Here is a 57,397-nt window from a genome sequence, read left to right on the forward strand (position 1 = left end):
TGGAAATAACAATTAGAGCAAAATAATGTAGGCAATTGCACATGACATCTACCAAGAAATTAAAAAGACGAAAACGATTAAAAAAAAGGGGGTTATTGTTCCGGTTCTGCCATCGAAGGAGTTGATTGGCAAGTTTCCACTGCATCCGCAGCCTACTGCACTCCGTTATGTATACATCGTCCTACAGAGGTCGATGATGTTGCCACTCTTTGCACGAACACTGGCAACAACTTCAAAGATCTTTTCCAACTTTTATCATCTGAGGAAAATTATTAGGTGGATCCGATTCATTGTAGATCTAAAATGAAATTATTTTTTTTTTTTTTTTTTTTTTTGTGTGTGTGTAATTTAGGCTCACGGTGGACATATCTACCTAATTATTTCTCGTCATCTGGGGCCGTGCATTTAAGGTCGTGCAGCTTCCACGTTCTCGGTGTACGTTACTAATGCAATAATTATGCTTAAACAATGATATCAGTAGATTTAACTCCACTAACTAACTTTCTCAGAATATTATGCTAAAAGTTTTGGGCCCAACTGTGGTAAAACGTCCCTTTCAGTCAGAGGTAAAGAGCTTGCTCTTAAAAAATATCTCTCGAAAAGATGAAGCACTATTGCTTACAAGTTTCAAAAGACCGTTCAGTTTGTGGGCCAATCTCACCATACAATTGGCAAATTCCGATTTGACCAATGTGTGTTTCCACGAGCCAATAATGAAGAAACCAACGAAACAGGACAGTGATTTGAAAACCTTTTTTCCTTTTTTATCGTTCTCTGTCGGTGGCAGTATCCAAGGTAAATTTAAATTCCAGTAAGTTGCCAAGGGTCCTGTCCCTGTATGGCTTGAAATACCTGAAATCTACTAAGAGAGGTCCGTCAAATATGTGCACCATAATCCTCATGTAACCATGATTTCATTATTTTCTAATCACAATTTAAGTAGACTAAAAGTTTCATGATGTTAAGAATAGGCTTCGGTTCTAAAAAATGACTGTAGGATTCTTTAGAAAAACTTCATTTGGTTCTTTCTTTTAATTTTTGATGAAGAGAGAGGTTTTTTTTTTGATGAAGAGAGAGGCAAAGCTATCTGGTCTTTATTAGGAAAAAAAAACAAAAATTAATTATAAAGAATTTGCATAAATAATAAAAAAAAATTTATAAAAGATAGTGGTTTGTAAGTAGACCGATTAAATTATTCAACAAGATGAACAATCTTATAAGTAATTTGTGATCTGAAGAATCTCTAGATCTTCAATGTGCAAGTTTGTAAGCTCTGTACCCCGGTCACTCCTCCTCCACACTATTAACACTATTATGTGAAAAAATCATTATTAAAGGGATAAAATTGATTTATATGTATATGACTGCTAAAAATCCATCAGAGCTATCTCTAGGCCTGCTGCAACTGTGTGTCATGAGATTTCACAACAAAGGGGAAGATGACATGCAGAAGCAAGGAAAGACTAATGCTACTTATACAATCATAACCTTAATAATAACCATCTAAATAATGCTCAAGTAAGTCAGGAGACGTTCAAAATTGAGTCATCATCATATTGATGCAAAAATCGTCCAGTCAGCAAGTTGGCTTTGCTAGATATGATCAGAAAATAGAGGAGGATTGAGAACATATGTAGATCCCTTACCATTGTGTTAATTCAGTCAGCAAGTTAATTCCAAACACATGAATCAATGATGCAAAAAACTAAGTAAGATCATAAATTTAACCGAGACAGCTACAAAATCTCTAGCAGACAGACAGCTGACATAGTTTGGGGTGGTGAGAAGGATATCAACAATACTGTAAATGGTGATATTGTTTGTATCACATGGTGATGACAATTCGGTTGCGGTAAACATCATGGAGATTCGATGACAAAGTCAGTGAGAATACTGAATTTTTGGGAGGGATTAATGAACTTGCTGGAAAGTCCGTGAACCTTGAATGGTCCCTCAAAGTGATTGATTCACTTGGTATATGTAATGCCAACCAGTCAATTACCACCGAGCTGTGCTCAAACTCATACTCGTCTTAATCAAAGAGATGTTGAGGACAACCATTCTTAGGAACCTGAGCAAGAACCATGCAATCATGATGGTCGCCGCATGTTACGCTCCAGGGCAGTTTGTGAGAGGCTAGATGCATGAAAGCCATGCTAGCTTCCCTTTTGCATAATGAGTCAACCCAGCCCAGCCGACACTTTTTAACGGATTTACCGATGCAGAAAAGTGTTGCGAGTTTGATTCCCGACGCTTTCTAAAACGTTGCAAAAGCGTCAGCAATGCTACTATGGAATTTTATGACGCTTTTGGTTTGCATCGTGAGTTATAACAAATGATGCTTATAAAAGTTATTAATCGCCGATGCTTCTACACAGCGTCGTATATTAGCTACAATCACCCCCTAAGCTGGGATCAAATCATTGATGGGTTCTTCTCTACATGATGATTTGCTAATGTGAGTACTAATTAGCATGCTATCAAGCTGATGAATATAGTTTCCATGCTAATTCTCCACATAGTTGCGGGGAGAGAGAGAGAGAGAGAGAGAGAGAGAGAGAGAGAGAGAGAGAGAGATTTCATTGGCCTCCCACCAAAGGTTAGCTTACATTTTGACCAAGTCAACAGATCTGTGATATAGTCAAAACCATTCTGGTCAACAAGACTTAGTCCTACTGGTTGGTATCCTCTCCAAGAGCATATTTTTATCATTGTATTTCTTAAACAATACAAATATGCGCACAGGCCATTAGGCTTGACTCTGACAATTGTTTGGATAGGTTTGGGAATCTTTGGCTCCTACTATTAAACTTAGTTGCCTGTTTGGTATGTAAGTTTGGCTCAGTATTCATCAATCTGAACTTGAGCCTAGAAGGAAGACCTGGGTTATAATAGAGCCGACCTCAAGCTTTGCTTAATTAAAATTTCCCCCTCTGACTAGGCCTATCTCAAGTGAAGGATGTCCCATTAGTGAAATTACCATTATATATTTATATGCTTTCTTTTTGGTAAGCATATATTTGTATGTTTGAAAGTTTTACAATATACAAAAGCAACATGGGCATTTTAGTCTTTTTAATCAAATGCTGGGTGGACCTTATCCTGTGTTCCTACTATTCATACTAGGTTTGTATGATCCGTCCATTTTTAAATAATAAAAAAATATAGCTCCCTTATAATTTTAGTCCTTTTAAGGACTTTTCTATAATTTTTAAAAACAAAAGATTTTTCCTAAGCCTAGGATAAAACTTAAGGGCGACGAAGATGGTGGTGATGAACGAGACAAGCTGCAACCTCAAAAGGGCTTTGGCTCTGTAACCTTCCAAACACCTTATCACCCACACCACATCGAAAGCATCCAAATTTCTCTTCATCTCATGTGCTTTTTAGTTTAGCTTCTCTTTTATTGGCCTTTTTTTTTTCTCCCTTTCTTTTTATGTTATAATTTTGATGTTAATGTAACATATTTGATTTTATTTAATTTTAGCTCTCCCACCCTCACTATTTGCGGTTGTAATGTCATGTTATTATAGCACCAAAAGTTATTAAAAATTATATTTATTTTTAGTTTTTTATAATTTATTTATCTATAATTTTAATCTATTTCTATATAAAATAATTAATAATTAGTATATTTATTATGTCATTTTGATATCACAGTGAAACTCGGGCTGACTAGACTGACGGTTGAGCCGTTGGCCCAGTTCCTGTTCTGGTTCAATCAACAGCCCACTTTTTACAACATTGCGCTCGTACCCTGGTGCGACGCATCGTCACTGTGGACCGCACGATCGACACCCGGGGCGGGGCCCAAACTTTTTCCAAACCATCTAATGGGCAAATCCCTCTACAGGGATCAAAACCTCCTACCCGAACCGTTCGTTCAGGGGGTCCCACTTTTGTACCCCCTGATAGTGAGCTTTGAGGGGCGGTGGATCCATCAGCTTCATGGGTGTCCATCTGGGCCTAATCAATATGGGCCATTCAGCTTCATGGGTATGAATGGTGGTGGATCCATCACTTCGGTCGGCAGCCTGTGATTGATGTGAATTGGTGGCTGTGATCACTAGAATGTTTTTTTTTTGTACATCCGCTGCTTACACTAATCTCACATGAGCACAACTAACTGAATCCATAGAAAGAAAACTACTACACAGTGGTGGAGAGACAGAAGCGCATCGAATCTAAAAGATTTCTCTAGAATATTGGGCATTAAATGAGGCGACTCAATCATCAACTCTGTTAGCCTCCCAAAATACATGCACAATTCGAAAAGCACAACACTTGTTCAGCATCAGCCGGATATTGCCTAGAAGTAGATATAATTTATCAGCATAATTTTACAAATATACATCACATCTGATTGGATACAAATTTATTCAATTTTTAAATTAATTGTTTGGTTTATGCAGTAATTGGTTCAGGCCATGACAGCTATACGATAGAATGCTATTTTAACATCTTCTACTAATTTAAAATTGGTTTATGGGGGGTTTATGGGATTTTTTTATTCCGGGAATATTTGATCTCTTGTAATATTGGACTTTAATATGGAAAATTTTGTCAAAGATTTTGGACAGCTGATGGTTGTGGGGGCCCGCAACAAAGCTGGAAACAGCGAGGATATGGAGCGCTAAAAGCTATTAAAGAAATGGCTTTTCCGAAGAAGGGGCCCAAGGGAATAGAAATCACACAAAAAGATGGTCAGGATCAGCATTATAATATGCTTGTTGTCAAAAAAATTTCCACCCCCTTTGTCTAATTCGGAATTACTTTTTGGGTCACATGAACCCAACCATGGCACTGTGCGTATCTTAATCATTGATGACAAATGAAATTAACTATAAAGATACTTTGTAGATCTTGGGTTATTTTAATCCCCATGCATCGCATCCATGCCCATTTGATGATTTTGGTAGATATTGGTGTCAGTTTTAAAACATAAAATAAAATAAAATCCAAATAATTTCATCGAATATGGGGATGGCTGAAGGGCTTAGCAACAAGAAGAATAAAGCTGGCTAGTGCTATAGTGGAAATAACTAGAAAACTTTCCGAGCAAATTAACTAGAAAGCTTTAGTTGATGAAAATTAGTCGGAAATCATTACTATGATTTTTCAGCTTTTCTTGTAATTCTACGTACGAAAGCTTAAAATCTTGAGAAGAAACCTAAAACCGAATCATAAGATACGGAGTTATACGACACTTAAAATAAATTACTTCATACGAGCACACACAATGTTTCATTTCTCCTCGACGAGAAAATTTTTCTATTCTTGCCGTTACTTGTTTGAACTGCAATGCTTTAGGAAAAGGCAAAAAAAGATCATTTTCATCCGTACTAGAATGATATGAAAGCTAAAACACCGAGGAATGCGCGCTAAAAAGTCATTTTCACTAGTCCCCTTCTCATTCTAATTTCAGAAAAGAAATAGAAATGCCCCAATGCTTCAAAATCTAATCTCAAGTCTCCTCCAATTCAAGTATATCGAGATCATTCTGATTTCTATTTTAATTCATTCCGATTTGGATTCCGATTTCGCACCAAAAATATTCTAGTTCCATTAATGATTATGTACGTTAAATGCTTTGTTGCTTAATTCTTCCCTCTTTTTGGTAGAAAACTGCTTGATGCTTTAAGTAGTCCTGTTCTGAGTTACAGACTTGTTCCGCAGCTACATACGTTCACTTTCTTCAGAGAGAAGGCATGATACAGTGGTCCATGCTCTCCAATTGCTAAATACCAAGTTCTTCAGGCAGTTTCCAAGAGAAACAACGTGTCTTTTTGGAATAGAGGAAGAAACCCGCTGCTGTAAAAGATGTATGGAAGTATTTTGTTCTTTCCAACCAATGATGAGCCTTTCCGAAGTGATCATGGGTTTAGGGATCTGCCCAAAAAGCAATGGCGGTCCTGTTCTCTGACACAAGAATATCTAGGGAACTCAAATGGGTACCAGAGTTTCCTTCGGACCTTCCCTTGCGGACAGGATACTACTGCTGTATTTGCAAACGTTATTGTGAACTTAAACTAGATCCATTCCTGATTCATTTTTTAAAATTTCTGGTCATCTCTATACTGAATTGAATTGCTTCAGAAAAAAAAATGTTGCTTTTACTTGCATTAACGCTCAAGTCATTGGGACCAAATCCTCTTTAGGCTTCTTCATTAATCTATGAGAGCAGATGCCCCACAACCACTGTAGGTGCAAACATTTATTACAGTGCTTGATGAGACATACATTTTAGATGATCAATCCCCATATCCCCACCTTAAAAAGTAGTAGTAAAAAATGAGGGCAAAGAAATTAAAAAAAAAGGAAAAAAACCTTAAAGACAATCACACCCACTTGATTGTGACCTCTCTCTCCCCCTCTCTCTGGCTCAGCCTTCTCCTCTTAATTCAATTCCTCCTCTCTATTGCCACTTCATTATCTGAGCCTCCACACAATCTCTTTCCCATACAGCACCCGGCACCTCTCAGAGATCAAAACCCAGTCCTGATACACACAAACTACCTCCTCGAGCTGATAATTCGGAGGGATCCAATACCAAGCTCTCTGCTGCTGTGAAGGCCTCGGTGGCATTGCGCTTGTGTCTCGCTCGAAATGGGAAGACATTCCTGCTGCTACAAGCAGAAGCTAAGGAAAGGCCTCTGGTCCCCAGAGGAGGATGAGAAGCTCCTCAAGCACATCACCAAGTATGGCCATGGCTGCTGGAGCTCTGTGCCCAAGCTAGCAGGTAACTCAACCTCTTTGGCCCATCAAATCCGAAAACAAGAAATGCATCACAAAAACATAATGAATACAGACCGCTCTCTGAATTCTAAGAGAGAATTATGCTTCTCAGGTCTTCAAAGGTGTGGAAAGAGCTGCAGATTGAGGTGGATAAACTATCTGAGGCCTGATCTCAAGAGAGGCTCATTCTCACAGCAGGAGGAGGACCTCATCATCGAACTCCATGCAGTCCTTGGCAACAGGTACCGATTGCTGCATCTCCTAGAATTCGATCTATAGGGGGCTCATGCGTATATCTTTCCTCCCTTTCAGATGGTCTCAAATTGCAGCGCAGCTGCCGGGGAGAACGGACAACGAGATCAAGAACCTGTGGAACTCCTGCATCAAGAAGAAGCTGAGGCAGAGAGGCATCGATCCCAACACCCACAAGCCGCTTTCCGAGACCGAAGGCGGAGAAGATAAGGTCCCGGCGAACGAGGACAAGACTGCCGGATCCAGCGAGCTGAAGCTCCTTGCCCCTCCCTCCGGGAACTTGAACTCGGTAGTTCCTGAGCTTGCTCCTCCATTGATGTCGATGGTGGACGGGTCGAACTCGGAGAATTTGGTAGCATCCACAAAAGATTTCTTTCTATACCGGTTCGCCGCAGGCCATGAGAGCTCCTCCGGCTGCCAACCCACCAATTCGATGGACTACTTGCCCCCCCGGAATTCAGTTTACAGTCCCAGCTCATCGATGGACCAAAATCCGCCTCTCTGGTTCAACCAGAACGCCAGGCTGCTCGACATGAATCCCGAGTTGACTTGCAACATGATGATGTCTGCTGCTCTTCCGTCGGTCTCGAGGTCAACTGTCTCGACCTCCATGGGTCTAAAGCCCACAGCTCGCATGGCAGCAGACAACTCTCTCCCCGGATTCCACTGCTTGGAGGCCGGCAACTCCAGCAACAACAGCGCAAGCAGCGGGAACAGTGGTGGCGGAATCGAGCCGCAGAGCAACAATTCTATCTATGAAAGCAGCATCTTCCAATGGCCGGAGTTGGTGCCGAACAGACAAGCTGAAATCCAACTCGGAGGTGAACCAGAGGACCTCAAATGGTCTGAGTACCTTAACGGCACCATCCCTTTGTCCGCGGATATCCAAAACCAAACTCAACTTCTCAATGGAGCTGTCAAGGAAGAGAACCAATTTCCGATTGATGGGTTGAGTTCATGGCTGCAACCTCCTGAATTATTCGGTAAGGACTTCCAGAGAATTTCCACGGTTTTCAAACAAATTTAAATTACGAGTACACGTAACAGTCCTTGTGGAGCCTCCGATTCACATACAGAAGGAGTCCTTTTCACAGAGTTTCAACTTAGAAAGGCTGCTTCTAATAGTAACTTTACAATGCGCGCACCATAAAATTTTTCTCATGTAAATAGGCCTCATGATACGAAAACCTTTAGTCTTTGTTGATCTTTGGATAGTCGTGGGAAGAAGTGCAGAATAAAGCCTGTTTCAGTGTATGTTTGTTTTTGTTTTTCATCTAATTTCATTATTTTGGAACTCACATATTGCTATTATCTCATGTAAACAATCGTATCTCTGCTTTGGTTTACTCCACTCTTATTCCATTCTCTTTTCTTACCATTAATGGCATCATTTTCAATGAAAAAATATACAGTATTTCCTATCAAAAGCTCTCGAAGAACTCATTAGAACTTGTGAGAACTCGTACGGACATATGTTTAGTTCTACATCGATTATTTACTGGATAGATCTTGAGTACTTATACAGGATTAAGAAACCCAAATAATATCTTCTGACTATTTTTTTTTGGATGAGGTCCTGAGTTGTTACAGAAGTCAACATAAGTTGCCATGAATACTAATGCACACTGTCTGTTTTTGGGCATGAGTTGTAGCTGTCCGCGTCTAGTTTACTCATCTGATAGCTACTCAGATGGTCTCAAATTCAATTGGAAGGCTTTAGAAGCAGCAAACTGAGATCGGTTGGTTCTGTATTGCCAAGCAAGGCAGCACACTTCTCACAGGAGAAAAGAAAGCAAATCTCCTGAAAGAAAACAAGGATTTATTCAATTCACCTACTAATCAAAGGCTAATGACTCTCAGCCTCCTATTAAACATGATGGTTCCCCCTATCTCTAGGCAATATATTAAGATCCACATTGGTCTAGAAAGATTTCTCCTATTCAACTTTTTTTTTTCCCTTTGCAGAAGATAAAACCTTTTCATTAGAACATTATTTTCTGTGTGCGCGTATCTTGGTTCGGTTGCTGAGGGAAAGAGTGGAGAGGCATGATAGAAATTGATGTGTTTTCCACTTGCATGATCGATGCTTGGGAAAAGCAAAAGAAGAAAATTATTTAAAGAACAGAGGAGAGAGGGGTCGATTTCCATCATCTTTACCTCTCAAGGTTCATTTCAAATTTCATATCCTTCCTTTTGTTTTCCCCCCCTCCTATACAAGCAGAAGTGTCATCACCAGCTAAAACTTTCTTGACGAGGTAGGATTGACAGGGATGGGACACCATCACACGCTAATGTGCGTTAATCAATTGAACGAGACACCCATTCATTAAATGGAAATTTAAAACATGAACTTCAGAAATAACAGATGAAGTAATGATAAAATATTTGATGATGGCATGGTAAAGAAGAAAAAGTGAACATCGAGCGAGCACAACCATGGTGGGGACATGCTATATGGAACAGCTATGGCTGCTTTGCTGTATAAACAGGTTTGTTCAGCTCATTTAATTTATGCTGGTCTTCTTGTCTATTCCAATGCATGCGAACCATGTTGGTAGATTCTTTTTGTTAAGCGACAAAAAAAACAGTAGACCAAAAGAATCTAAATACAACGAACCATTTGATTTGAATTGGAAACAGGATAAGAACATCTAAGAAAGTTCAGTGCAAGCCTCTTTCAAGGGGATGAGGCAAGCCTAAAGGACGCTACCAGTTTGACTGCAAAGTACCCGCAGGCACAGGTGAAACATGAGCGGATTGTTTATGCAGCACTGGCTGCATAACTGCATGAAGGCCACGAGAGCTCAAAGAAAAGGTTATCCTACTGAACAGAATATGGATGAGAGATGAAAATTCAGTAGGTTTCCTGAGCTGAATTTAGCTTGGCATAACTTTATCTGATAGCTTATTTGTGATATTGAAGAATACTGAAACCGGAAATTACAGGCACTGCTACCTTCATCCATTGAAATTCTTGGAAGCACAGGTCGAAGTAGAATTGCCATCCAATGAGCTATCATTAGGCACAAACTCAAGCAGGGGAGGCAAAAGAAACATGCAGATGTTAATGTCATGCTAAGTTGCGAACCCAAGTTACTCAATTCATCTTTTTCGGCACAAACTGGCACAAGACAGACAACTGGCTTACGATGGAAAATGGTAACAAGGGCCCTCCCTGGGAATCAAAGATAGATCATAGAAAATTAAAAAACCATATGTATCATACTCAGGTCTACATGTTTTATTCCCTCATCTGCTAATTGTTTTTAAGGAGAAGAAAAGGACACTCGTAAACATACTCTGATATTCATATAAATGGAAGAAGGCAAAAGATGAAAAGCTCTAATTAACGTCAAGTAGAAGCAGGTCATACTAAGAGGCCCTCCTTGTTTGGCAGATTAAGTGGCCATAATCTAATATGAGTGGGGGAGATTCAATACAAGCATCAAGCAAGGACCACCCCAGGGAGAATGACATCATATTATTAGGAGAAATTGAGAAACTCAGATGGGCCTCTAGGAGTAAATCTGTACACCTCTTGTGTTGTGGCACTGTTGCCACTAAGCTCTGTCTCCCTGTTACAAGTTTATTGAATCTTTCACCTGAGAAAGTAAAAATAAAAATATTGAATTATGGCCTCTAATTCATAAATTGGCTATACCTTTCTCTGATATGAGAGTAATTTTACGACAAACAGGTACAAAGATAGGACATCCCGCAACAAGAACACTTGGCGAAAAACAGTGGCAGGACAACAGTCACCAAATAACAAGGATTATATTTAGGAAATTGAAGTCAGGCAGATTACCTTTGGACTGAGACGCATTTGTTTCTTATTAACTTCTCCCTAAAAATATTTCAGCCCATTTTTAGTTGCAAACATAGTTCTCTATTTCAGTTAATAGACGTGCTGCTGGGGTGATGCGCCACCAATAGCATCAGAAATTGACAATATAAATCCTAACACTATATAAAAGCAGCTATCTTTCCCAAGTTTCCAATTCCCATAATAACCTTCATTAGATTTCTTCTTAGATGCCTGAAACATGCTAAACTTATATGGGGAAGGATCCTAAGATTGCTGGTCTCATAAGTAGACATAAAGAAGTCCAAAAGAGAGTTGTCGAAGAGAAAAATTCCCTTTTGAGTTGCAATTTTCATGATTCAATGCATAAGAAGAGTCCTACATCCTCAAAATTGCAGATTAATAGTCATTTCTGGGTTATAGCAAAACAAAAGCTAATCTACATGAGGAACGTAGTATACCAAATAAATCTTAAACAATTTCATAATGAAAGCAAATTGGCAGTCAGTTCATGCATCTTTAAAATATATCATATAGTTGAAATCATTAGTTGTTGCAACGTGCATCAACATGTGCATTATACCTAGTATACTCCTAAGCATATCATATTATTCCTTGCTTTAATGTTTGAAAGGAAGCATTGAAAAAATTAAGGGATGATTTTGCATGCATACAGAAACTTCTAGGGAAAGCTGGGACCAGGATAAACTTCTCTGAGCAATGGTAATGGGGTAAACTTACTTGCCAGAAATTTTCTTGTCTTCCTCATATATCTTACCATGATTCTTTATGATTTTCCTGATTGATCACTCCATAGAATGAGAATAGTAAAACTGCCAAGATGCTCAAATACATTCACCTTGATCAAACTTAAATGGTTATCAAGAAGGAAAACAACAAAATCTTTCTTACAACTACCAGAATTCTATAACCTTTCCTCTTTGAATATAATCAGGAAAGAATATATGTTGGACAGTGGAAGAGCCAGCATGTCACTTGCACAAGCAGAATTCTGTTTTTGCTTCTGCTTTGTTATTCTTTGACCTTATTATGAATATGCAGCTAAAACAAATTACAATCGGAAAAATATTTTGATAATAATTGAATAAATCTTAACGAGATACAAGATTATGGCATGTCTTGTCGCAAGGATATGGGCAGTCTATTTCCCTGACTTGAGCTCGATCAAAGTACCAGTCACCAACAGACTTTGCAATCCCCTGCACATGAACAGCCAATGTAAAGATAATGGGTGAGATGAGCAAACATCTGTGAAACGGAAATGGAGAAAGAATTCTGGTTTCATAGACCAAGTAGCTAAGAACATGCTGATGTAGAAGGCTAAACAGCAAACATTCCCATCTCAATTACTTTTTCACAAAATCAAGAGACTCTAGATATAAAAATATAAAAATTTATATCTGAAAGCAACAGATATAGCAGCAATCACATCTCAGCATTCATTGCTGTACACATCTGCTTCTGTCTAATTTCTACGTGTTTAAAATGCTGATTTGATCATTCTGAGTAAAAGATCTAGGAATTTTGGAATTTCAGCTCCTCTATTTTTTGGCATGTCCTTAAAAAGAAGAAATGAAGAGATTTAAGACATTAATGCAGTGCAGAGGGAGGAACAACCCCAGGGCTGCCCAAAGGGGCAAAGGAAAGACCAATGCCTAAAGTTTAAGCCAGATTATGAAACCACATTTCAAAATCGACACTGACTCCTCCGATTGACAACGAAAGAACAATCTCTTTCTTTTTAATTCCTTTCCTCCTTGGTGAGACAAGAGAATTTCTTGTTTTTCGCTAGTGGAATGGGAAAAAAGGATCAAAAACGGGGAAGGTTGCACTACTTTTTTGGCTACCAAAAACTAAGCACCTTACGATACATTAACCGAGATCTCTAATTTCAATCTGTGTCAGCATAGCTTTGAATAGTCACAGAAGATATTAGCATTTAACTAGTCTCCCCTTTAAGATGAGAATCTACCTCATTTCTTTGGGTTGTTCGTATGTCAACTAATTTTTGGATCTTTCTAAGAAACTAAGGGGAAGAAAAAAATCTACTAGATAATCGTACAGCATCAGCCTTGACACTCAGACATTGCCATGGATAAGCAGGACAAGGACAATCCCATGAATTGAAATTTGTTTCGGATTCTTCTAACCATATTTAAGACGAGCATCACTTTTGTTACGCATTTTTACTATCGGACTACTATACTAGTCCAAATATGATTAATATTTCCTTATTAGTCTTGGTACTCTTTATTTATTAGGCACATTGTTAGGCTTAGGGTCTGCCGAACCGGGCCGAATCACCCGGTTCAGGCAGTACCGAGCCGACCTGGTGCAAAACCGGATCGGTTCGGCAATTCTATTCGGTTCTAGCTGGAGCGGCTATTGAGCCAGCTGAAACGGGTCAGTTCGGTGCCAACTCGGTGCAAACCAGCCGGTTCGTACCAAGTCAACCCGGTTTGGAACCGGATTGGGCATGAAATTATTGCCACTACCACCTGATGCCTTCTACATTGAGAAGGCCCAAGAAGGCCTTCCCAATGCACCCAAAAAATACACAAACAACACTAATTCAGGCTATTAAAAAAAAGATCCTGGGCTAAATAAGGTGTGCTTCCTCTTTTCTATCTCCTTTTCTTCTTTTTTTTTATGGAAGGCTTGAAAAAATAGCTCAAAAATTCCAAAATAAGAGAAGATCATGCCAAAAATTTTGATTTGGGCTTGATTTTTTTGTATGTTGTAGATCTATGGATGATGTACACGCTAGCATAAAAAATTTTAATTTTTAAATTATATATAATTTTTAAAATTAAAAATATAATTTTAGATTAAAAAGGATAATTTTTTCAAAATAAATTAAAAATAAAAAATGTAAAAAAATTAGAAACGTATTTAAAGGCAAGAAAACTACTCTCCATAAAAATTTGGTGTCCATTTATTCAAGTTTTGATGTGATCATGCGCACAGTAGCCTAAGCCTAAATTTGAAAAAAAATGAGAAAGAAGTAGCCTTTGATGCATGCCCGAAGGCCCAAAAAAAACATATGTAGCATTCATTGTTGGGTTCTATATAATCTGAGCTGAAATTATTTTTTTTAAATATTAATATTTAAAAATTATTTTTAAATTCGAAAATAATATAAAATATAAAAATTATACCAAAAATTAGAAAAAAATTAGTAGTTCGTATTACATAATTCAGAAGTAATTTCTGAGGTATAAATCAATTTTTTGAACTTTATGATATTTAAACATATTTTTAAATTTAAAGATTATTTAAAATATACAAATAAATAAAAAATTAGGGTTATGTATTAGATAAATCCGATGTATTTTTTAAGATAAAAAAATTATCTTCATCGTAAATTATTTTTTTTATTTTTAAATAATTGATAAACTAACGTACTTGATAACCTGGAATGGAGCCATCAAGAAAAGAGGAGTTCAAAAAATCATAGGTAAATGCTCTCGAGCCGACACTATTGAATGTGCAACTGATACAACATAGAGTTCAAGGAAGGAAGGTTAACCAGATTGAAGCAGTATTTAATTGGTGGTTACCCTGATGTATCTATATGCTGAAAATGCCCACAAGAGGTTTAACAGTTGATGAAGAAGCACTTCACTAATTTCAGAGCAGCAAAGAGAGTTGCTACGAAGAAAATGGAGGTAGACCGTCGAGCGGCAGAGCTAGGGCTGGCCCAAGCCTTAGATGATCGAGGTGGTCGCCTAAGGCCTCGGCCCAAAGGAAGGCCTCCGGGAGAGTTGCTCCAGCGTAGGTTTGTAACTCTGCCTAACCCTACGATCCAAGCATCCAGGCGTGGCACCGTGGCCAACGGGGTTACGGCTTACGGCCTACGGCCTACGGGACAAGACGTCTTAGCCGTCCCCCATCCATAGATCGTCTTCTTAGTTCTCCAGCGTAGCTCGTCTTCTCCATCCGACCATCCGCCGTAGTCACCAGATCCAGAATCCCATATAATCAGAGTCCAAGGCCCTCTAAAGTTCTAAACTCTTCATCTCTTCTTCTTCGGTTCTTGAATAACTGAGTTCCTTCCTGATCCTCGGTTCCTAAGTTCCTCCATCCTCGGTAGTCGGTCCTCCTTAGTTCTTCCGGGTTCCGACTTCCGTCCTTCGCCAGTTCGCCCGTTCGCCGTCCTTGGTTCTCATAGTCTCACTTCGCCCGTTCGCCACTGGCCCACTCGCCATCATCCTCATCGGGCCGGCACTCTGCACTCGGCCGAAGAAAGTGACGAGGGATCAGGGAGGCGGCGTCGCTGGCATCTCTTCTCCAGTTCTCCTTCTCGGTCCTCCGCCCTCTCCAGGTGAGCTTCCGACTTCCGGTTTCCTTTTTTTTTTTGACTTCAGTCTTCCAACCAAGGGGTAAGGGGCAAGGGGCAAGGGTCCGGGCCCCTAGGGACTCCGGAATCTAGCAGTTTTATTTATTTTTTTTGCTGCCGAGAAGCGGAGAAGGATTTTTTTTTTTTTAATATAAGTTTTGGAGGAAGGGGATTTCTTTATCAGTTTATTGGGTAACTCCTAGGCTAGTTCTGCAAAATGGTGCATTCAGGGTTCACAAAAGAGTCAGATTCATACACGGAATAGGTACAAGCCAGGCCTAATCCTACAACTCGACCTGCTTTAGGATAGGGCAAAATTTTTTATCCATGTATCTGGAAATTGATTTGGATTATTTGACTCAACAACACAAAGAAGACCACCTCTAATTCTCAAGGGCTGGAGTATTTTGTTATATACTACTCAGTTTTCGAAGACTTTTGTCGAAATAGAATTGCCAGTTGGCCCAGTTCAACCTACTACAGTGCTGCTTAAACCTCTTGGTAGATATTATTAGAGGCTTTGATTTGAATCCTAGCTGAGAAGTACGTACTTGAGTTTTTGATCCTATTTGCCGACAGACTTGGATTTTGATTAAGCAAATTGCTTGCCAATTGAACATTTCTCTTGTTTAAGAAACAAATTAACTATCTTCATTTTGGATTCAAATAAAGATGATGGTGGGATTTAAATGAATTTTTAAAGTATTTTACACTTATTAATTTTTTTTTTATTTTTTTTTTAAAAGGCCTCCTTTAGTGAGTTCGCCTTAGGCCTCCAAATACATTGGGCTACCCCTAGACAGAACCACCTTTCTATTACTCCAAAGAGTCAGAGGAGGCATCCGCTCTAGATGACAAGGAGGCAAGATCCAGGCTAACATGCCAGCGAGCCAGATGATCAGTGGCAGTAGGATGAGGTGGCCAGGTATAGGGCTCAATTTGGGCCCTTGTATTACGAGTCGGGCTCCGGTTCTACAAGTAGTAGGCTAGATCTAGAGTTCAGAAGGACCACCTCAGTCAGGAAGGCCATCAACAGAGGCGGTGGTCGGATTGCATCTATGTTGGAGACTTTCGGTAGTAGAAAAAAGTCATCCAAAGATATTCCACCGGCAGCAGCAATCCATGATTTAGATCCACATGCTTTTTCTAACAAAGATTTGAAGCTATTGAATCCTAGTTCCACTTTAGCCACATTCCAGTAAATGTGGCAGACAATACGTACTACAACGCTGCTTGGTTAGAGGGATGGGTTAATATAAATCCTAACTATACTGATGATTCGGATATCTATGAGAGGTATCACCACTCGATCCGATTTTAGATATCGATTGTATGTTGAACTTTAAATGTATGTAACTGATTGTATTATTTTTAATTTTTACATTACTACTTGATTAGAGGATATTTTATATTGTTCATTTTATAATTTGTATCAATTTAAAGTAATAAGATGCATCATATAGGTTAAACTAGGATCATAGAAACATCAAAAAATATAAAAAAAAAATCAAATTAGACTTAAATTTATTGAAAAAGATCAAAAAGAATCATTACCAATTAATTTTTTTTGAGAACTCAAAAAAAAAGGTGAACAGTACTGGGCGTCGACCGGTACGGGTTCCGGTACCGGTTCGGCGTACCTTGGTTAGGCTATATATTGAAGTGCATATTGGTGACTATATACAATATATAGAGATTTCATCTTCTACCTTTGTGCTAATATGGTATCAGAGCAATCTAACACTGAACACTAAATAGTAGGTACCTATCAAGAAAAACCTAGTTATGAAGTTACAGCCACTTTAAATTCTGATGTTGAAAATCTTTTGCAAAGGATTTAGGTATTCTAGGAAAAGAGCCCACTCAACATGACCAATAAAAGAAAAAAAATGAGAAAATCTGTATATGGTTGAACTTATTACTCCATCTCCTACTCAGTAGATAGTATCATAGGCTACCATGAAATTTATCTCTAACACCGAAAATAAGGAGATAGTTCGAAAACAAGGAGATAGTTAGCATGTTTAATTTTCTCAAATCTTTATCAAATGCATGGAAATAATTTTTAACATTTTAGCATTTTACTATATAACTAATTTATCTCTAACCAGAAATGAATACCAAATATGGCCGTACCTTGTCTTGGATAGTTGGAGAGTTATCTCCATACCATGTATCCTGTTTCTCTGATTGGCAATGAGCAAAACATGAATTAATAAATAGTCCATTTTGCTTGGAATTTGAGAACCCTTTTGTGGCGTCAAGCATTTGGTTCCTGAATCCTGAACAACAACATGTATGGATTACATGTTAGAATGGAACATTCCAGATTAAACCAAGCAGTGACAAAGAACCCAAATAGGTACCTTGCAGAAACTTTATTTGATCATCATTGCACTTCAAATAATTATATTTGCATGCTTGCCAATGACCTTTAGGATCAGCATTCTTGGTGGCTAAACTTTGTCGAACCTGATGACGTAATGAAGGTGGAAAAACAACTTGTTAGAATGGAAGCAAACAATTTCTCAAAACAAAAAGAAAGAAAAAATAATGGAAGCAGTCAATCTAGCTATTCCTATATTTTCGTAAGTCCATATTGATAAATCCAAAAGAAAATTTAATTTAATAGAGCCCCACTAGGAATTGCAGTCAAAACAAAATCTGCCATTGGTCTGTGAAACAACTTGCTATAAAAATGGCCCGTACTATAGGCTAAAGCTGGAATATACCTGCCATACATCATATGCTGCATTCAGAAGAAAAGTTGGGGTCTGAATAATGCTCAATAAATTCTGTGGAAAGAAGCACTGCAAAAAAAAAGGGAAAAAAGTTTTGATCACATTATTTCTTAGTAGTTCTGTAGGAACATCTTTAGTGGGGAAACCAAGATTACCGAAGTTGCGTCCATCTTGGCAGTACAAGTTCCTGGCAAGTTCTTGGCCACTCCCTTTCATGAGTAGGAAATAAAGATGTCAGCATAATGCGCTCATAAGCAGATTCTTGCTACCCATATAGATAAAAACAAGCACAGAGTGCCAATATGAAAGTCATTGTTAAGCGCAGAGCACATTTCCAATTATCAACATATTATATTAAGCATAGTTTATTGAATGGAAGATCCACATTAGTATCTCTTTTATCTACTCCTATCATCCTTGAACATATAAAATGAGAGTAATGATGATGAGATTACCTGCATAGTTACTACACCTTCATAGAAGGATCTTAGAGTGCGCCCACCAGCTACATCAGTACTGCAATGCATATAGAAACAAATAAATATAGCAGACATTCAAACAAATATTAGTAAAAGTTATGTTGGATCATTTATCAATTTATAGCATATCACTAAAGTGTCCGTTCACATAATTACGGAAGATTGCAATGTCATTCAGAAAAAGATAGAATAAAGTAAATAAAATATTTCCTGGCAACCAATGAAAATTTGTTTTATAATAAGCAAAAAGGTGAGTCATACACATCAAGGAACAATCCAGCATCAGCTAGGCACTTGACTTTAGTGTTTGCTGGAAGTAGTGCCCAAAACTCATCACAGTGTAGTATGGAAGCCAGACCCCCAGCAGAGCATCCAGTAAGAAAGGCCTGGAAACATCAATTATATAAAATCCGGAATTAATTTGAAATCATATCCAAAATAACATATAGGAGTAAGATTAAAAGAAAAACCTGCTCTGCTGAATGCATTCCTTTTGACATCAGGTCTTCCATTGCAGCTGAAAAGATACGTTGTCCTCGAAAATAAAGGCCAGCAGCCTATATATACAGCCCAAACAATTTAAAACTATCGGTATATATATGTATCTGATCATTATTTCATAGGAATCAATTTGGCTGAAATTAAAATGTATCATCATAGAGGACTAGTCACACCATTATGAGTCTATTGACTGTGGATACTACATTGTAGTTCCCAGCAAAGAACTTGTAATGAAATTTAGAAGTGATCCCACTAACCTCATTATAGCCTTCACCTGCAAATGATGCACCATCACAATAGCGAATTCTAACTCTGTTCCAGTTGTAGAAGTCTGGAAACATTATAACCAAAATGGACATGACATTGAGTCCAAGATTCGACCAACCACCAATAGTTTATTTCCACAGGTAGAAAAGCTACATTTCTAAACAAAAAGCAAGGGCTTTTGATAACAATTACCTGGATTTTCTTCGGGTTTGTTGCTCAATATTCCAGTAAATGGTATCTGTTTCTCCATGTAGTTTGATGAACCACGACGAGTTGTTTTGCGGTATACACATGTGCTGATATCATTGCACCAGCCTCCCCCCTAAATGTATTCAAAAATAGAAATTGAGCAAAAGTTAAATGTATCTACAGCTCGTAGTTGCATCATCTGGGTGTATAATCAGTGTGCCCTCTACTACTAGCATGCTGCAGGTCACATGGATTAAAATTTGTAACTTTTTAACTGCAAGTCCTTTTTAACTTTGTAACTGTAATTCATTCACCTCTAGTTCAACAAGCCAATTGTTTGCTCCTGAACCAGACCCTGGATGCAGGTGGTAAGCACTTGGTGTTCCATCCAAACAGACTGCACACACCGAAGAACACAATTGATCAACAAGTAATTATCTGTTTCACCCAAGCTGCTCGCTCGAGGTTAACTTGAAAAACACTAGGAGAGATAAAAGAAGTGGATAGCACCAAAAGAAAAAAAAAATCTTTAGACTGTGTTTCCTGAATTCTAACCCTTAAGACTGTACAAAAGAAGAAAGATACAGGCTTAATTTAAAATCTAGGATCTGGTTAGATTGCTGTCTTATCAGCTCATTCCACATTAAAGTGAAGAAGAAAGTGATGTTTCAGTGGTCGTTTTCTCACAAACCATTAATACTTCGTGCTCAAATAGAAATGCTCTGTTTTCTGATTAACTTGGAACAGCATATTTTTACTTATATTTTTTCCCGTTAGGAGATTCAGATTTAATAAACAAGACAACATTCAAACTAGTTATGGATTATAAAATTGCAAAGCATTATTGAATTGCTTTCCTTGCAATAATTTCTTGGCTGAATACAGTAACAGATTAATATGGTATTTCAGCTAAAAAGGATCTTGAGAAAACGAAGACCCCGTGGTGAGAGGCCTTGTTGGGAAAATCTAGCTTGAACTAAATTTACAAGTTAGGAAGAGATACTATTGGAGCTCTGGTGACATAGGAAATGATAAAACCAGTAGCCCTAACCACACCGCGGAACAGAAGCAGAACCATGAAGAGGAGAAATGTGTCTCTGAAAAACATTACATGGCCAAGCAAAACGAATCTCGCGATCTAGCATGGCAGGTAGGAACAATAAACTTGCTTATATTAAAAAAAATGAAAATATTTGTGGATGCATGTGTATATATTTATAGATCAAGGAACCCAAATTGTGGACCATAAAAGATAACTTAGAAAAAGAATGTCTTTCCAAGAAAAAAAAGGAAAGAAAGAAAAATCATATCGAAAGATAGACATGATGGAAATCATGGGGGAGCAGCAAATTGACCTGTTCAAACACAAGCAGACAGAAATAACAGAAAGGCAGCCATAATGCCTCCAACAAGTCAAATGAGCATTAAAAATTTAAGGATGTATGTACTGGCTAATTATTTTTAAAGCTTAAAAGAAATTAACAGGAGCAGAACACAGATCAAACCACTAAGAGATGTAAAGAGCAGCATATCCAATAACTGAATATACAACAATGCAATTTCTCGAACATCATAAACAATAATAACATGAAAGACAGTTTACAGTTTTAATGATTGCATATCAGCAAATCATTCATGGGAAATATTTAGAAAAAAAGAACAGCAGAATTTATACCAAACAAAACAGGGACACATAGGAGGAGTGTGGGAGGCAGCAAAGACCGTACCAGCCCCATTTTCGGTAGCAGATCGAATGAGGGTCAGATCTACAAGGAGAGGCTGAGGGGCACTCCCATTAACTCCATCCAAGTAGTCATAGCCCTGAACGCGCCTCACCACAACCAGCACAAGTAGCCCAACAACCCAGAGAGCCTTCATGGGTTATTGGATTCTCTCCTCCCCTCTCTCTCCCTCCTCCTCCTCCTGGTTCTGTAGGCACGGAAGAAGGGAAATGAAAGAACAGGGGAAGAGACCGAAGGCCGGCTATGTATAGGAGAGAGTCTCAGAGGCAGGAAAAGAGAGAAGGTATCCGACCAAAAACATAGAATGAAAATATTAAAAAAAAAATAATGCAGTCCTTTCAGGAAATTTAGATACAGTGAGTAAAATGTGCCGCAAACAAAGGTAACCATTCTCTCCAAAAATGAAAAATATAGATAAAAGAGGACACGGGTTTCCTGGCGTTATTCGTTTCTTATTTCCATAAAGTGGGCCCCATATTGAACGCAGTAATTGAACGCGAGGATTTAAATGTTTTCCTTAAATGACGTTGAAACGGCGGATCTCGCCCGCTCTTCTGTACAGGGAGCCGATGGATGATTTCGGAAAGAAGATCTTTATCCTTTAATGCAATAAGACTTCTTACCTCCTTTGGCTCCTGGGGACCGTGCGGAGATCGAAGATAAGTTCGAGGGATCTGGGAAAGAGATTTTGTGTGCGGGAACGAGTTCCATGTTGGGCATAGGTGGAACGCATTTGTGAAAGAGAAAAATTACTTAGGCAGCAAATGGTTGTGATGGAATTTTCTTTTCATATACATGCACGAACGCATTTTAACGGAGATGGCCTTTTAGGGAAAATAAATTTTTTATTACTACTTATAAGCAAAGGTTGGATTGAGCGATAAATGTAATACAATTATTAGCAGTGTGCTGCAAACGCCAACCTAAATACGAGTAAATACTCCAAACTAGAATTGCAACGTCAAAATAAAAAGGCAAAGCTTCATTAGGCGGAGTTTTTGGAGCGCCTCCTTTCTGGCTTTTCAAAGACACTTTTAGATAAAATAAGTGTGTTTGGTAAAAAAATTGAAAAGTTATTTTAGCTTTGGCAGAAAGCTAAAACAACTTTTTTTTTTTTGGAAAAGCTCCATCTCCAAAAAAAATATTTTTAAGCCCCTGGAAAAGTTATTTTGAGTTATAAATTTTTTTCTTTTTGGACTATAATACCAATGATAAAATATAACAATTACAGAAAATAATATTAATATAGAATTATAATAATTATAATATTTTATATATTTATTATTATGTTGTACTATAAATATAATATTACATTACATTATATCATAATACATTGATGTATTATATTATATAATATCAAATTATGCTATATTATTATGCTATAGTACACAATATATTATATTACTATATTATAATAGTATTATATTATATAACAGTAATATTATACTATATTATATATTTATGTATTAATATATATTATATTTTATTATGCTCTGTTGTATAATACTATGTAATATTTTTTATGGTCATTTTGTCATATCAAATGTACTTTCTCAGTCTGTTCACTAAATATATTAAAGTCTCACATCATTTTAGAAATGTAATTACCAAACAGCAAATAGCTTTTTATAAAAACTCTACTTCAAAAAGTTCTACTTCCAAAAGCTCTACTGCCAACAGCTCAACCAAATGAGGCCTAAGTCCATTTCTAATTTTTTTTTTAATGAAAGATTAGACTAAGGTTAATGGCTTTTATTAAGAGTCAATCTTTTCCTGATCAACCCGGAGTTGATTGGGAGTAATTTCTTGATGTGATGACAGATAATTAAATATGATGAAGAAGAGGCTCTTAAGTGTCTTCCTAGTCGAGTAGTTTTTGAAATAGCACCACATCACATGAAAGAGCAAAGATGTTCATGTAGTTGACTTTAAAAACGTTCATGGCTGTCGTTATCTTGGTCCGGAATTATTCTCAAGTCCACTCCACCGACCTTAGGATGTTGGATTTGAGAGATCAGTTTCAACACCCTCTGGACGCTGCAGTGTCGGTCAACTAGGATTTGCCAATATTTCTCAGCGTTAAAAAGGTGGGTCCAGAGACCAAATTAATCACCACCACCGGATGCATGTTTTTCTCCCGTATCTATTAGTGAACTGGGTTGGATTCTCTCTATTGAATTGAGGGAAAAAAATAAAACAAAAACCAAAGTTAATATTCGTTATAAGACGATCATACGAAATGAAGAAAACACAATAGCATGGACTTTTAAATAAATAATTTTTGTTGCTTGGAAATGATATTAAAACCATTACTAGATCTGAAACCACACTACACCAACCCCACTATCACTCCGAGCAAAAAGCACTATCCTAGATTGATTCTGCTTTACTTACAGTTCGATGGAGGGCCGTTTGAAACATTGCTTTCTGCGCGTGCGTATCTTGGTTCGGTTGCTGAGATGGAGGTCATCTTGAGGTTGCCAAGGGAAAGAGTGGAGAGGCATGATAGAAACTGATGCGTTTTCCACTTGCATGATCGATGCTTGGGAAAAGCAAAAGAAAAAAATTATTTAAAGAATAGGAGAGAGAGGGGTCGATTTCTATTCGTCTTTGCCTCTCAAGGTTCATTTCAAATTTCATATCCTTCCCCCTTTTTTTCCCCTCCTTCCCCTCTCATACAAGCAGAAGTGCCATCACCAGCTAAAACTTTCTTGACGAGGTAGGATTGACAAGATTTTTTATGAGAATAGTGATTGATCATTTTCTAGAATGAGAATAGTTGTAACAACTCAGGATCTCACCCAAAATGGCTAGCTACAGGGTATTATTTGGATTTCTTGATCCTTTATAAGTATCCAAAATCTACTCAACGAATAACTGATATGAAACTAAACACATGCTTACACGGATCTTCACATACTTCTCATGTTTAAGCTCTAACGTGCTTATCAGACTAAAAGTTTAAATTTATTCAAATCTAATCACAAACACCACGATCAGTCTATGATCAGTCTAAACAGAACCGTGTTGTAGTGTCTCCTAGTCCACATAGGTTATAAGCTGGATCTGCTTTGATACCATTTATAACAACTCAAAATTTCATCCAAAATGACTAGCCAGAAGGTATTATTTGAATTTCTTGATCCTGTATAAGTACCCATGATCTATCCACCGCATAACCGATATGAGACTAAATATATGCCCGCATGGATCCTCACAATAGTAACCCTGCCAAGATGCTCAAATACATTCATCTTGACCAAACTTAAATGGTCATCAAGAATGCATCAAAATCTTTCTTACTACAACTATCACACTTCTATAACCTTTCCTCTTTGAATATAGTCAATAAAGGATATATGTTGGATGGTGGAAGAGCCAGCATGTCACTTGCACAAGCAGAATTTTATTTTTGCTTCTGCTTTGTTTTTTTTTTTTTGTTGTTGTACCGGCATCTCGCGACATTCAAATGTGAGTACGCCTCGAAGAATCCAAATACAAAACATGGCCAATCCCCACGGAATGAAGTCAGTGCCATTCGAAGAGAAGGCTTCGGAATGATGTGCTACGAAAGAGGTGACTCAGTCGCCGCACTGTTCGCATTGCGGAATACATGTACGACCCCAAATGAGTCGAGACTCCCCAACAGGTGGCAGACATTCCAGACTAGTGGGTGTAGATCTGGCCCGGCATGCCCACCCCTAACTCCACTCAAAACTGTGGCCGAATCGCCCTCCAACAGAATACGCTGAGCCCCTATGTGCACTTTGGTATGAACGAGGCCGTCCCACACTGCGCGCAGCTCCGCCACTTGGACATACTCATCAAAAATGCGACGCTCCCCTGTCGCAATCAGCCTGAGCTAATGATCTCAAATCACAAAACCCACACCACATCTACCACCGTCCTCTGAAATACTATTTTGTTATTCTTTGACCTTATTATGAATATGCAGTTACAACAAATTACAATCAGACTAATATTTTGATAATAATTGAATAAATCTTAACAAGATACAGGATTATGGCATGTCTTGTCACAAGGATATGGGCAGTCTATTGCCTTGACTTCAGCTCGATCAAAGTACCAGTCACCAACAGATTTTGCAATCCCCTGCACATGAACAGCCAATGTAAAGATAATAGGTGAGATAAGGAAACCTCTGTCAAACAGAAATGGAGAAAGAATTCTGGTTTCATAGATGAAGTAGCTAAGAACATGCTGATGTAGAAGGCTAAACAGAAAACTTTTCCATCTCATTTATTTTTTCACAAGATCAAGAGAATCTAAATACAAAAAAATCAAAATTTATATCTAAAGGCAACAGATGTAGGAGCAGTCACATCTCAGTCTTTCCTAAGCAAGCATTCATTGGTGTACACATCTGCTTCCGTTTAATTCTACGTGTTTAAAATGCTGATTTGATCCAGAAGAATGATCATTCTGAGTAAAAGATCTAGGAATTTTTGGAATTTCAGCTCCTCCATTTTTTGGCATGTCCTTAAAAAGAAGCAATGAAGAGATTTAAGTCATTAATGCAGGAAAAAAGGGGAAGATTGCACTATTTTTTTGGCTACCAAAAACTAAGTACCTTACGATGCACTAACCGAGATCTCTTATTTCAATCTGTGTCAGCATAGCTTTGAATGATCACAGGAGATATTAGCAGTTATGTAACTAGCCTCCCCTTTAAGATGAGAACTATTCGGTTTTGGCCGGAATCGGTCGGTTCGGTGCCACCTCGGTGTGAACCTGCTGGTTTGTATAGAATCAACCCGATTTTGAACCAGATTGGGTATGGCATTATTGCCACTGGCACCTGATGCCTTTTATATTGAAAAGGCCCGAGAAGGCCTTTCCAAGGCCTTTCCAACACAAATTGAAAGCGGCTCCACCGCTTTTTCTTTCTAAAAAATTCACAAACAACACCGATTCAAGCTATCAGAAAAAAGATCTAAGGCTAAATAAGGTGTGTTTTCTCTCTCCTCTCCTTTTCTCCTTTTTTATGGAGAGCTTGAAGAAATAACTCAAAAATTGCAAAATAAAAAAGATCATATTAAAATTTTTGATTTGGGCTTTTTTTTTATATATTGTAGATCTATAGATGATGTACACGCTGACATAAAAAATTTTAATTTTTGGAATATATATAATTTTTTAAAATTAAAAAAAATAGATTAAAAAAATAATTTTTAAAAAATAAATAAAAAATATAAAAATTAGAAACACATTTAGAGGCATAAAAGCTACTCTCCATAAAAATTTAGTATCCATTCATTCAAGTTTTGATGTGATAATGCACACAGTGGCCTAGACCTAAATTTGAAAAAAAATTAAGAAATAAGTAGCCTTTGATGCATACCCGAGGACCTATAAAAATATATGTCGCATCTATTATTTGGTTCTACATGGATCTGATCTAAAATTATTTTTTTAAATAATAATATTTAAAAATTATTTTTAAATTTAAAAAATATAAAATATATAAATAATACCAAAAAATAGATAAAATTAGTAGTATATATTACATAATTCAGAAGTAATTTTTGAGGTATAAATCATATTTTTTGAATTTATGATATTTAAACATTTTTCAATTTAAAAAAAATTAAAAATATATAAATAAATAAATAAAGAAAAATTAAGGTTATGAATTAGTTAAATCTGATGTATTTTTTAAAGTAAAAAAATTAACTTCGTCAGAAATTATCTTTTTATTTTTAAATAGTTGATAAATTGATGTACTTGATAAACTTGGAATGGAGCCATCACGAAAAAAAAGATCCGGAGCATGACATTGGCTGAAATCATGGGCAAATGCTCTCAGGCCGACACCATTGAAAGTGCAATTGGTGCAACATAGAGTTCAAGGAAGGAGGGGTAACTAGATTCAAACAGTACTTAGCTGGTGGTTATTCCGACGTATCTATGTACTAGAAATACCCATAAAAAGTTCGACAGCTGATAAAGAAGCACTTTGCTAATTTCAGAACAGCGAAGATAAGGGTTGCCAAGAAGAAGACGGAGGTGGATCGCTGACCGGCAGAACCAGCTTCCTATCACTCCAGAAGTCAAAGGATGCGTCTGCTCTAAATGAAAAAGCATATATTTAGGTTGCCATGCAGGCGAGCCCGAATGATCAGTGGCACCTGAATGAGGTAGCTAGGCATAAGACTCGATTTGGATCCTCGTCTACGAGTCGAGCTCCGATTCTGCGAGTAGCAGTTCAGGAGGACCACCTCAGTCGGAAGGCCGTCAGCAGAAACAATGGCCGGATTACATCTATGCTGAAGGCTTTTGGTAGCAGAAAGAAGTCATCCAAAGATATTCCACCACTAACAACAATCCATAATTTAAATCCACATACCTTCCTCAACAGAGATTCGAAATAGCAGAGGGTTGACTCAATGCTGAAAAAGGATAAGAAGAAAGATATGTGGCGAGCTATTGGATCCTGATTCCACTTCAGTTATATCCCAGGGAATGTAGCAGACAATATGTACTACAATGCCGCTTGGTTAGAGGAGTGGGCTGATGTACCTCCTAACTATGCTGATAATCCGGATATCTGCGAAAGACATCGCCATTGGACCCAATTTTAGATGTCGTTACATATGTTGGACATTAAATGTATGTAATTGATTGTATTATTTTTAAATTTTTACGTCACTACTTGATTTAAAGATATTTTATGTTGATTATTTTATGATTTGTATCATTTTAAAGCGCAATAAGATGTATCATCTAGGTTAAACTGAGATCATAGAAACATCAAAAAAATATTAAATTAGACTTAAATTTATTGAAAAAGTTTAAAAAGAATGATTACCAATTAAATTTTTTTGAGAACTAAAAAAAATAGGTGTGCCGATCGGTGAACTGGCACGCCCTACTAGTTTAGTACGGTACCGAACCGTACCGAGCATCGACCGATACAGGTCTTAGTACCGGTTCGGTGTACCTTGGTTAGGCTATATATTATGTGCATATTGGTGACTATATGTACAAGAGCCAAAAGTCTGACCTTCTTAATCTCTTATTTCCGTCTTTTAGAAAGCTGAAAAGTTGAGTTATGGCACACCCTACCAATTCAGTACAGTACCGAACTGTACCGAGCGCCAACCTATACGGGTCCCGATACCAGTTCGGCGTACCTTGGTTAGGCTATATATTATGTGCATATTGGTGGCTATATACAATATACAGAGATTTCATCTTCTACCTTTTGTGTTAATATGGTATCGGAGCAATCTAACACTAATCTCTAAATAGTAGGCTCCTATCAAGAAAAACCTAGTTATGAAGTTACAGCCACTTTAAATTCTGATGTTGAAAATCTTTTACAAAGGATTTAGGTATTCTAGGAAAAGTGCCCACTCAACATGACCAATAAAAAGAAAAAAATGAGAAAAATCTGTACATGGTTGAACTTATTACTCCATCTCCCACTTAATAGATAGTATCATAGTCTACCATGAAATTTATCTCTGACACCGAAAATAAGGAGATAGTTCGAAAACAAGGAGATAGTTAGCATGTTTAATTTTCTCAAATCTTTATCAAATGCATGGAAATAATTTTTAACATTTTAGCATTTTACTATATAACTAAGTTATCTCTACCAAATATGGTCGTACCTTGTTTTGGATAGTTGGAGAGTTATCTCCATACCATGTATCCTGTGTCTCTGATTGGCAATGAGCAAAACATGAATTAATAAATAGTCCATTTTGCTTGGAATTAGAGAACCCTTTTGTGGCGTCAAGCATTTGGTTCCTCAATCCTGAACAACAACATGCATGAATTACATGTTAGAACAGAACATTGCATATTAAACCAAGTAGTGACAAAGAACCCAAATAGGTACCTTGCAGAAAATTTATTTGATCTTCATTGCACTCTGAATAATTATATTTGCATGCTTTCCAATAACCTTTAGGATCAGCATTCTCGGAGGTTAAACTTCGAATCTGATGACGTAATGAAGGTGGAAAAACAACTTGTTAGAATGGAAGCAAAAAATTTCTCAAAATAAAAAGAAAGAAAAAAAGACTGGAAGAAAGCAATCTAGCTATTCCTATATTTTCGTAAGTCCATATTGATAAACCCAGAAGAAAATTTAATTTAATAAAGCCCCACCAGAATAGCAGTCAAAACAAAATCTGCCATTGGTCTGTGAAACAACTTGCTATAAAAATGACCCGTACTACAAGTTAAAGCTGAAATATACCTGACATACATCATATGCTGCATTCAGAAGAAAAGTTGGGGTCTGAATAATGCTCAATAAATTCTGTGGAAAGAAGCACTGCAAAAAAAAAGGGAAAAAAGTTTTGATCACACTATTTCTTAGTAGTTCTGTAGGAACATCTTTAGTGGGGAAACCAAGATTACCGAAGTTGCGTCCATCTTGGCAGTACAAGATCCTGGCAAGTTCTTGGCCACTCCCTTTCATGAGTAGGGAATAAAGATGTCAGCATAATGCACTCATAAGCAGATTCTTGCTACCCATACAGATAAAAACGAGCACACGGTGCCAATATGAAAGTCATAGTTAAGCGCAGAGCCCATTTTCAATTATCATCATATTATATTAAGCATAGTTTATCGAAGGGAAGATCCACTTTAGTATCTCTTTTATCTACTCCTATCGTCCTTGAACATATAAAATGAGAGTAATGATGATGAGATTACCTGCATAGTTACTACACCTTCATAGAAGGATCTTAGAGAGCGCGCACCAGCTACATCAGTACTGCAATGCATATAGAAACAAATAAATATAGCAGACATTCAAACAAATATTAGTAAAAGTTAGGCTGGATCATTTATCAATTTATAGAAAATTTGTTTTATAATAAGCAAAAAGGTGAGTCATACACATCAAGGAACAATCCAGCATCAGTTAGGCACTTGACATTAGTGTTTCCAGGAAGTAATGCCCGAAACTCATCACAGTGTAGTATGGAAGCCAGACCCCCAGCAGAGCATCCAGTAAGGAAGGCCTGGAAACACCAATTATATAAAATCCGGAATTAATTTGAAATCATGTCCAAAATCACATACTAAAAGAAAAACCTGCTCGGCTGAATGCATTCCTTTTGACATCAGGTCTTCCATTGCAGCTGAAAAGATACGTTGTCCTCGAAAATAAAGGCCAGCAGCCTATATATACAGCCCAAACAATTTATAACTATCGGTATATATATGTATCTGATCATTACTTCATAGGAATCGATTTGGCTGAAATTAAAATGCATAATCATAGAAGACTAGTCACATCATTATGAGTCTATTGACTGTGGATACTACATTGTAGTTCCTAGCAAAGAAATTGTAATGAAATTTAGAAGTGATCCCACTAACCTCATTATAGCCTTCACCTGCAAATGATGCACCATCACAATAGCAAATTCTAACTCTGTTCCAGTTGTAGAAGTCTGGAAGCATTATAACCAAAATGGAGATGACATTGAGTCCAAGATTCGACCAACCACCAACAGTTTATTTCCTCATGTAGAAAAGCTACAGTACTAAACAAAAAAGCAAGGGCTTTGGATAACAATTACCAGGATTTTCTTCGGGTTTGTTGCTCAATATTCCAGTAAATGGTATCTGTTTCTCCATGTAGTTTGATGAACCACGACTAGTTGTTTTGCGGTATACGCATGAACTGATATCATTGCACCAGCCTCCCCCCTAATGTTTTCAAAAATTGAATTTGAGCAAAAGTTAAATGTATCTACAGCTCGTAGTTGCATCAACTGGGTGTATAATCAGTGTGACCTCTACTACTAGCATGCTACAGGTCACATGGATTAAAATTTGTGACTTTTTAACTGCAAGTCCTTTTTAACTTTGTAACTGTAATTCATTCACCTCTAGTTCAACGAGCCAACTGTTTGCTCCTGATCCAGACCCTGGATGCAGGTGGTAAGCACCTGGCGTTCCATCCAAACAGACTGCACACACCAAAGAAGACAATTGATCAACGAGTAATTATCTGTTTCACCCAAGCTACTCGCTCGAGGTTAACTTGAAAACCACTAGGAGAGATAAAAGAAGTGGATAGCACCAAAAGAAAAAAAAAAACTTTAGACCGTGTTTCCTGAATTCTTACCCTTAAGACTGTACAAAAGAACAAAGATACAGGCTTAATTTAATATATAGGATCTGGTTAGATTGCTGTCTTATCAGTTCATTCCACATTAAAGTGAAGAAGAAAGTGATGATTTGGAGGTCGTTTTCTCACAAACCATTAATACTAACAAAATATTTTTGCTTATATTTTTTTCCCGCTAGGAGATTCAGATTTAATAAAGTAAGACAACATTCAAACTAGTTATGGATTATAAAATCGCAAGGAGTTATTGAATTGCTTTCCTTGCAAAAATTTCTTGCCTGAATACGGTATCAGATTAATATGGTATTTCAGCTAAAAAGGATCTTGAGAAAACGAAGACCCCGTGGTGAGAGGCATTGTTGGGAAAATCTAGCTTGAACTAAATTTACAAGTTAGGAAGAGAAACCATTGGAGCTCTGGTGACATAGGAAATGATAAAACCAGTAGCCCTAACCACACCACGGAACAGAAGCAGAACCATGAAGAGGAGAAATGTGTCTCTGAAAAACATTACATGGCCAAGCAAAAGGAATCTCGCGATCCAGCATGGAAGGTGGGAAGAAAAAACTTGATTATATTAAAAAAAATGAAAATATCTATGGATGCATGTATATATATTTACAGATCAAGGAACCCAAATTGTGGACCATAAAAGATAACTTTAGAAAAAGGATGTCTTTCCAAGGAAAAAAAACAAGGAAAGAAAGAAAATTCATATTGAAAGACAGACATGATGGAAATCATGGGGGAGCAGCAAATTGACCTGTTCAAACACAAGCAAACAGACATAACAGAAAGGCAGTCATAATGACCCCAACAAGTCAAATGAGCATTAAAAATTTAAGGATATATGTACCGGCTACTTATTTTTAAAGCTTAAAAGAAATTAACAGCAGCAGAACACAGATCAAACCACTAAGAGATATAAAGAGCAGCATATCCAATAACTGAATATACAACAATGCAATTTCTTGAACATCATAAACAATAATAACATGAAAGACAGTTTACAGTTTAAATAATTACAAAAGGAAAGTGCATGTCAGCAAGTCATTCATGGGAAATGTTTAGAAAAAAAGAACAGCAGAATTTATACCAAACAAAACAGGGACACATAGGAGGAGTATGGGAGGCAGCAAAGACCGTACCAGCCCCATTTTCGGTAGCAGATCGAATGAGGGTCAGATCTACAAGGAGAGGCTGAGGGGCACTCCCATTAACTCCATCCAAGTAGTCATAGCCCTGAACGCACCTCACAACAACCAGCACAAGTAGCCCAACAACCCGGAAAGCCTTCATGGGTTATTGGATTCTCTCCTCCCCTCTCTCCCTCCTCCTCGTCCTCCTGGTTCTGTAGGCACGGAAGAAAGGGAAATGAAAGAGCTGGGGAGGGTCAGATTGTTTCACCTCGGAGACAGGACAGTCCAGAAGAGACAGAAGGCCGGCTATGTATAGTGATAGAGTGTCACAGGTTGGAAAAGAGAGAACGTATCCGACCAAAAATATAGAATGAAAATATATAAAAAAAAATTGTGCAGTCCTTTCAAGAAATTTAGATACAGTGAGGAAAATGTGCAGAAAACAAAGGTTACCTACCATTCCTTCCAAAAATGAAAAATATAGATAAAAGAGGACTGATATGCGTGCCTTCGGATGGGAGGACGCGGGTTTCCTGGCGTTTTTCGTTTCTTGTTTCCAGAAAGTGGGCCCCAGATTGAGTGCAGTAATTGAACGCGAGGATTTAAGTGTTTTCCTTAAGTGGTGTTGATACGGCGGATCGGCCGCCCTTCTGTACGGGGAGCTGATGGATGATTTCGGAAAGAAGGTCTTTATCCTTTAATGCAACGAGACTTCTTACCTTCATTGGCTCCTGGGGACCGTTTGGAGATCCAAGATAAGATCGAGGGATCTAGGAAAGAGGTTGTGCGTGCAGGAGCGAGTTCTATGTTGGGCATACGTGGAACGCATGGTGAAAGAGAAAAATTACTCACGCGGCAAATGGTTGTGATGGAAATTTTTTTCATATACATACATACTGATGGAAGGCAAAATGGATTGTCCTACTCCAGCATGGAATCATCCAATTCTTACCGTGCAGGCTAGGCCTCAGCCCCACTAAAAGTCAAGCCGACCTCGGGCCCTGCCGAAAGCCGAGCCGACCTCGACAAGAGGCCAGGCCGATCTCACCAAGCATATGCCGTGGCCTCCAAGCATGCCACGCCTACCAGGAGTCATACCATGCTATACCTACCAAAGGCCATACCCAGCCACACCATGCCATGCACAAGGACTGTCCAAACCATGTGCCTCAAGTAAGCTTTGGCCTTGACCGCGAGCCCTGGCCTATGCCACCTGGCCAAGACCATCTTCTCCCATGATGAGGATGGACCATAATCTGCCACATCATGACGTGCACAAGGACTGCCCAAATCGTGTGCCTTAAAGGAGCCCTGGCCTTGGCCACACGCCACTTGGCCAAGACCATTTCCTCCCATGATAATGATGGAGCATACCGCAGCCACTTGGGCACCATTGTAAGGACTATAAATAAGCCATATCAAAAACACTTAGGAACCTGTTTTCCAAAAAAATTGTTTGATCAACTCTAACTTAACCATCGGGAATCCCTGATCAAGACTTTGTGCAGGTACCTCGGAGTGTAGGAGGTGGCCCCCCTTTTTTTATCTCAGTCGGCATCTTCTCGGCTTCCTCCGGCGTGGTCACCCTCAGGCCAAATTTCAACCCCAACACATACATAAACACATTTTAACGGAGGCAGCCTTCTAAGGAAAATAAATGTTGTATTACTATTTATAAGCAAAGGTTGGATTGAGCAATAAATGTAATACATTTATTAGCAGTGTGCTGCAAATACCAACCTAAATACGCGAAAATACTCCAAACTAGAATTCCAACGTCAAAACCAGAAGCCAAGTTTCCATTTGGCGGAGCTTTTAGAAGGTGACCCTCCAAAGATACTTTTAGATGAAATAAGTGTGTTTGATAAAAAATCGGAAAGATATTTTAGCTTCGCCAGAAAACTAAAACAGCTTTTGGGGAGAAGCTCCATCTCCAGAAAAGTACTTTTAGGCTCTGTCGGAAAGCTGTTTTGAGTTATAAAAATTTTTCTTGTTAGACCAAAATACCCATGATAAAATATAACAATTACAGAAAATAATAATATTAATATATAATGATAATAATTATAATATTTTATATATTTATTATTGTATTATACTATAAATATTATATTATATTATATTATATCATATTATATTATATTATATTATATTAAATTATGCTATATTATTATGCTGCAGTATATAATATTATATTACTAGTCCAGGCAGTTGACTCTTTAAAAACGTTCATGGCTGTCGTTATCTTGGTCTGGGATTATTCTCAAGTCCACTCCACCGGCCTTAGGATGTTGGATTTGAGAGACCAGTTTCCCCACCCTCTGGACACTGCACTGTCGGTCAACTAGGATTTGCCAATATTTCTCAGCGTTAAAAAGGTGGGTCCAGAGACCAAATTAATCACCACCACCGGACGCATGTTTTTCTCCCGTATCGTGTGGGCTAGGACTTTCACATGCGTATCTATTAGTGAACTGGGTTGGATTTCTCTCTATCGAATTGAAGAAAAAAAATAAAAAAAAAACCAAAATTAATATTCGTTATAAGACGATCATACGAAATGATGAAAACACAATATCATTGAATTTTAAATAAATAATTTTTGTTGCTTGGAAATGATATTAAAACTTTTATTAGGTCCGAAACCACAGTACACCAACCCCACCATCACTCCGAGCAAAAAGCACCATCCTAGATTGATTCTGCTTTACTTACAGTTCGATGGAGGGCCATTTGAAACATTGCTTTCTGCGCGTGCGTATCTTGGTTCGGCTGCTGAGATGGAGGTCATCTTGAGGTTGCCAAGGGAAAGAGTGGAGAGGCATGATAGAAACTGATGTGTTTTCCACTTGCATGATCGATGCTTGGGAAAAGCAAAAGAAGAAAATTATTTAAAGAATAGGAGAGAGAGGGGTCGATTTCTATCGTCTTTGCCTCTCAAGGTTCATTTCAAATTTCATATCCTTCCCTCTTTTTTTCCCTCCTATACAAGCAGAAGTGCCATCACCAGCTAAAACTTTCTTGACGAGGTAGGATTGACAGAAATATTCTTGTCTCCCTTCCTAGTATATCCTACCAAGATTCTTTATAATTTTCCTGATTGATCATTCCCTAGAATGAGAATAGTTATAACAACTCAGGATCTCACCCAAAATGATTAGCCGGAAAGTATTATTTTGATTTCTTGATCTTATATAAATATCCAAAATCTATCCAGCAAATAATCGACATGGAGCTAAACACACGTCCGCACGGATCCTCACATACTCCTTCTGTTTAAACCCTGACATCCTCATTAGGCTAAGAGTTTAAATTCATTCAAATCTAATCTAAACACCACAATCGGCCTGCGGTCGGCCTGAATAGAATCGTACTGCAGTGTCCCTAGTCCACATAGATTATAGATTGGGTCCGCTCTGATACTATTTATAACAACTCAGGATTTCATCCAAAATGGCTAGCTGGAAGGTATTATTTGAATTTCTTGATCCTGTATAAGTATCCAAGATCTATCCACCGAATAACCGATATAGGACTAAATACACGCCCGCACGGATCCTCACAATAGTAAACCTATCAAGATGCTTAAATACATTCATCTTGACCAAACTTAAATGGTCATCAAGAAGGAATACAACAAAATCTTTCTTACTACAACAACTATCAGAATTCTATAACCTTTCCTCTTTGAATATAATCAGGAAAGAATATATGCTGGACAGTGGAAGAGCCAGCATGCCACTTGCACAAGCAGAATTCTGTTTTTGCTTCTGCTGTGTTATTCTTTGACCTTATTATGAATATGCAGCTACAACAAATTACAATCGGACTAATATTTTGATAATAATTGAATAAACTTAACGAGATACAAGATTATGGCATGTCTTGTCACAAGGATATGGGCAGTCTATTGCCTTGACTTCAGCTCGATCAAAGTACCAGTCACCAACAGATTTTGCAATCCCCTGCACATGAACAGCCAATGTAAATATATTGGGTGTGATGAGGACTCTTAACATCTGTGAAACAGAAATGGAGAAAGAATTAATTCTTGTTTTGTAGATGAAGTAGCTAAGAACATGTTGACGTCGAAGGTTACAAAGCATAGTTTTCCATCTTATTTACTTGTTTACAAGATCAAGAGATTCTAAATACCAAAATATCAAAATTTATATTCAAAAGCAACAGATCTAGTAGCAGTCGCATCTCAATCTTTCCCAAGCAAGCTTTCATTGGTGTACACATCTGCTTATGTTTAATTTGTACATGTTTAAAATGTTGATTTGATCAGGAGGATGATCACTCTGAGTAAAAGATCTAGGAATTTTTGGAATTTCAGCTCCTCCAATTTTTACCATGTCCTTAAAAAGAAGAAATGCAGAGATTTAAGATATTAATGCAGAAAAAAAGGGAAATGTTACTCCACTTTTTTGGCTACCAATACCTAAGTAAGCTCCTTATGATACTCTAACCAAGCTCTCCAATTACAATTAGTCTCACAATAGCCTTGAACAGTCACAGCACATATTACCAGCCATAAAACTAGTCTCCCCTTTAAGATGAGAATCTTCCTCATTTCTTTGGGTTGTTTGCATGTCAACTAATTAACATTTGGATCTTTCAAAGAAACTAAGGGGAACAAAATGATCTATTCGACAATTGTATAGCATCAGCCTTGCCCCTTAGACATTGCCATGGATAAACAGAACTATGGCAGTTCCATGAATTGAAATTTGTTTTGGATTCTTCTAACCATATTTAAGACAAGCATCACTTAGATCACTAAATAGTAGGCTCCTATCAAGAAAAACCTAATTATGAAGTTTCAGCTGCATTATATTCTGATCTTGAAATTCTTCTGCAAAGGATTGATGTATTCTAGGAAAAGGGCACACTTAACATGACAAATAAAAAGAAAAAAAAGTGAGAAAATGTACAAGTGGTTGAACTTATTTCTCCATCTCCCACTTTATAAATAGTACCATAGGCTACTATGAAATTTATCTCTCTCACTGAAAATAAGGAGGTAGTTAGCATGTTTATTTCTTAAATCTCTATCACATGCATGGAAATAGTTTTAACATGTTAGAATTTTAGTGTACAACTAAGTTATCTCTAACCAGAAACGGATACCCAATATGGTCATACCTTTTCTTCTATAGTTGGAGAGTTATCTGCATACCACGTATCCCGCCTCTCCGATTGGCAATGAGCAAAACATGAATTAATAAATAACCCATTTTGCTTGCATTTTGAGAACCCATTCGTGGCATGAAGCATTTGGTTCCTGAAGTCTGAGCGATAACATGTATGAATTACATGTTAGCAAGGAACATTGCAGATTAAACCAAGAAGTGACAAAAAACCCAAATAGGTACCTTGCAGAAACTTTATTTGATCTTCATTGCACTTCAAATAATTAAATTTGCATGCTTGCCAATGACCTTCAGGATCAGCATTCTTGGTGGCTAAACTTTCTTGAATCTGATGATGTAAGAAAGGTGGAAAAACAACATGTTGGAACAGAAGCAAACAATTTCTCAAAATAAAAGGAATGAAAAAAGAATGGAAGAAAGCAATCTAGCTATTCCTATATTTTCATAAGTCCAAATTGATAAGTCCAAGAGAAAATTTAACTTAATTTCATTAGAAAAAAAATAAACAAACATATGGAGCCCCACTAGAATTGCAGTCAAAACAAAATCTGCCATTGGTCTGTGAAACAACTTGCTATTAAAAATGACCCATACTACAGGCTAAAGCTGGAAGATACCTGCCATACATCATATGCTGTATTCAAAAGAAAAGTTGGGGTCTGAATAATGCCCAATAAATTCTGTGGAAAGAAACACTGCAAAACAAAAAAAACAGAGAAAAAAGTTTTGATCACACTGTTTCTTAACAGTTCTGTATGAACATCTTTAGTGGAGAAACAAGATTACCGAAGTTGCATTCATCTTGGCAGTACATTTTCCTGGCAAGTTCTTGGCCACTCCCTTTCATAAGTAGGGAATAAATATGTCAGCATATTGCGCTCATAAACAAATTCTTGCTAACCATAAAGATGGCGACCCATGAAAGCATGCACACAGTGCCAATATGAAAGTCATTGTTAAGTGCAGAGCACATTTTCGATTATCATCATATTATATTAAGCATAGTTTATTGAATGGAAGATTCACTTTAGTATCTCTTTTATCTACTCTTATCATCCTTGAACATATAAAATAAGAGTAATGATGATGAGATTACCTGTATAGTTACTACACCTTCATAGAAGGATCTTAGAGTGTGCCCACCAGCTACATCAGTACTGCAATGCATATGGAAACAAATAAATATAGCAGACATTCAAACAAATATTAGTAAATGTTAGGCTAGATCGTTTATCAATTTATTACATATCACAGAATTGTCCATTCATATAATTACGGTAGATTGCATAGTCATTCAGAAAGAGATAGAATAAAGTTAAAAAAATATGTCTTGGTGAACAATGAAGATTTGTTTTATAATAAGCAAAAGATTCATACGCATCAAGAAACAATCCAGCATCAGCTAGGCACTTGACTTTAGTGTTTCCTGGAAATAATGCCCGAAACTCATCACAGTGTAGTATGGAAGCTAGACCCCCAGCAGAGCATCCAGTAAGAAGGACCTGGAAACATCAATTACCAAAAATCAGGAATGCATTTGAAATCATGTTCAAAATCACATATAAGAGTAAGATTAAAAGAAAAACCTGCTTGGCTGAATGCATTCCTTTTGACATCAGGTCTTCCATTGCCGCCGAAAAGATACGTTGTCCTCGAAAATAAAGGCCAGCAGCCTATATATACAGCCCAAAACAATTTATAACCATCGGTATTATGATGTATCTGATCATTTACTTCATAGGAATTGTTTTGGCTGAAATTAAAATATATAATCATAGAAGACTGGTCGCACCATTATGAGTCTATTGGCTGTGGATACTAATATATTGTAGTTCCTAGCAAAGAACTTGCAGTGAAATTTAGAAATGATCCCACTAACCTTATTATAGCCTTCACCTGCAAATGATGCACCATCACAGTAGCGAATTCTAACTCTGTTCCAGTTGTAGAAGTCTGGAAGCATTATAACCAAAATGGACATGACATTGAGTCAGAGATTCGACGAACCACCAATAGTTTATTTCCTCAAGCAGAAAAGCTGCAGTACTAAATGAAAAGGCAAGGGTTTTGGTTAAAAATTACCTGGATTTTCTTCAGGTTTGTTGCTCAATATTCCAGTAAACGGTATCTGTTTCTCCATGTAGTTTGATGAACCACGACGAGTTGGTTTGCGGAACACACAGGTCCTGATATTATTGCACCAGCCTCCCCCCTAATGTATTCAAAAATAGCATTTGAGCAAAAGCTAATGAATGCTCGGCTCTTAGGTGCATCATGTCGGTGTTTAATCAGTGTGACCTCTACTACTAGCATGCCACAGGTCACAGGAATTAAAATTTGTAACTTTTCAACTGCAAGTTTTTTTTAACTTTTTAACTGTAATTCATTCACCTCTAGTTCAACGAGCCAACTGTTTGCTCCTGATCCAGAACCCGGATGCAGGTGGTAAGCACCTGGTGTTCCATCCAAACAGACTGCACCAAAAAAAAAAAGGGACAATTGATCAACAAGTAATTATCTGTTTCCTCCAAGCTGCTCGCTCGAGGTTATCTTCAAAACCACTAGGAGAGATAAAAGAAGAAGATAGCTTAAAAAAAAAAAAAAACTTTAGACCCTATTTACTGAATTCTAACCCTATAGACGGTTACAAAGAAGAAAGATACGGGCACTAACATCTAGTGGATCTGGCTAGATTGCTGTCTTATCAGCTCATTCCACATTAAAGTCAACGAAGAAAGTGATGTTTTGGTGGTGGTTTTCTCACAAACCATTAATACTTTGTGCTCAAACAGAGAGGTTCTATTTTCTGATAAACTTAGAACATCATATTTTTATTTATATTTTTTCCCGTTAGGAGATTCTGATTTAATAAACAAGACAACATTAAACTTGTTATGGATTATGAAATTGCAAGCAGTTATGGAATTGTTTTCCTTGCAATGATTTCTTGCTTGAATACAGGATCAGATTACTATGGTATTTCAGCTAAAAAGGATCTTGAGAAAACGAAGATCCCCTGGTGAGGAGCATTGTTGGGAAAATTTTGCTTGAACTAAATTTCCAAGTTAGGAGGAGATATCATTGGAGCGCTGGTAACATAGGAAATGATAAATCCCCAAAAAGACATAGGAAATGATAACAACAGTAACCATAACCACACCATGCAACAGAAACAGAACCATGAAGAGGAGAAATATGTCTCTGAAAATCATTTACATTGCCACACAAAAGGAATCTCGCGATCTAGCATGGCAGGTAGGAACAATATACTTGATTATATTAAATAAAATGAAAATGTTCGTGTATACATGCGTGCATATTTAAGATCAAGAAACCCAAATTATGGACCATAAAGGATAACTTAGAAAAAGAAGGTCTTTCCAAGAAAAAAAAGCGAAAGAAAGAAAAATCATATCAAAAGATAGACATGATGGAAGTCATGGGGGAGCAGCAAATTGACCTCTTCAAACACAGGCAAACAGAAATAACGGAAAGGCAGTCATAATGACTCCAACAAGTCAAATGAGCATTAAAAGTTTATAGATATGCGCACCAGAAAATTATTTTTAAAATTTAAAATTAACAGCAGCAGAACATAGATCAAACAAACAAGAGACGTAAAGAGCAGCATATCAAATAATTGAATATACGCAGTGCAATTTCTAGATGATCATAAATAATAAGAACATAAAAGACAGTTTACAGTTTTAATGATTGCATATCAGCAAATCATTCATGGGAAATATTTAGAAGAAAGAACAGCAGAACTTAAACCAAACAAAACAGGCACGCATAGGAGTGTGGAAGGCAGCAGAGATCGTACCAGCCCCCTTTTCAGCAGCAGATCGAATGAGAGTGAGATCTACAAGGAGAGGCTGAGTGGCATTCCCATTAACTCCATCCAAGTAGTGATAGCCCTGAACGCACCTCACCACAACCAGCCCAAGTAGCCCAACAACCCAGAGAGCCTTCATGGGTTATTGGATTCTCTCCTCCCCTCTCTTCCTCCTCCTCCTGGTTCTAAGGCACTGAAGAACGGAAATGGAAGAACAGGGGAGGGACTGGTTATCTTAGCTCGGAGATGGGACACTCCAGAAGAGACAGAAGGCCGGCTATTTATAGGCCGGCTATTCATCCTTCCAACCAAAAATGAAATATATATAGGGCTCGTTTGGTTCGCGGGAAGCATTTTCCTTCCTAGGAATATGATTCCTGGGAAACAAATTCCTAGGAAGAGGATGCCTAGGAAAGTATTTTTGGCATGTTTGGTTGACCATGGGAAAGTGACAAATTTCCAAGGTGCTTATATTTGGTTGGCCATCCACTTTCCTAGGAAAGTTATATATAATTCCTATTATGCCCTTAATAAAAATTAGGTTTTTAATGCCTCTTTAATGCTTCTTTAATACTGAAGGGACTTTTTGGGAAAAAGTAAAAATGAAGTGATTCCCGCCTCATGGGAAAGTAACTTTCCCATGTTTCTCATGGGAAAGACTTTCCCATGAAATGTGGGAATCACATTCCCATGGGAATACAACTTTCCCTTCTCTCTCCTTTGAAAACTCCAACCAAACAAGAGGCATCTCATTACTTTCCCGTTGACCACACTTTCCCCCCTTCTTTTCCCGCGAACCAAACGAGCCCATAAGAAGAAGACTGCTGTCTTCGGGTGCGCTGACCCGTGTTTCAGAGGGCTCGGGTTTATCTTTCGTGCGAAACAAAGATTCACCTTACTTCCTTGAGATTAAACACTCTTCCTCGAGAAATATACAGCCCCCTTTGCTTATTTAGATGATATATTATTAACAATCTAAAAAACGTATTTTGTTTATTTTTTTTATTAGTAATATATAATTCAGTAAATTATTTTAAAAAATAATAATTTATTTAACCTCCAAGGGGTCTATCATACCTCCATTTGGACTTCTCAAGGAGTAATTTTCAGATCCCATTCAAACGAAAAAAATTAGAAATTGGTTAATATATAATAATTAATTCATTGAATTGACTTATTAGATCTCAGTCAATTATTCTAATAAGATAATAAATCATATAATTCATTGAATTGACCAATTAGATCTCAATTACAATAATTGATTTACTACCATAAAATTAGTAATCAATTATTCTAATAAGGTAATAAATTTTATAATTCATTGAATTGATATTTTAGATCTCAATTATAATAATTGATTTGCTGGCACAAAATTAGTAATCAATTATTCTAATAAGATAATAAATCTTATAATTCATTGAATTGACACTTTAGATCTCAATTACAATAATTGATTTCTTGGCACAAAATTAATAATCAATTATTCTAATAAGACAATAAATCAATTCTAATTTATAATTCATTGAATTGACATATTAAATTTCAATTACAATAATTGTCTAGCTAGCACTAAATTAATAATTAATTATTACTAATTTGAAAAGTTCAAACAAAAAAGCTTGTCAAAAAGGCATATGTGCCTAAGAAAGGCTGGTACTTAAGTGAGCCTAGTGCTCCACCACCGATCTGGAGCTGATCTGGCTATTATTTTTTGAATATATCAACTAGACATTCAAAATTCAATACAAATTTTAGTGCAATCTTTTAACATAAACTTTTTGCCTTCATTCAGGTTTCTGTCTCTTTTCTATAACCTTGAACCTATGGCCTCTAACAGTAGTGACCACCTTAGTGCCAAATCTAAAAAAATTTGATGGCCACAACTTTAGAAGATGGCAGAACCAAATGCGGTTCTAGCTCACCACATTAGAATTGTCTTAGCCATAGGTGAGAGCACGTCTGAAGTTGATAATGGGTACAACCCAACTACTTCGCGACCTGCTACTCGCCAAAACCAAAACCCAAATCGGAGTTCATCCTCCTCCCACACTGAAACTTCTGCTTCCACCAGCACACCCTCTAGGACTCCTGAGATAGACTATCATTGCATTCATAGAATCTTAGGTGCCCTTTCTGAGAGGCTGTATGACATCTATTACACAGCCAAGAGCGCCAAAAAACTCTAGGACACCCTAGATAGTAAATATGGTTTTGATGATGCTGGGGTAAAGAAGTTCAAGGCCTCCGACTTCAATAACTTTAGGATGGTGGACTCAAAGCCTATGAATGACCAAATCCGTTACTTTGAAATCCCGATCCACCAGCTTAGGGCTAATAGGACCAATTTGGATGAATCATTCCAGGTAGGCCCTGAGCCATACCCAAGGAGGTCTCACGCTAACCCAAGTCTTGAACTCCATTAGAATTGAAGAGCAACATAGGCTCAGGAGTAAAACCTCTACTGGATACAAAAATAATGCTTATAATGTAGAAGCCCTACCTAAAAAAAATCAGAACCGATGCTTCAAAAATAAGCATTACAAAAAGAAACCCTACAACCCTAGAAATCCTAACCACCATAATGGAAAATCTATCCAATCCCAGGAGCAGAAGAAGAAGAAAGAGGAAAGTGGTGTTCGTTTTCATTATGTGTGTAGTCGGACCAACCATTTGGCTCCCCAGTGCTTCTATAAGAAGACTGCACCTCTTCAATCCAAGAAGAAATGTCCACACATAACCAGTTTTCAAGTCAACATGGTGACTTCTGGCGTTGGCTCCTCTAAGACAGCTTTCAGGTCTGTTTCTTTCACTCCTGAAGTTAACATGACTTTATAAGCACTTGATTGGTGGATTGACACCGGAGCTGGTATTTATATTTGTTCGAATCGCTCCTGATTTTCTTCTTACTAGGTCTCAAGTGGAGGAGCTATGATCATGACAAACAGCTCGGAGGCGCGTGTACTAGGAGTGGGATGTGTAGACTTAAAGCTTACTTCTGGAAAGTCTTGTCCCTGCACGGCGTCCGACATGTTCCAGTTGTTAGGAAAAACCTAATTAGTGGTTCCTTGCTTGTCCAGCAAGGCTATCGTCTTATTTTTAAGTCCAATAAAATTTAATTTCTCATGGTATAATGTTTATTAAAAAAGGATTCCTAAGTGAAGGATTGTTTAAGTTGAATGTAATAGTTCCTTCGATAAATGAAAATTCTTTGATCATTAATATAAAACCTCCTTCTATTTGGCATGGTAGATTAGGTCATGTAAAATATAATACAATTAAGCAACTAATGAACCTAAATTTAATACCAAAATGTGATCTTAAGAACCATAAGAAATGTAAAATCTGTGTAGAAGCCAAACTCCCTAGAAAGCCTTTTAAATCTGTTAATAGGGATTCAGATCTATTAGAGATGATCCATAATGATGTTTGTGACTTTGGTAAAACTTCTAGGGGAGGTAACAGATACTTTGTGACCTTTATAGATGATCTGTCCAAGTTCTGTTACATCTACTTAATTAAAATCAAGGATGAGGTGCTCAGCAAATTTAAGATTTTTAAGATCGAAGCTGAGAACCAACAGAAAAAGAAAATTAAAATTCTTATATCAGATCGGGGAGGTGAATATACATCTAATGATATAACTCAATTTTGTGAAGATCATGGAATCATTCATGAAGTAACTGCTCCCTATTCTTCCCAATCAAATGGAGTAGCAGAAAGGAAGAATAAAACTTTAATGGATATGGTTAACTCCATGCTTATAAGCTTAGGAGTACCAAAGAATTTATAGGGGGAAGCTCTAGTTTCAGCCTGTTATATCCTCAATAGAATTCCCTCCAAAAATAATGATCTAACCCCATATGAAGTTTGGAAAAATAGAAAACCTAATCTTAGCTATTTGAAAGTGTGGAGGGGGCTTGGCAAAAGTAAAAATACCTGATTTTAAGAGAAAGAAAATAGGGCCCAAAATAGTGGATGCCATATTCATAGGATATGCAGCCAATAGTAATGCCAATAAATTTCTGGTGATTAATTCAGAAGAAAGTGATATTAGTAACAACACATCATAGAAGCCAGAGATGTAACATATTTTGAAGACACCTTTTCACTTAGGAACTCCTATCCTTCAAAGCCTATATGCTCAAATCATAGGCTCATTAGGATTCCTAGCAAACTACACCAAGCTAAACATAGCATATGCTATAAATAGACTTAGTAGATATACTACTAATCCAAATAGACTTCGCAAAATCACCGTGAGCGCATCCGCGGAAGGCGCGGACGCATCCGCAAAAAGACCAAAACGCCCCTCTAAATACCCTTTGATTTCATCTCTTTCGGGACACGAAAAATTAGAAAAAAAATACCAGAAAAATTTTAGAGAAAAGTTCTTCCTCTTAGCCACTTCTGATTTTTATTTTTGCAATTCTATTCGATTTATTTTATTCTTTTTATTTCGTTCTTTGATGGATCTGCAAGTTCGATCGGATTCGATTTGGCTTCTTCCGAGACGTACCGAAGAAGAAGTTTAGGGTCGTCGTATCTCTGAGGAGGATTGGCGAAAGACCCATACGTGGGGGCAAACACTTTTTTGGGATAGCGTCTACGTGCTTCGACCTGCCTTTAATCAGGCTATTTTCTCTAACTTTTATTTTTAATTTAATATTTGTAGATCTGTAGGATTTGTAATTTTGTGGTTTAAATTTATTAAATAAATAGATTTATTTTGTGCTAGAATAAATTTTTTTGTGATAAAATAGATTTATTTTGATGCCGAAGAAAAAAATATATATTATTTCTTTTAAGAATTTCTATTAATTGTGATTATAGATTTATTTGCTTATTTAGGTGATATATTGTTAACAGTAGATATAGAGTACTTACATTACTAGTCCACAGGACTGCTCTAGAATACCGAGCAATAAATGAGGTGATCCAGTCTATCGCCTATTTGCCTCCCGAAATGTATAAACTGCCTGGAAGGAGTCCAAGTCTTCATTAGTTAGCAGATGTCAAACAGCAACGGGTGCCCACTCCCATACCGGTCCTCTCTCCGTATTCAGTTAATCACCGTAGTCGTCCCCCTCAAGATACATGCTGCCAGCACCAAGCATATGCCTCACAAAAGTGATGCCCTCCCAAGCTGCCCAAAGCTCAGCCCCAATGGTGGTCATGCCAGAAGAGCGAGCATCATTCCATGCTGCAATCAACCTAGAGTCATGGTCCCTAATCACAAAGCCGACTCCACCGCTGACCGCTGACACCATTGGCGGAGGCATTACCGTCGAAGTTCACCTTAAGATGGCCGGAGAGTGGGGGCACCCAAGTGAAAAAAGATAAATCTGGATGCTGCTGCAGCAAAGTGGGTGTCCTAGATATCCCTAGCCATCCCAGATGAAATCATAGTGGTAGTCATGGTGATCTCGGCAACATGTCGAAGAGCTCTATCCACAACTATCCTCACATGCGCCCTCCTACCCTCGAAGAGGCTGGCGCTCCTGTCCAACCAGATATGGTAGGCTAGTAAGCGCAATAGATGGCTTGCGCGGCAGTACTCGGTCTCCGCAAGGAGTTCTTCAAGAAACAAAAAAAGGCCTCAACTCACACTCTAGCCTGCTACACAGGAAAGGAAGCATGTCACGCCCCCGCCTACGCAGAGCACGTGAGGCACCCAGTGCCCACGTGGGGGCCACATGAGGGGGGAACACGGGACTCCCCTGCCAAATATTGTCCGGTTTCGAGACTTCAACCAGGCATCCTTCACCCCTCCTCGGTTTTATTTTTCACCCAAAACGCGTCTGCAGGATTTGAAGACATCTGCCTCTTATGCCCAGGCTTTGGAACGAGTCTTTCCGATGTGGGGCTATTGGGCCTCACACCTTTTTCACCATCGGACAAGAGTCGTCCTCGGCTCTGATACCAAATGTCACACCCCCGCCTACGCGGAGCACGTGAGGCACCCAGTTCCTACGTGGGGGCCACATGAGGGGGGAACACGGATTTCTCCTACCAGATATTGTCCAGTTCCGGGACTTCACGCAAGCGTCCTTCACCCCTCCCCGGTTTTGTTTTTCACCCAAAACGCGTCTGCAGGATTTGGAGACATCCGTCTCATATGCCCAGGCTTTGGAATGAGTCTTTCCGATGTGGGACTATTGGGCCTCACAGCATACCTCCAGATCTGAGTTGTTCGGAGGCACTCGAGGAGAACATGGCTGATAGACTTCTCAGCCTCTGGGCAAGTCTCGCACATCGGTGAAAGCCGAACTCCTCTCCTAGCTAGCACCTTGCTGGTCGGCAGGCAGCCCCCAGGTGCTATTTGTTTCTTTTTTACACCAAGTGGTCCCAGATCGAGTGCAGTAATTGAACGTGAGGATTTAAGAGTTTTCCTTAAATGGTGTTGAAACGGTAGATCTTGCCCGCTCTTCTGTACCAGGAGCTGATGGATGATTTCGGAAAGAAGATCTTTATCCTTTAATGCAATAAGACTTCTTACCTCCTTTGGCTCGTGGGGACCGTTTGGAGATCGAAGATAAGTTCGGGGGATCTAGGAAAGAGATCTTGTCGGCAGGAACGAGTTCTATGTTGGGCATACGTGGAATGCATGTGTGAAAGAGAAAACTTACTTAAGCAGCGAATGGTTGTGATGGAAATTCTTTTCATCTACATCCACAAAAACATTTTAAAGGAGATGCATGGCTTTTTAGGGAAAATAAATTTTGTTTTACTATTTATAAGCAAAGGTTGGATTGAGCAATAAATGTAACACATTTATTAGCAGTGTGCTGCAAACGCCATGCCAAATATGAGAAAATACTCCAAACTAGAAATGCAACGTCAAAATCAGAAGCCAAGTCGTCGAGAGGAGTGCTGAAGTTGGAAAGTTTCATCTTTACGCGTAGCGTGGATTCAGGACTAGACAGTCTTGGGTCTGCTCTTAACTCCATCTATCTCCAATATTCTTTTTCTTTAAAAAAAAAAAGAAAGATTAGGCAAAGGGTAATGGCTCTAGCAAGAGTCAACCTTTTACCTAATCAACGCAAAGTTGATGAGAAAAATTTCTTGTTGATGTAACGAAAAATAATTAAATATGATGAAGAACAGGCTCTTAAGGGTCTTCCTAGTCGAGTAGTTTTCCAGGAGAGACGTTCATGGCTGTCGTTATCTTGGTTCGGAATTAGTCTCAAGTCTAGTCCACGGGCATTAGGATGTTAGATTTGAGAGACCGGTTCCATCTGTCACGCTGCAAATCTGCAAGATAACAAGATAATTCTATGATAGGGTACCATCTATGATAGCACGAATTATAAAAAATTTATCAAAAATAAAATATAACAAAAGATCCAAATTTATCATTCATTAAATAAATAATTAAATATAGAATTCCCAAATATTTGAAAATCTATTACCTCAAAATTTATAAATTAATCAACTAAAACCATAATAAACTAATAAATTAAAATTCTGCCACAAAAGCTTCTTCGTATGAACATTGAGCCCGAATCATTTCCTACTCCTAGCAACCTTATTCATCTGAAGAGTTAGAAATATAAGAGATATGAGCTACACCATTTGATAAGTAAATTGTACACTACGGATCAAGCATAAGTCTTTTACATTAACCAATGTATCATCTAAAGAAAATAACTACCATTGTAAAATAGAATATTTACATATATAGTGTCATAAAACAAGTTAAAAATCAATCATGATTTTGCATATACATAAATCATGCAAATTTCATAGATATGGTTCCAAGTGCATAGCATAAACAAAGTCATAAATCATGCCAACTTTATAAATAAGTCCTAAATCCTTTGTCATTTTGCCGCATCATAATTCATAATACTTCTCATAGACTAAATACAAAGATCACTTTATATCCGTGAGCGAACCATAATCAATAATATGCCAGCTACTATAACTCATTGGTGGGGCCATATGCCAAGCTACTATAACTCGTTGATGAGGACTATATGCGAACCACTATAATCCATTGGGGAAAACTGTATGCCAAGCTACTATAACTTGCAGGTGTGAGTTGTATGCTAAGCTACTGCGACTTGCTGGTGAGGGTTGTATGCCAAGCTACTGCTAGCAAAAGTCATATGCCACGCTATTTGTAACCCGCTAGCAAAGGTTGTATCCAACTACTATAACCTACTGGCAAAGTCATAAATAGTTATCTGAGAGCTTATAATCATATTTTCTTAAATTATACATGAATAAATAAGTTGAAAGATGCTGAATAGTTTTATAAAGTTCAAAGTCTATGGATATGTCCTTAACAATAGAGCAATCATGAAATCATTCTTTTTTATAATAAAAATATAAATTTCATAAATATAGAGTTTATATTTCATAAATAAGTCATTAATATTAGAATAGTCATGAAACTATTATTTAGCAATAAATCATGAGTTTATGATCCTTAATTTTAAGAAAAATGTAGAATCATTCTTTTCATTATAAAACAACCAGTCGTTCAAAAAACTGGTAAAAGGTGTCAAGATTACATACCTCTTCCATTTTGAACCTTCAAAGTTCAACTATATGTATCATCTGATTCTTTCAAAGCTACTAAAATCCATAATCAACAACTTTGAAACTCTATAAATTGAAAACGGGTTAAAATTAGGCAAAATGACCCAATTTAGGATACTGCATGATGTGTGGCTTTGTGCTCGAGTCAAGTTGTAGGAAGGACAGAATAGGCTAGATAGCTATGCCCAACTACATGGTTTGGTGCAAACAGGATGAACTCAGCTGATCAAGATCAACTAGGTTTTAGGTGACTCAATAAAACTCGATGATGACCAAATTCTAAAAGTACCTTGCAAGGGCCGAGATGGAATCTGGCATGATGCCCGATGACCAGGGGCCAGGATCTATTATTGTAGTCTACCTATGCTATAGCAGATCCTATTGGTGGGGCCCATGGATCATGAAGAGGAGAGAGAAAGGTAAGGATGAGATTTTTTATTTCTTTTTTTTGGCAGCATAGAAGAGGAAGACCTTTTGCAATTCCCTAGGAAGAACCGAAGAAGAGAAAGAAGAAGAGAAAGGGAGAGGGTGGTAGTGACGGCAATCTAGTGAGGTGTGGCGGCAGAGCCAACAACCCAACGATAGTCGAGTAGGGGAATGGCTGGCGATGGAGACAATTGGAAAGAAGAAAAACAATGTCAGAATAGGGTATGCATATGGTGAAGGCCCACCTAGGCCTGATCCATTTGAGCGGCCCAAGCTTGGCCCAAGGGAGGGCGAACCGCATTCATCCCAAAGACTCTCAGATAGCTATGTATGGCTTCTCAAAATGGGGTAGATCGACATTCAGTTTCGTACGACCATGCCAGCGGGTAATAGTAGTTGGCATACAATTCTACTAGTGGATAATAGTAGTTAGCATACAATCCTACCAGCGGATAATAGTACTTGGCAGACGACCTTCTCAGTGGGTAATAGTAATTGGCATATGACCTTGCGGGTAATAGTAGTTGGCATACGACCCTACCAATGAGCAATAGTAGTTAGTATTTGTTGACTACAGCCTTGTCAGGATATTATATGACCTAGCAGGAATATCTATGAGCAATTTTTTAAACTGTGATATGGCTAAATGGTAGAAGAATAATTTATAAATTTATCTGCAAAATAAATTTGAAACCATGTTTATGAAAATGAATAATTTATGCATGCATGATTGACTTTATGACTTATTTTAATATATTCTACTATAAAATGTTCTATCTTGCAATAATTATTATTTTTACTTTATGATGCATCGATTCATGTAAAAACTTATGCTTGAACCGATAAAATACTGAAAAATATATTTACTGAGCTGTGTCGCTCGCATATTTTTATTTTTTGTTTTCTCTCTCCAAACGAATAGGATCGATAAGAATGAAGAATAGTATAGGCTTGAAGTTCATGCTAGCAAGCTTGAAAATTTTGTAGAAGAATTTAGTATTTTAATTGACTATGAATTTGTAGCTAATGATTTTCTAAATATTGAGAATTATGGATTTGGTGTTTATATTTGGATTTAGACGCCCTGAACTAGTAATGGTTTTGATCTATAGGGTGATGAAATTTGACTTTTAATTATTATATTTTGTTTGTGATAGATTGAAAATTAAGATATAATAGTTGGCTTCATGTTATTGTGGGTTGTATCCTACGGTAGCACAGTCGTGTCATGCTTTGGATGGGCGTGACATATATAGGATGGTTTTCTTCGTTAATTTTCGGTGGATTTCTCGACTGGTGATGAGCTCCAACATAAGGGAAGATGAGAAGAAGAATAAGCTCCAACATAAGAGAAGATGAGAAGAAGAATAAGGAAGGAGATTAGGCTCTTACTTGGCTCTGGCGAGCATTGTTATCCCGATTTCTGGTGGGCACCATATTAAGAAGTGGCGAACTCGAAGAGGGAAATGAAAGAAAAGGAAGGGCTATGCTCAACGATAGAGGGTCATGGAGGCAAGAGGTTTTCTTTATATAGATGAGCCTAGGGTTCTGGAGTTCTTTAATTGATTCAATTGGACCTAATAAAACTAGGCTTAACCTTATTGGATAAGGATGGGAAGGCCTAATTAATTAAAAACTCCTTATTAGATAAGGAACTTAATTCATGAAGTCCAATTTGGATCCTAATTGGATTAGGATTCATATGAATCAAATTGGAGGACACATTGAGTTCTAATTGGATTAGAATTCAACCGATCAAGAGGGACCAAAAATTTTCTAATTTGGATTAGAAAATTTGAGCATGAAAGGATGGGATTATCCCATCCTTCATGCGGGCCACACAGGGAAGAAAAGGAGGGGCGTCCGCCCCTCCTCCTTGTCACACGCCTAGAGAAAGGAGGGGGGCGTCCCCCTCCTTTCCTACATTGGTCCCGCATGCCATATGGAGGGCATCCGCTCCTTCTCCTCTTTCACGTGGATTGCCACACGGTATAAGCTAAGCCCTTAGATTCTCTCCAATCCTTTTTAAGTAAGGGGTGTGATAAAATTAAGTAAGGAGTGTGGTAGAATTTGGAGGGATCAATCAAGGAGTGATTTATCATTGAAATTATTTCTTATTTGAATGGGCATGAGATGCCTAAAAATGGGGGCCAGGCGTGAGGCATTATTGGAATTGGAAATTCTCTAGAATCAGCCACCCACCCCCTTCCTCCTTCTTCTTCCTGGCGTGAGCAAGAAAGAGAGCTGTGTCCTCTTCTTCTTCTTTTTCCTTCTTCTTCCTCTCAAAGCAGTCAAAGGGTTGATTAAAAAGAGAGGAAATCAGCCATCTGCAAGGGAGCTAGCACCCCGGTGAGATCTTGGAGCGATCTGTACTTCGTGTGGATACCCCTATAGAGGCCGGACGCTTATGCGGCTTCAAGCGAACCAAATCCAACGATCATCAGATGGCGGTGAAGTTCTACCCGCTCAAAGGTAAAGATTAGATCTTTATAAATCTTTTATAATTAAGAATTGTAATAGATCTGAAAATTAATCTAGTATTTAATTTTAATCTTTTCTTTAGATTTCATAAATCTGAGTTAGAGAACTCTAAATTTTTTTTGAAATCTACGTTCTCTAGGACGTTCATGAGATGAACGACCCTGCACGTGTCTTTCTGCTGCGATTGTCGCAACACGTGCGGGGGTAACCCGACACCATCTTCAACCACCCACTTGCTTCCAAGAAAGAAAGAAGAAAGAAAAAGGAGAAGAAGAAAAGGAGAGAGGGAGGACCATCTCTCTCTTATTTCTCTCTCTTATTTTTTCTCTCTTTCTTCTCTCTCATCTTCCTATTTCTCACTCTAAGAAGACCCATGGATCCATGAACCGAGTCCTATCTCCCTATCCTATGGACCCAAGTTGACCCTTGCAAAGGGCCTTGCTCCGCCTTGGTGCCCGGGCCGCCTATTGAACCGATCACTACAACCCTGTTGAATATCCCTGAAACCCCCATTTATGAACTATGTTGATTGATCTTGGCCTGATTGAGACTAATTCATTGAGAAAAACATCTAGACTTGACCCACACCAAACCACCGTATGCTCGATCAAGTCTTCTCGAATTATTTATTTAAAATTATTATTTAAAAATTAATTTTGTTGTTAATATTTTAAATAGGTCTAGCAAAATCGTCTAACAAAGTCTAACAGTCTACGACGAAAGAGATAAGTAAATTTTATACCCCCTACTAGTTTTTGAATTTATAAGTAACCCTAACACTTTTTATTAGTTTTCAAATTTTTACTTATTTTTTGGTATTATAAAAAATATGAAAATAGTATTAAATGTTGATGATATCATGTTTTCTTAAAATCAAAAATCAAGCATACAATATTATGAAACTCATGATTTATTGCAAAAATAATGATTCCATGATTGTTTTACCGTTAAGCACTACTTATGAACTATAAACTCTATATTTATGAAATTTATGTTTTTGTTATAAAAAAATAAGTTCATAATTATTCTATTATTAAATGCTTATTTATGGGCTATAAACTCTATAAAGCCATTTAGTATTTTATTCATATATAATTCAAGAAATATAACTTAAGAAAAATTATTTTAAGAACTATAGTAAAAAGACTCTCAGATAGCTATGTATGGCTTCTTAAAGTGGGATAGATTGATATCCAGTTTCGACCCTGCCAGTGAGTAATATTAGTTGGCATATGATCTTATCAGCGGATAATAGTAGTTAGCATACGACCCTGCAAACAGGTTATGGTAGTTGGTATACGATCCTCCCAATGGATAATAGTAGTTAGCATATGACCCTACGGATAATAGTAGTTGGCATACGACCCTATCAATGGATAATAGTGGTTAGTGTTTGTCGATTATGGCCTTGTCAGGATATAAAATGACCATAGCATGAATATCTATGAGCAATATTTTGAATTGTGATATGGCTAAATGAGAAAAGAATAATTTATGAATTTATCTGTAAATAAAGTTGAAACCATGTTTATGAAAATGAATGATTTATGCATGCATGATTGACTTTATGACTTGTTTTAATATTATCTACTATAAAATGTTCTATTTTGCAATAATTGTTATTTTCACTTTATGATGTATCGATTTGTGCAAAAACTTATGCTTGATCCAATAAAATACTGAAAAGTTTACTTACTGAGCTGTATCACTCATATATTTTTATTTTTTATTTTCTCTCTTCAGACGAATAGGGTCGATAGGAATGAAGGATGGTCCAGGCTTGAAGTTCGCACAAGCAAACTTAAAAATTTTGTAGAAGAATTTAGTATTTTAATTGACTATGAATTTGTAGTTAATTATTTTCTAAATATTGAGAATTATAAGTTTGGTATCTATAGTTGGATTTAGACGCTCTGAACTAGTATTGGTTTTATTTATTGGATGATGAAATTTGACTTTTAATTATTATATTTTGTTTGTGATGGATTGAAAGCTAAGATATAATGGTTGGCTTCATGTTATCATGGGTTGTATCCCACGGTAGCACTGTCGTGTCATGCTTTAGATCTGGGGCATAACATATATAGGATGGTTTTCTTTGTTAATTTTCGGTGAATTTCTCGACCGGTGATATTGAGCTCCAACATAAGGGAAGATGGGAAGAAGAATAAGCTCCAACATAAGGGAAGATGAGAAGAAGAATAAGGGAGGAGATTAGGCTCTTTCTTCGCTCCCTGCGAGCATTGTGATCCCGATTTCTAGTGGGCACCATATTAAGAAGTGGCAAACTCAAAGAGGGAAATGAAAGAGAAGGAAAGGCTATGCTCAACGATGGAGGGTCACGGAGGCAAGAGGTTTTCTTTATATAGATGACCTAGGGTTTCGGAGTTCTGCTGCCCAATACGTGCAAAGCACGTACGGGGCAGCGATAGGTTAAGCTTAGGTTAGGCCGGTCTGATGGATCGGGCCTTGACGATCGATCAGGCTTTCGCATCACCATCCTTCAAGCCTGTAGAGTCGGTCAACTAGGATTTGCCGCTGGTGTAAGAATATTTCTCAGCGTTGAAAATTTCACCCCCTGCAGGTGGTCCAAAGGCCAAATTAATCCCCACGGCCGGATGCATGCTTTTCTCCCTTACGTGTGGGCTAGGACTCTCGCATGCGTACGTTTAACTGTTAATGAACTGGGTTGGATTTCTCTCAATTAAATTTAGGAAGGAAAAAAAACGAAATGATGAAAACACTAGAGCTTGGAAATGATTTGTAAACCTTTCTTAGATCTGAAACCACAGTGCTACACACCACCCCCACTACCGCTCCGAGCAAAGAGCACTTGGAACGGAGCGTATTTTGACACCCATGGCCGACAGCAGAAGGTCGATGGTTTCTCCTCGGTGGGTGGGCGAAAAGGACGTCCGAGTTCTGCCACATCTCTCTCCCCAGTTGACTGCTTGAGGGGGCCATTCCTCTCGTACAGCTCTCCTCTTTCTTTGTAATTTCTTCGGTGGGCACATGAATATCCCACCATGGCCTCTGGCGAGCAGCCAAACAAACCGCACCAAGTTAGCAACCAAGTCGCAGAAGCGAACAAAAGTCCAACAGCTGTTCCTTGTTTTCTTTTCTGTTAATCTTTTTTATTATTATTTTTACTATTAGCTAACGTTAGCTTCAAGTCTGCGAAGTCTCTGACTATTTGCATTGCCTCTTGAACGGATTTTTAACACAAAAATGAAAACAAATGCATGAGAACCCTTGGATTTATGTTCCGTTGCTAAAAGAGTGAGAGGATTTACCTTATTAGAAAAAGCTATAAGTACTTACCTTATTACCAAATTTAATATGGTGCTAGCTTGGCTAGGGCAAAGTAGAATATTTTAATCCAATCCCCTCTGAGTTACACTAATCCTCTCCTTTCATATTGGACATGGTAAAATCTAATAGCATCAACTTCATTTCCTTTTTGTATCATGGTTGAGATTTAAATGAAGCATGTGAAAGAAATATGCTAGTTCATGTATCTCTAGGCATACCATTGTATATGTATTACAAAGAGTAGAAGGTATCTACCACTCTTAATTTTAAAATCAACGTCCGAGTACTAGAATCGAATGTTCATATTATTGATCATGATATATGCCACTAGAAATGCCTAAAAATCAAAAATTATGTATTTTGGTTATCTCTAACTTATGTATCAGGTAGAAACAACAAATGAATAGTTTTTATTATACTAGCATGTTAAAGAATACAATAAAATTTTATATTAAGAATCTATTTTATTGATCATAATCTATGTATATTAAAGTATGTATAGATTGAAAATAAATAGATTTCAATACGGAGATCATAATAAAATATGATTTTATATTATTTTAACTATATGTTTTTGCACTCACTCAATGCATAGGCTAGAGATCATAAAATAATTGTGATTTTTGGTTCTAGGCATTTTTATTAGTATATACGATGATTGACTGCATGAATCTTTGATTTGAGTACTTGAATATTGACTTTGAACCTGAGAAGGGTAAATACTCTCTCCTCTTTAAAAATGAAGATACATACTAATTGTGTATGTTATTTAGTCACACGATGCAAGATCACATAATAATTACCATGAAATCTAGGTGAATGCATCCAAACATTGTAAAGATGGATATATGAGATGGAAAACTAGTGTGTGGGACTTCTCACATGGATAGATAGATTAGAAATTGAAATAAAGAGATGCTATGAAAAGACATGATAATGGTTTTAATAAAAAGATATGATGGTGAAGGGATGTGATTGGTGGCCATTTGATTTAATCCCATGGGCACCTTTTCCTAAGTGACTATTGATAGAGGGATATGATAGTGAAGGGCAGCACCTCTTTATAAGTGACTATTGATAGAGAGACATGATGAGAAAGGAATACACCTCTTCATAAATGACTATTGATAGTCTATAAATACATAAATTTTGATCCAAGCCACTCACTTTTCTTTCATCACCACAACCATTACACATACTACCATTCTCTTCCCTTCTTTCTCTTTATTTCTTTTCAAGAAATTTTGTATTCCTAACCTTCCTTGTTCGATCACTAGTCTAGCAACAATCACACAAGAGTGTATTCTCCA

The 57,397-nt window shown here is 37.5% G+C and overlaps 4 protein-coding genes and 1 long non-coding RNA gene across 8 annotated transcripts; 2 read left to right on the forward strand and 3 right to left on the reverse strand.

Annotated features, from left to right (window-relative positions):
* Positions 1-6,420: 6,420 nt before the first annotated feature.
* LOC103720134 (transcription factor MYB61-like) lies at positions 6,421-8,333 on the forward strand. Of its 2 annotated transcripts, XM_008809710.6 has the most exons (3): positions 6,421-6,739; positions 6,848-6,977; positions 7,048-8,333. In XM_008809710.6, exons 1-3 carry the CDS (start codon positions 6,607-6,609, stop codon positions 8,012-8,014), a joined length of 1,230 nt encoding a protein of 409 aa, XP_008807932.1. In that variant the 5' UTR covers positions 6,421-6,606; the 3' UTR covers positions 8,015-8,333. The 2 variants fall into 2 exon arrangements, with proteins under 2 accessions (XP_008807932.1, XP_088573302.1); XM_088717176.2 differs by having other exon boundaries at positions 6,458-6,977.
* Positions 8,334-9,711: 1,378 nt separating this feature from the next.
* LOC148714976 (uncharacterized) lies at positions 9,712-10,085 on the forward strand. The gene is made up of 2 exons (XR_015975914.1): positions 9,712-9,844; positions 9,934-10,085. It is a non-coding gene; the product is annotated as an uncharacterized LOC148714976 (long non-coding RNA).
* A 1,534-nt stretch (positions 10,086-11,619) lies between these two features.
* On the reverse strand, positions 11,620-21,461 carry LOC103720135 (pectin acetylesterase 12). The gene is made up of 12 exons (XM_008809711.6): positions 21,057-21,461; positions 19,644-19,726; positions 19,333-19,462; positions 19,131-19,204; positions 18,843-18,929; positions 18,634-18,758; positions 18,349-18,409; positions 18,049-18,102; positions 17,885-17,962; positions 17,519-17,624; positions 17,289-17,434; positions 11,620-12,012 (listed from the first exon to the last, which is right to left on the reverse strand). The coding sequence occupies exons 1-12, from the start codon at positions 21,205-21,207 to the stop codon at positions 11,905-11,907; spliced, it is 1,203 nt and encodes a 400-aa protein (XP_008807933.3). The 5' UTR covers positions 21,208-21,461; the 3' UTR covers positions 11,620-11,904.
* A 3,515-nt stretch (positions 21,462-24,976) lies between these two features.
* LOC103720137 (pectin acetylesterase 12-like) lies at positions 24,977-32,715 on the reverse strand. 3 transcript variants are annotated; one of them, XR_606082.6, is made up of 13 exons: positions 32,343-32,641; positions 30,951-31,033; positions 30,641-30,770; positions 30,438-30,511; positions 30,150-30,236; positions 29,952-30,076; positions 29,766-29,826; positions 29,466-29,519; positions 29,302-29,379; positions 28,939-29,041; positions 28,709-28,854; positions 27,439-27,639; positions 24,977-25,184 (listed from the first exon to the last, which is right to left on the reverse strand). XR_606082.6 is itself a non-coding variant. In XM_088717177.2 (12 exons), exons 1-12 carry the CDS (start codon positions 32,491-32,493, stop codon positions 25,077-25,079), a joined length of 1,200 nt encoding a protein of 399 aa, XP_088573303.2. In that variant the 5' UTR covers positions 32,494-32,715; the 3' UTR covers positions 24,977-25,076. The 3 variants fall into 3 exon arrangements, 2 of the variants coding, with proteins under 2 accessions (XP_088573303.2, XP_026665432.2); XM_088717177.2 differs by lacking the exon at positions 27,439-27,639 and having other exon boundaries at positions 32,343-32,715; XM_026809631.4 differs by lacking the exons at positions 27,439-27,639; positions 30,150-30,236.
* Positions 32,716-35,898: 3,183 nt separating this feature from the next.
* On the reverse strand, positions 35,899-41,581 carry LOC120103825 (pectin acetylesterase 10-like). The gene is made up of 12 exons (XM_008809712.6): positions 41,313-41,581; positions 39,881-39,963; positions 39,572-39,701; positions 39,369-39,442; positions 39,076-39,162; positions 38,867-38,991; positions 38,586-38,646; positions 38,276-38,329; positions 38,107-38,184; positions 37,712-37,817; positions 37,482-37,627; positions 35,899-36,298 (listed from the first exon to the last, which is right to left on the reverse strand). The coding sequence occupies exons 1-12, from the start codon at positions 41,461-41,463 to the stop codon at positions 36,191-36,193; spliced, it is 1,203 nt and encodes a 400-aa protein (XP_008807934.5). The 5' UTR covers positions 41,464-41,581; the 3' UTR covers positions 35,899-36,190.
* Positions 41,582-57,397: the final 15,816 nt, after the last annotated feature.

The sequence above is a fragment of the Phoenix dactylifera genome, chromosome 2 (assembly GCF_051530095.1).
Source record: "Phoenix dactylifera cultivar Ajwa chromosome 2, Ajwa_hap1_PhDact_Kaust_v1.1, whole genome shotgun sequence".
Taxonomy (NCBI): domain Eukaryota; kingdom Viridiplantae; phylum Streptophyta; class Magnoliopsida; order Arecales; family Arecaceae; genus Phoenix; species Phoenix dactylifera.

Coding starts and splice junctions, on each gene's coding strand:
- LOC103720134 (XM_088717176.2), top strand. CDS start 6,607: ATGGGAAGACATTCCTGCTGCTACAAGCAGAAGCTAAGGAAAGGCCTC. Junction 6,978..7,047: donor CATGCAGTCCTTGGCAACAG/GTACCGATTGCT, acceptor CCTCCCTTTCAG/ATGGTCTCAAATTGCAGCGC.
- LOC103720135 (XM_008809711.6), bottom strand. CDS start 21,207: ATGAAGGCTCTCTGGGTTGTTGGGCTACTTGTGCTGGTTGTGGTGAGG. Junction 18,930..19,130: donor CAGGTGAAGGCTATAATGAG/GTTAGTGGGATC, acceptor CTGTATATATAG/GCTGCTGGCCTTTATTTTCG. Junction 17,625..17,884: donor CAGCATATGATGTATGGCAG/GTATATTCCAGC, acceptor TTACGTCATCAG/GTTCGACAAAGTTTAGCCAC.
- LOC103720137 (XM_088717177.2), bottom strand. CDS start 32,493: ATGAAGGCTTTCCGGGTTGTTGGGCTACTTGTGCTGGTTGTTGTGAGG. Junction 31,034..32,342: donor TGCTACCGAAAATGGGGCTG/GTACGGTCTTTG, acceptor TGGTGTGTGCAG/TCTGTTTGGATGGAACGCCA. Junction 29,827..29,951: donor GCTGGATTGTTCCTTGATGT/GTATGACTCACC, acceptor TATGCATTGCAG/TACTGATGTAGCTGGTGCGC.
- LOC120103825 (XM_008809712.6), bottom strand. CDS start 41,463: ATGAAGGCTCTCTGGGTTGTTGGGCTACTTGGGCTGGTTGTGGTGAGG. Junction 38,992..39,075: donor GAATGCATTCAGCCAAGCAG/GTTTTTCTTTTA, acceptor TGATGTTTCCAG/GTCCTTCTTACTGGATGCTC. Junction 38,647..38,866: donor GCTGGATTGTTTCTTGATGC/GTATGAATCTTT, acceptor TATGCATTGCAG/TACTGATGTAGCTGGTGGGC.